The sequence below is a fragment of the Nicotiana tabacum genome, chromosome 7 (genome assembly GCF_000715075.1).
Source record: "Nicotiana tabacum cultivar K326 chromosome 7, ASM71507v2, whole genome shotgun sequence".
Taxonomy (NCBI): Eukaryota; Viridiplantae; Streptophyta; class Magnoliopsida; order Solanales; family Solanaceae; genus Nicotiana; species Nicotiana tabacum.
Window position 1 is genome coordinate 41034596 of NC_134086.1, and position 72089 is coordinate 41106684.

The 72089-nt window shown below is 38.5% G+C and overlaps 1 long non-coding RNA gene across 1 annotated transcript; it reads right to left on the minus strand.

Annotated features, from left to right (window-relative positions):
• Nucleotides 1-34632: 34632 nt before the first annotated feature.
• LOC142182532 (uncharacterized) lies at nt 34633-36031 on the minus strand. The gene is made up of 3 exons (XR_012711337.1): nt 35592-36031; nt 35201-35484; nt 34633-35111 (listed from the first exon to the last, which is right to left on the minus strand). It is a non-coding gene; the product is annotated as an uncharacterized LOC142182532 (long non-coding RNA).
• Between the last annotated feature and the right edge of the window lie 36058 nt (nt 36032-72089).

Genomic DNA, 72089 nt, shown 5'->3' on the forward strand with positions numbered 1-72089 from the left:
ATGCTAAATCTTGTTATCCAAGCAAGTTTTAAAACTACATCTCATTATCCAAGAGGGCCCTGAAAATCAAAAGTCAAGTTTTATTTTAAGAGTGACTATTTTACGGCTAAATTATATTACCCTACACCAGAACTTACGCTAACTTTTGTTATCCAATGGAAATTTTAAAGCTAGGTCCCATTATTCAGGAGGGTCCTGATAACTCCTATTTAAATGACAATTTTAAAGCTAAATTATGTCTTCTGAAGGTATATCTTTATGCTAGATTATGCTACTCACAATTGTTTTGAATTTTAAACTAGGCCCTATTTTCCAGGAGGGTCCTGAGAATTAAAAGTCAAGCCTGTCTGGTGCTTGCTTTTACCCTATGGAGGGTTTCTCTGAAATAATCGAAACTTTCTTCCCCTGTTTCAATCAAAGAAAAATCTTGTCAGTTTAAAAATGTGGCGGTTAGTTTGTGGCATTCTTGCTGACAGTGGCCTCCCAGCTGTCATGCTTTGTTTTGACTGACTTCCCATGAACTGCCAAGAACCGCTTGACTTCCCGACTAACTTTTAAACCCCCCATGACTTTGGATGACCCGAGTGTTCTATACCCAAACCGTTGTGTTACATCTCTGCCCCATCTGTTTGAACCTCTGCATTTCCCACGAAATTACCAAACCGTTTCACCGATGGAACTTCCTCTGACCTTTTATACCCCATTTCACATCATACTATCTCTAGCAATGCCTTGGCCGCCCTATGCCTTGTGCAACTTTGGAAGTTGGGAGTAAGCTTTGAAATTCCTTCTTATTTTGCTTGACCAAGACTGACATTGAAACATCTTAGAGAAATGAGACCCAAAAGAAATGAAATGCAATGACCTTGAGAGTTAAGGATAAAGAAAATCCAAAATTGGATGACTTGCTAAAAAAGAAAAAGGAAAGAGACTTATCTGAGTGGAACAGCTGGTACAAATGATCATGACATGCATTTTGGATTAATAGGCCCAATTTGTCCAACCAATCAACTGTCAGTTGCCATACTTTGTTGCCCCGGAGTTTCCATAACCTGACTTCTTCGCTAAAACCTTGACCTTGCTTGGCCTGCGGTGCCCTGAAGGGTTTTCACCAACAAGCCTCTCTCATTTGTTCATCTCTCAACTCACTTTCTCCTTACGGTGCCCCTGAGGGTTTTTACCAATAAGACTCTCATTTTTTATTTCTCTCAGCTCCCGTCGCCTTATGGTGCCCGTGAGGGTTTTCACCAATAAGACTCTCTCATTTTGATTATTTTTCCTGTTTGGACCAGAGTGTTGCCCCTAATATGAATTACCTCTCCTTGCTTGACTTGGCATTTCTCGAAGATTGATCAGAAGGTCTTTCTTTGGACCATAATGTGGGCTTTTGGATAGGTTTAGACAAAAAAAGGGTATCAAGGCTCAAAACAATTCAAATGGGTTCAAAATTACAACTTTCGGAATCAAATTACTTACAACAGCCACAACTTTTGCCTCAGTTTCTTTGCTTGGGGACTTTTGAATTTTTATTTTGATGGGACCGAACCGTGAGGCTGCCTATGTATCCTTAAAAGGAATCAGGTCGAACGTAGTTTATGTCACAAAAACTGCTTTGCTGTTGTGATTTTCTCTTTCTTTTCTTTCTCTTTTTTACTTTCTTTTTATCTTCTTTGTTGTTTTATTATCTTCTTTTCTTCTTGTTTTTATCTCTTTTTTTTTCTCTTTTTTCTTTTTCTTTCTCTTTTCATTCTTTTCCTTTCTCTCTTTTCCTTTATTTGTCTTTCATGCTTGCGTTTCTGATCTTTGCTATGGATTCCAAAAGAGGGGTATGAAAAGAAATAAACAAGGATCAAAGGGGGAACAAAGGATAAAGTGTTTAGATAGCGGAACAAAACGCCTTCGTCATTCCAATCTTCAAAATATGCCAAGTACAAACAAATACAATTTAAACAAAGAAATCATACATAATATCTCTTGACCGCATCGGAATTGATGGCCATTTCTACACACTTGCCTTCTATATCTGTTAAATACAAAGCACCATTGGACAACACTCTAACTATGGTGAACGGCCACTGTCAAATTGGGGCAAACTTGCCTTTTGCTTCAACCTGATAAGGAAGGATACGTTTCAATACTAACTGACCCACTTCAAGCTTCCGTGGACGCACCTTCTTGTTATATGCTCTTGCTATTCTCTATTGATACAACTGACCATGACAAACTGCTGTCAATCTCCTCTCATCAATTAAACTCAACTGTTCCAAGCGAGTTTTGACCCACTCATCGTCATCAATTTCGGCCTCAGCGACAATCCGAAGGGACGGGATTTCTACTTCTGCAGGTATCACCGCCTCAGTGCCATATACCAACAAATAAGGAGTTGCCCCTACTGAAGTACGAACAATAGTGCGATAACCCAGCAATGCAAAAGGTAGCTTTTCATGCCACTGTCTAGAACCCTCCACCATTTTCCGAAGTATCTTCTTTATATTCTTGTTGGTCGCCTCGACTGCTTCATTCGCCTTGGGGCGATATGGGGTGGAATTGCGATGCGTGATCTTAAACTGTTGACATACCTCTTTCATCAAATGGCTGTTGAGATTAGCACCATTATCTGTGATAATTACCTTCGGGATCCCGAACCGGCAAATGATATTTGAGTGTACAAAATCGACCACTGCTTTCTTGGTCACGGACTTGAAAGTTTTAGCCTCCACCCACTTGGTGAAATAGTCGATGGCCACTAGAATGAACCTATGCCCATTTGATGTTGTCGGCTCAATTGGCCCAATGACATCCATGCCCCACGCGACAAAAGGCCACGGTGCAGACATTGTGTGCAATTTTGATGGTGGAGAATAGATCAAATCTCCATGCACTTGGCACTGATGACATTTGTGCACGAAACTAATACAATCTTGCTCCACAGTGAGCCAATAATAACTTGCTCGGAGAATCTTCTTTGCCAGCACGTACCCACTTATGTGTGGTCCACAGACTCCAGAATGTACTTCGGTCATGATAGCTGTGGCCTGTCTCGCATCTACGCATCTCAACAATCCAAGATCCGGAGTCCTTTTGTACAAAACCCCTCCGCTCAAGAAAAATTCGCTCGCCAACTGCCGAATTGTTCTCTTTTGATCACTTGTGTCTTGTACCGGATACACCCCCATCCTGATATATTCCTTGATATCATGAAACCAAGGCTCACTATCAAGTTCTTCTTCTACCACATTACAGTAAGCATGCTGATCATGGACCTGAATATGCAACGAGTCAACATAAGCCTTATTCGGATGATGTAACATTGACGCCAAGGTAGCCAAAGCATCAGCAACTTCGTTATGTATCCTTGGAATATGCTTGAACTTTACTGATCAAAACCGTTGACAAAGATCATGCAAACATTGCCGGTACGGTATGAGTTTTAAATCTCGTGTTTCCCATTCCCCTTGAATCTGGTGCACCAGAAGGTCCGAGTCCCCCAAGACCAAAACTTCCTGGACACCCATGTCTGCAGCTAACCTCAAGTCTAAAATGCATGCCTCGTATTCATCTATATTTTTAGTACAGTAGAAGCGAAGTTGAGTCGTAACAGGGTAGTGATGTCCTGTTTCAGAAATCAATACAGCTCCTATCCTAACGCCTTTCATATTAGCAGCTCCATCAAAGAAAAGTTTCCAACCTGGCTCTCCAACTTGTTCCAACTCATCAAGGTGCATTACTTCTTCATCAAGGAAGTAAGTCTTCAAAGGCTCATATTCCTCATCCACTGGGTTCTTAGCCAAATGGTCAGCCAATGCCTGGGCTTTCATCGTAGTCCGGGTCATATAGACGATTTCAAATTATGTGAGCAAAATCTGCCACTTTGCGAGCCTCCCTGTGGGCATAGGCTTCTAAAAAATATACTTTAATGGATCCAAATGAGAGATGAGATAAGTATTGTAAGATGACAAATAGTGCTTTAACTTCTGTACTACCCAAGTTAGGGCGCAACATGTCCTCTCAAGGTGAGTGTACTTAACCTCATAAGATGTGAACTTCTTGCTGAGATAATAAATGGCCTGCTCCTTCCTGCCGGTGATGTCATGCTGACCCAACACACAACCAAATGAATTGTCTAGGACCGTCAAATACAGAATCAAAGGTCTTCCTGGTTCTGGCGGCACCAACACAGGTGGGTTTGACAAGTACCCCTTTATCTTATCAAATGCTTCTTGACACTCATCTGTCCACTTGACCGCAACATCTTTCTTCAACAGTTTGAAGATATGCTCACAAGTTGTCGTAAGCTGAGCAATAAACCTACTGATGTAATTCAACCTCCCTAATAGACTCATCACTTCAGTCTTATTCCTTGGAGGTGGCAATTCTTGGATAGCTTTAATCTTTGACGGGTCCAATTCAATACCTCGGTGGCTGACTATGAATCCCAACAATTTTCCAGATGACACATCGAATGCGCATTTTGCAGGATTGAGCTTAAGATTGTACCTGCGAAGCCTTTGGAAGAACTTTCTCAAATCCTTGACATGGTCAGACTTCTTTCTAGACTTTATGATCACATCATCCACATAAACCTCGATCTCCTTGTGTATCATGTCGTGGAATATGGTTGTCATTGCCCTCATGTAAGTTGCCCCAGCATTTTTCAAACCGAAAGGCATGACCCTGTAGCAATATGTTCCCTATGGTGTGATGAATGTTGTCTTATTTGCATCTTCCTCATCCATTAGGATCTGATTATAGCCCGCATAGCAATCCACAAAGGACCCAATCTCATGTTTGGCGCAATTATCAATCAGAATATGGATATTTGACAGTGGAAAGTTGTCCTTGGGGCTCGCCTTGTTGAGATCACAGTAATCAACACAAATCCCTAGTCTTGCCATCCTTCTTTGGAACAGGTACTACATTGGCTAACCAAGTGGGATACCGAGTGACCCAAATGACTTTTGCATCGAACTGCTTGGTGACCTCTTCTTTGATCTTCACACTCATATCAGTTTTAAATTTCCTCAGCTTTTGCTTGACAGGAGGGAATGCCAGGTCAGTGGGCAAGTTGTGAACCACCAAGTCAGTGCTTAAACCCGACATGTCGTCATATGACCATGCAAAGACGTCTTTGTACCCAAGTAACGCTTTTATTATCTCCTCCCTGAGTTGAGGTTCAAGATGGACACTTATCTTAGTTTCTCTGATATTATCTGGGTCCCCTAAATTGATTGCTTCTGTATCACTCAGGTTAGGCTTGGGTTTTTATTCAAAATGACTTAGTTCTTTACTAATCTCTTCAAAGGCCTCATCATCGTCATATTCCGATTCATCATCACACTCTATTTCTTGAATTACCATTTCAGAATTAGATTGGCTTTTAAGACTGGGCCGAAGATTCTGCATGCATGTCATGTTATTGAAACTAGCATAAAAAGAACTGTACAAGGAAGAAAAGAAAACAAAAATAAAACTGTTAGGAATGAGGAAAAGGGAAATTGCATTTCATTTAAATTGAAAGATAACACGGTTTATACATCCAAATGGACAGAACATAGAATCTGAATTACAACCCTGGAATAATCTAGATAAACTGAAAGAAAATCAAAGCAAACTACCAAAACTCCTTCCTGGTGGGGAGAGGAGTAGCTTCCTAATTGTTAAACTTTGCACTGGGCCCAACAAATTGCACATTCGCCTTGCTAGAACCCTCTCCAGCTTCCACCATGTTCACCTCGTCGAATAATTTCTCAAACCTTTCAAGCAACTCCTTATCAGGACCAACCACAGAACTGGGAACTGTTGTTGCTGGGCGTTTCTTGGTGTCGGGCCTGACAAATGATCTGGAGAGACGTGGGATGGGCTTTGAGAGGACCCATGCCTTCTTTTTCAACTTTCTGGCTCTTTTTATGTCTGCAACTGTGGGCTTGAACCCCAATCCAAATGTATCCATGTTTTTAGGGAGGGACACCGGCTGTACAATACCTTGTAGAGATGCACTCAAACCTTTGCCCGGTACAAAACCATTTTTCAACATTTCAACGGCTACCATGACTGATGCAGCAACTACTCTCAGAGTTGGAACGCACTTCCCTTCTGGAATTTTCTCTACCGATACCGTGTCAAAAACCTGATAAACCCATGGCCCCTTGTCGTCTTCAAACTCTATGAACGGAACAATGGCATCAGTGAGAACACCCAAATTGTCTTCGCCGTGCACAACAATTTCCTGTCTATCCCATTCAAATTTGACCATTTGATGCAGAGTAGACGGGACCGCTTTGGCAGCATGAATCCAGGGTCGACCTAATAGCAGATTATAAGAAACAGCCACATCGAGCACCTGGAACTCCATAGTAAATTCAACTGGCCCTATTGTAAGCTCAAGCACTATGTCCCCGACTAAATCTTTCCCTCCACCGTCGAATCCCCAAACGCAGATACTGTTTTTGTGAATTCTTTCATCATCCACCTTTAACTTGTTCAGAGTGGAGAGAGGGCAAATATTCGCACTAGAACCATTGTCAACCAGTACCCGAGTAACCACGGAATCTTCGCATTTCACCATAAGGTAGAGAGCTCTATCGTGCTCAGTACCCTCCACGGGCAACTCATCATCAGAAAAAGTGACTCTGTTTACCTCAAATATCTTGTTAGCTATCTTTTCCAAGTGGTTTACTGATATTTTGTCAGGAACATGGGCCTCATTTAGGATCTTCATCAAATCCCACCGGTGCTCGTCCGAATAGATCAATAATGACAATAGTGAAATCTGAGTCAGTATCTTCCTCAACTGCTCCGCAATGGAATATTCCTGCACTTCCATTTTTCTCAAGAATTCCTCCGCTTCTTCCTCGGTCACAGCTTTCTTCACTAGCACCGGGTTGTCTTTGGAAATCTTAGCTTTTCTCAACTCTTCGGGGGAAAAGCATCTCCTCGATCGAGTCAAACCATGGGTCTCACAAACTTCTTCTTTAACCACTTTCCCCTTGTAAGTCACTATCACTCGTTCATAATTCCACGGGACCACCTTGCTGTTGACTATCAGTAATTGAGTTACCGGATTGATAATGACAGGGTGTGTGCGGGCACCCTCCACAATTACAACAGGCTTGTTCGCCACTCCTGGCACAACCACTTTGGCTCTTTCTTGTTTGATTGCCACATCACTTGGGGTCCCCTTCTTGGCTACTGCAGATGGTTCACTGTTTGCCCCGCTCAACTGGATCACTAATTTCTCACTTGTTGGCTTTTCAACCGGCCCGACTTCACTGGACTGAATCATCATGACGGTCTATGAAGGCTTCTTGGGCTCCCCTCCCCTATGCACTATCTCGATCATATTTGTCTCAGGATGGGCCGGCAATGGATTTTGGTTGATATTGGGTGCCTCCGGAGCTTGGACCTCAATCCAATTAATATCAATGAGCTCTTGAATAGCTGTTTTCAATTGCCAGCACTTCTCTGTGTCGTGCCCCGGAGCACCAGAAGAACAATCGCAACTCACAGAGTGATCAAGGTTCTTCGGGGGAGGATTTGGTAGTTTTGGCTCGATCGTACTCAGCATACCCAATTGTTGCAACCTGTGGAACAAACTGGTATAGGATTCTCCCAATGGAGTAAAGGTTTTCTTCTTTTTCAACCTCTCGTTCTTAAATGCTTGGTTGGGCCAGAAACCTGATCTAGGAGGGTTTCGGTAGGCTCTTGGGGTGGATAGGCATTTTGTGGAACTAGGTACGCATTTTGTGGGACTGGTGCACGCCATTGTGCATGGGCCGGAGGTTGGCTATATGTTTGGGCATGGTGGACAGAAAAATGGGGGTCTGATGATGGGTAGTAGTGTTGTTGTGGGCTATATGGGGTATGAGGGTAGGTTTGGTGGTGGGGTCGAGGCTGGTTATAGTAATGTGATGGGCCCCTGGGTCCAAACCAAGCTCCTGAATCGATCGTTGCTACATCATCTTTCTTCTTCTTTCCAATTACTCCCCTAGTTCCACTTTGAATGGCCTAGGTGGTTGTCTTAATAGCTGAATAACTCATGCTTTTGTTTGTCTTGATACCTTCTTCTACCATACCGCCCATCTTTACCACTTCATTGAAGGACTTACCTATAGCTGATACCAGATGACCGTAATACGTAGGTTCTAAAGCCTGTAGAAAATAATCCACCATTTCACTTTCTTTCATTGGAGGGTCAACCCTTGCTGCCTGTTCTCTCCACCTAAAATCATACTCCCTGAAACTCTCATTGTGCTTTTTCTCAAGTTTCTTCAAAGACAGACGATCCGGAATAATCTCGAGATTGTACTGGAAGTGGCAAGCAAATTCCTGGGCTAGATCATCCCATGTGTACCATCTTTCGTGATCCTGCCGAGTGTACCACTCCAGCGCCGAACCACTCAGACTTTGACTGAAATATGCCATTAGCAACTCATCTTTCCCGCCAGCTCCCCTCATTTTGCTACAGAAACCTCTCAAATGCGCCACTAGATCACCGTGCCCATCATACAAATCAAACTTGGACATTTTAAACCCTGTCGGCAATTGCACATCTGGAAATAGACATAGATCTTTGTAAGTCACACTTACTTGACCTCCCAACCCTTGCATGTCTCTGAATGACTGTTCCAGGCTTTTAACTTTCCTGAACATCTTCTCCTGTACGGGATTTTTAGATGGTTTTTCGATTTTCGCATGAAGGTCAAAATGAGGAGTGTAGGAATAGGGTTCGGGAACTTTGAAAGTGGGCTCTGGGGGATAATATTGGTTGTCGTGAGTCTGGAACAGAGGCTCACTCGAGGATCGGTGTAATACAGCAGGTGGGGGTGCCACAAAAATAGGAGTGACTGGTGGAGAAGGGTACGAGACTTGTTTGGGTGGTGGAGCTTGTGATGTATGGGAAGTGGTGTCATAGCATTGTTGGTAGAGGGGAAAGGCCGGGGATGAGTTCACAGTGAGAGGTTCCTGGGTCTGAGCCAATGGCATGATAAAAGAAGGGTTGGCGGGGTAAACTGGCGGTGGGTGCCTTTTTGCCTATGCTTGGTACATTTCAGCCACCTGCTACTTCAGCTTATACAACTCATCTTTCAGATTAACCTCCGATTCTTCCACCTCTTTTGACGGATCGACAATACTTGCATCAAGTTCCTGGTTGGCCATGTTCAGCTTGTTTTTGGACCGGGTGTTGTAGGAGTGAGTTGCTAGAATGCCAATCAAACTAACCACCTGCCTGAACTGAATTTCATCAATAACAAACTTGTTAGCGATTAGGTATTTAACAGATAAGCAACGCACATTTGAGGAGTGAATGCACCTAACAGACTCAAAAAGACACTAACAGACTTTGATGAAAAGATGAAGATACAGACTCAAACAGAAAAATGAAAATACAGACTTGAAAACAGACTAACAGACTTCAGTGAAAATCACGAATACTCAACGCCTCAACTGCTCCTGGGGCCCGCGGGACATCATTCGGTTTCGCCATAGGCCTACGCGCTAAATCCCCTTAGAGGTGGCAGAGATCTTCCATTATCTGACGAACAAAGGTCATCGCGGTGGCAAAGAACATGGATCTAGTCATATCCTCACAACCGCTACACTTCATCGCGATGTAGTCAGCGATCCTTCTGACTCTCTCTCTTATGACACCCTTTTCTTGCAACAAACGCCCAATCTGCTGGGCCCTGGCTTCCAAAGTTTGTTCGGCTACATGATTCTGTTCTTGAAGTTGTTGCAAATCTCTTTCTAACTGTGCCATTGCTGCATAACAATGTTCTCTTTCTGCCTTGAAGTCTTGTGCCTGCTTGATCATTTTGTTCTCACAGATGGTGACCCTTTTCTTCAATCCCCACAATCTCATTGTCATATTTCTCTTTTAACTGTTTAAACAAGCGCGCTCGTTCTTCCGCATTCTTAGCCAATTTTGTTCGAGCCCTGGCTAGTTCACCCTCTGCTTTGTTCAAATCAAAACCATACTCATCCACCTTCTGCCTAAGGTTCTTTATAAGTTTTTCATCCTTTGCACTTCTGGCAGGATTTTCAGCTGTTGTTTTCATTTCTCGAAGCTGGGCTCGAAGGGCCTCATTTTCTTTGGCTAGCTTTTTTTTTCACCTTCATCTGCCGCGGCTTGCAAACCATTCTCAAATTGGAGATCCCTGACTTGCTTTTCCTGTTTTCCTATTGTGGCCACGTACTCATTCTCCTTGGCCAACCAAGCCCACTGTTCTTGTGACGCCTCAACGAATTCCTGAATGTGAGGCTTTTTGGCTGGTCTTTCAGGTTCAGCCCTTGTGGCATTCTTCTTTCTATACCAGGCAAGATAGGCGGGTGAACCTCGCCTCTAGATAGGTCACGCACTCGAGTGTTCGCTGTCAAATACTGGCACTCGTTCCAAAGAGAACGAACTGTTTCTTAATGAAATTGGCCGTCGGAGCTAACCTCAACCGCAAGATCTTCATCTAGGTGCATCACCTGACACCTTCCCAACTGTTTCATCACCTGATATGGAGCATAAGGTTGAATGCCTCGAAGACCCATTAGAAGGAAGTAAGGATCCTGAAATCCTTGTGTCGAACTCTTCAATGCAACTTTTCTCTGCGGACCCATAACTCATATATTGGGGGCGGTGACACAGGTGTTCGATCATCCACATCTGTAATAGCAAATTGTATCCCTCGAAGAAATCTGCCCCGGCTTTACAAGCTGTGAGAGCTCGATATATCTCAGATACTATCATAGGGGCAAGGGTGCTCTTGGCATTGGTAATCAAGACTTTGACGACTCTAGCCACCCGCAGATCGATATTCCCATCTTTCCGGGGAAACACCATGAAGCCTAAAATGTTACCATGAAAGCGAAACGCCTATGCTCATCCCATTTTGCTCGGTTCCCTTTGCTACAAACCCCTCTTTCCGGGTTGTTGAATCCTCCCATATGCTCGTACCTCTAGTATATAAAACGTAGAGTGGAAAAACCGTCCTCCAACTTGGAGTACGAGACTCCTTTGTTTATTTTTAGCAAATCCATGAATTTATGAGAGTTAATGGCTCTTGGAGAGATCAGATACTTATGCCTCAGACCTTCAGTACTTCCTATATAACCTGCTATCTCTTCTAAGGTGGGTGTGAGTTCAAAATTCGAGAACTGCAAGACATTGTGAGATGGGTTCCAAAACGTAACCACGCCCTTATGATGTCTCCTCTAGGCCTGATCTTCAACAACCCGATGAGGCCTCCCAGATGTAGATTGACATTATCTTGCTCTGATTTACCCAGATCCTCCCACCACATATGCAACTCCAAAGGGATCTTGTACATGACTATTATTGGCATACTTTGACTCGTGCTCATTCTGCACATTTATTAGGGTGATTTTCATTAAAAGAAAATTTTGACTCAAGAAAAATGACCATTTTTTCAATATTTTCACAAAAATATCCGGCTTTACCAATACGGACTTTCAGCACTTCGAAAATGAAGATTTTAAGGCTGTGTCGGCTAACCAGCCAAAACCTTTAAAAGTGACTAAAGGTGGCTGTTCTTGCAAAAAAAGCCCTCCGGCACCTTTTTGAGGGACATTCAGCTATTTTTGATAAGAATGACATCACCTTACTTATTTGTAATAGACATAATTTTTTTTGTTCTTTTTGGGCTATTTTTGCAAAAAAGGAAGTTGGACCCGATGGGGGTTGTCTACGTATCTCACATCCGGTGAGAATCAAGCTGGTTTAGTTCGGGCAATTTAAAACAAAAATCAACCTTTTTCTTTTCTTTTTTTCTCAAAATAAAACAAAAGTTTTTTTTTTCAAAATTTCGACAGAGTTTCAGTATATTTTGGGACATCGGTTTTTTAAAAACAAGCAATTATCTCTCTTAGCCCTCACATTGACTTTCCTTCTCTCAACCTTTTCCCTATAAGCCGGTCAACATGCAAATCCGAAGCAAATGAATGCACAAGTAGCAAGTAGGATGTATGAGGATGGTCTTTTTATTTCGGGTACACCTGTCCTAGACAGACCCAACCCCTGTGTTGAGTCTCCAAAGTCAAATGCACATGATGCAGATAAGCGTTCCTACTAGGGATCTGGCATGAGGCTGAGTTATTCTAGGTTTAAAACCTGGGTGTATTGTTCTAGACCTGGCTTACCCGAGCGGACAACTTGAGCCGAAGGGGGGCTGTGTACCGGTAACCAAAAGATCATCCGGTTTTGCAACTTGTCCGAACCTCGTTCTATTTGGGACATGACACTAACATAAAGAAGTCATGACCAGCGTGCACTCCTCGGGAGAGAGAAGAGAGGGTTTCGTAGCAGTTTATATATACAGTTCAGATAATATCAAAGCGGTAAAAAGCAACATTTAGCACATTAGGCCCAAACATGTAATAAAATCAGATAATAAATAAAGCCAAATATAACAATTCATCTAAGCTCGAATTCTGAACCCTGAACCAGAGATTCTAGGTTTGATCCCCAGCAAAGTCGCCAGAGCTTTCACACCTCCTTTTTCACTACACCCCGAGAAGGGTATAAGGGAGTTTTTTCCAACTTAAAGTGACAATCAAAACGAGATTATTTTATTTAAAGATTCAGAGTCGCCACTTGGGATAATTCTATGGTGTCCCAAGTCACCGGTTCAAATCCCGAATCGAGGAAAAGTTTTACTCTGTTTTACAATCTGCGAACACAGATATCCGGGTAAGGAATTTTGTTAACCCGAGAGAAGGTGTTAGGCATTCCCGAGTTCCGTGGTTCTAGCACGGTCGCTCGACTGTGACAATTGGCTTATTATCTGATTTTAGTACACCCTTAAACCTATGTGCAATTTTAACTTTTGAAAACCGCTTTTAATTTAATTATTTTTAAGGAAAATTGCAACGTCATTTAAAATATGTCTTGAACCACGTCACGTAAATACACCTGCGACTCTCGACATATTTTATCTAACATTGTTGAGATTTGGATTTGGGTCACATAAATGCGCACCCGAATTTAAGAAAGTAAATTATTAAAATAGTGCGCCTAACGCAACTACACGTTTGCAACTTTGCGAGGGCCATGAAAAATTCGCTAAATGGTGCGCCTCGATTTCTAAGGATTAAAATATTAAGTAGATGAGGGCCATGCAATTTTGAGATTTTATTTGGCACGGCACACCTCTATTTCTAATTTTAAAGGGAAATCAAACAAAACTTTTGGAGGGCCATAAGCTATTTGTGTTATCTAATATGGCTCACCTCCACTAATTAACGAGCCTAATTAATTGAACGCTAAATGCAATTAAGAGTTTCGCTCAAACTAACTAAAAAGCTTACATAAAGAAAATAAATTATTTAAAAATATGGCTTGGGCCAACGCAATAAATAACGGAAAAATGGGTCGATGAAGATGAAACAAGTCCAAATCTTCACTGTGAACACCCTCAAACTTGGGCCCAAAATGAGCCCAAGTATAACACAAGAGAGGACACCCAAAGGCATAGTGTCACTCTCTCAAACCATGTATTAAGTTCTCACTATCTGGGCCAAGCACTATGGTCCAACTTTCCAAACCAACGATTGCCCCAACTCACATAAGTGCCTATCAGTGATACCACATGAGACATGAGAATAAGCCTAACATGTTTTCTTTCGAGTTTTCAACTATTCTGGCATAAAACGAATAGACTAGCATTCTGAATTTAAAGCTTCTCAAATCAAAGAAGTACTTTGGTAATCATGATTCACATTCCAAGTCTACTTAAACCTATGCCCAATACAATAGATATGACTCCAAACCTAACTTCAAAAAAACTAGACATGCTAACAAGGCACGACTTGGATAAATCAACACAAACGACAAACCAATACTTGACATCTAACAAATTCATATGGAAATCAAAGCTGAAGCAACACTAATCTTTAGTAATAATTAAGCAAAAATTTAGAGTCCAGAAGCAACCAAATTAAATCTTTGTTGCGACAGTCTTAACAGTCCCATGATAATATACAGTGATAAGAACTAAACTTACTAAAACACAACATCAAGAAGAGGTATAGCTAAAACACAAATAAATTAACACTATGCTTTAAGCCTTCTGCTTTTAATTTCACTCTTCAAATCCAACTTCACAATCAATAGAGCTTAAAAGTGTGTACCTAGATACAACCAAAAATAGCTAAAGAATTTCAGCAGAAGAAGGTGAGATCAACAGTAGTTTAGCAGCAATAATTAACAGCAGAACAGCAATTTCAGTCCATATTTGAAATCCAAAACCAACAAAATATTAGACCCTTTTCAATTCCCAGAAAATCAATCATAGCTTCTAATTCAAACCATTTTCAAACCCCAAATGGACCATAAATTACTTCAGAAATTGAAAACCTCGAGAATTATAGAAGAAATTCAATGGAACAGTGGTCTTATGAAATTTTCAGCCGTTTTTGATTTTTTCTAAATTTTGATCTCTTCCAATATGACTTGAATGTCAAGTTATGATGCCTTTATAGGCAAGATTCTAGGGTAGCCCTAAGTAGTCAATTTTTTCCCCTCAGTCCTTTTTAATTTTTGTTTTAGCTCAAATACCTTTAATTTCAAAGCAGAATTTTAGAATAATCCCCCTCCCCAGCTTCTTGGAAGCTTCCTAGTCTGTTACTGGGATTTGCTTACCCCTAGAATTCTCGAATTGCCCCTTAAGCCCCTGTTATTACCCCTGAAACCCAATGGGTATGGGTCAAAGCTGACCCAAGGTTCAAACCAGCCGTGGGCTCAAAGGAAAAACCATTCGAATCACTTCCCATTTGGACTTTCTGATTTCAAAACTCAAATTCAACCTTGGTCAAATGGCCATATTTTAATAAACTGACCAACATTTCCCAAAAGACCAAAAAACTGTTTAAAATGAAACTCAAACAAAGGAAAAAAATAATCGGACTAATTAACTAAACACATGAACTAAATTGTCACTAACTAATCAAACAAACAAAAAAAATGAAATAACAGTGAACACGTAATGAAGAAATGAAGGGAGGAGACAGAACAAAACATGCAATTGAGCTACGTCAAAGAAAAAGAAGAAAAATGCAATAAAAGAAAAACTTCGACGGAATCTTCGATTTCTAACCGGAGTAGACCCTAATCGTGTGTTCTCATATGAAAACACCCAAATAAAGTCTATTTCAATTCTAAATCTCCAAACAGGCCCGCCAATTTGGTTATTTAGGATTTAGGGTTCATCATTTGATCTAATATTCGAGGAGTTCGGGCAAGATTCGAGGCAAACGGAGTGGGGATTTGGAATGAGGGGGTCTTCGGGGTTACGAGGTGTTATTTTGGGGGTGATTGGAGGAGGCTCCACCGGTGGAGATGGTAGGGGATTTAGGGCGGCAGCTTAGGGTTCTTTGTCTCTGAGAGGTGAGGTTCGAGAGAGACGAGTGAGCTAGGGGGAAGGTTTTCCGACACTTAAATACCAAAATCGAGTCAGTTTTGGACCGTCTGATCAACTGAGATCAACGGTCCAGATCAAAATAATTAAAACGATGTCGTTTGGACTGTTGGGGGGAGGACTGGGTTTGGGGTACTTTGGGCCGGTTTTGAAGCCCAGATGTTTGACAATATGTCATACGGATGTTGTTGTTCCAAGGTGTTTTCTACTGAGGGATCAGATATTGAAGTCCTTACCAATATAACGGAATCTGGTTTTAACAATGCAAATCAAAAGAGGTCCAGGTGTTTGATGAAGGCTCTCAGGAAAATGGCAACATGCACCAGTCTCATTCTGAGACCTTGCAAATCGAGGTTACTACTTAGGTTCTAGTTAATCATATCGGTATTTCTTTAAACTATATTCCCATTACTTCTTTAGTGTTTTAACCAGTTATAATTGTAATATGACTAAACTACTGGAACCTAAAAATAAAGAGGAGGAAAACACAAGTGACAATGCAGTTCAGGTATTTGAAATTTCTCCTCTAAGGGATGAATCTGGTTGACAGATTCCTTTTATTAGCCAAAGATCTATCATATCAAATATTATTGGGAGATTTGCTGGGAATAGAATCTCCAGTTACTGGTGCTACTCAAAATATATTGGTACACAATTTGGAAGAAACAAGACTAGAACAGCTTTCCTCAGAATAGGTTTGCAGCCTTTGACGTTAATCATTTCAAGTAGCGTCATTTTATTGCACGCCTATGCACGATGTTTTTGTGAATGCAAAACAATATAAGAGTCCAGTTTTTGCATTAGTTGTGCATAAGAATGATTTTTTTTCTTGTTGGTGGAAGAATTCAAAAGAGGGTGGTGCGATGTTGGCATTCTCAACAATCAGTTACCTTGCAACAAGCTTTTGACTGAGGTAGAGTTCACCAAGAAAAAAAACTTTATCTCTTTCAGGACACAGGAGATCATAACCTTGCATAGCTACAGTATAAAAGAAGGTACCATGCCCAACAAACTCTTCTATCAAAATATTTGGTTGAAGATCGAGAGTCCATATGGCAATGTGATAAGTTACTAATTGTGCTGAATAATGGTCATGGCTGCACATCTGATTCTTTTACGCCGCTCTTTCAATCCAAATTATTAAGCGCTTATGCTGTGGTTATTATTGAGGCCTTTGAAAATGCTTGGTATCGGCTTATTTTTACCTTAAAAAAGGTATGTGCGCAACTATGTTCGCTTGGCAGTTATTAGTGAGGGTTGGCCCTATGCTAGATATTTTATAGTTGGTTCCTTGGTCATGCTTACTGGATTTTCCAAAAGACTAGGTAGTGGTATCATCTTCTTGGTTCCAGAATGAAGTTTAAGGAATTCGCTACTGTATTTTTGTTTACATGTTGCTCCTGATGTTTGGCTCTATGTTCGTGTATCATGTGCTAATTTTTTTGGTTTTTCAACCAATGTTTCTGATGTTGGCCTTGCAATTGAGGATGCACATATTGCTTTTGCCATAGAATTTGCTTCTGATGCGAGAGAGTATATTCTATTTTCTAATGAATAGTTTCCCATAAAGAAAGAGATAGTCCGGGATATTACAATGCATTATCTTGACGCTGCAAGTGATCTACCACAATAAGAACAAGATATATTGCCTCTTATGGGCCAGCTGATAGCACCTAGGAAAATTAAGTTTGATCATTTTGTCCCTAGTATCAAAAGATAACAAGATGTATTTTCCATGGCTATACACCCAGTTAGGAAGCTAAAATTTCTTGAAAGGTTGTTTAATCTAGGGATTAGGAAAAGAGTTGTTCACATTGAGATTAGTCCAATTTATTTAGCCATTTCCTATGCACCTATTCGCACTGATGCAGAAGTAATGAGCCACTACAATTTCTGTGCATCCATTTGCATTGATGCAACAGTAAAGAGCCACTACTTTGAGCTTGTAGATGATGCTCTACCTTGCTTGCTCGTTGTTGACAATGTCAAGCGGATGTTGCTACAACTTGTGCTCTACTCGAACCTTTAGGGCAAGGTTCGTTTTGAGGCGGGAGTTATTGTTGTGAACTCAGCGAGTCACTTGGTGGAAGATATATTTTGGAATTTGAAAAATTATGTGTGGAACCCATTTTGAACTTAGGCAAGCACTGAGTGCGTGAAGGTGCAGCGTGGAGAAACTAGTTATAAATATAGTAGATGACGTAGTGCATTTTTATGTTGAAGTTGTCAAGTATTAGCTCTGTGTCTCATCTCATCCCCAATTCTCTATCAGTCTATTCCTCATCTCCATTCTTCTTAGATTTCTATTGCATTGTCCTTATTATCATTAGCAATTGCTTTGTAATTCCCATTAGTGTTGAGTTAACATAATTAGTTGGTTTAGTATATTATCTGGGTTGTTTCAATTACTTAGTTAAATTAATAATTTAAAAAATAAGATATGAGATAATCCTTTATAACATGTTAAATATTTTTATATTATCAATGAATACAAGTTAAACTATATTAACATATACGTCAACATATACGTCATAATCAATGAATTCTTGCCAACTATATAGTCATAGTTTCCTTAAGGTTCCAAGAACTTATGCAATACGAAGATATAAGAGTTCAACCTTATGAAAGTTGAACAATGTTTGGTAAATACTTGAAAACAACAATTACTTGGCTTCCTTTTTTACCAATTTTTGTCTTGTGGTGGTAGGTTCAGGTATTCTGCAACAACTAATTAACATAATTATGTTGTTATGTGATCACGCCCAACTATGTCTTATAAAAGGGCAAGCGGTCGTTGTAAATATAATCCGGGTATTTAGCCTAGAGTCAAATCCCACAGGGAATTAACCTACCAACTACTGTTGTTAGACTCACTGAATTCTTTGTAATCAACTTCCCAGATATTTTGAATAACAATTGTTGATATTTCTACTACTATAACTGAATAAAATTAAGTAAACTAAGAGCTAACTATGAATGAGTTGTAAACAAATAAGAGAAGGATCTAAAGTTGTGATTTTCCCTATTGATGGAATCCCTTCCTGTTATGTTTCGCATAGATCTGCCTAATCGTCTCTATCAATCATGAGCACTCTTACTACCGTAAATCTCTCCCGAGTAATTACGACAATTTACTAGACGCACTCTCCCAAGTTACGCTAGCTGGCTTTTCTTATAGCTCACTTAGATCGCACTCAAGGTTTCGTTATCCCTAATCCCACCTTTATACCCTCGGTTATTGATTTCTCATATACTTTGGGAGTGGTGTTGTTAAACAACTACCTAAATATGCACTCTCTCATGAGTAATACATATTAAATAGGCACAACTAATTGAGGATCCTATCAATTAAATATAATAAGAACGTAGTTGAACAAATAGAGATTAAACTGAGCAAACTATATTAACACAACAAGAAGTTCATCCCTTAACAGGTTCCATCAAAACCCTAGACTAAATAATTAGCTACTCATAGCAAAGAAGGATAAAAACATATAATTATTCATAATTCGCAAATAATGATAACAAGAAGAAGATTGAAAAACTCTAATGGTGTCTTGATCTTCTCACACTTGTTCTTGCCTCCAATTTAGTCTAAAAACAAGCTTAACTTCTGCTTGAGCGAGTTTGTTGAGTTTATATAGGGTTAGGATAAGTTTCCACTATTTACACTTAAGTCCCTAAATTTCTGGGCAATTCCAAAGTCGATCGCGGCTGCGGCAGAATGCGGCGCGACCACGATGAAATGCATCAGTTCTGCCTCACTCGTTTGGCCTACCGCGTTCCAGCCGTGGTCGACAGCAGTCGCAATAGCCTCTTGTCCAGCCATCCTTTGCCTTTTTCTTGCTTATTTTTATTTGGGTTCTTCTTGATTGGACTTATATCCACATTATTGACTCCAAAACACTCTATAGTCTCTTTCTAACTTGGATTAGTTCCTGCAAAGAAAAGGAACACTAATTAGAGTATTTGGTTATCATTTTGCATTTAAAACAACAATAAAGTATGGTTCATTTAGAGTGTAAAAAGCATCTATATAGCCTACTATCAACACCCCACACTTAGACCGTTGCTAGTCCTCTAGCAACAAACCACACTCTATAGGCCTAATCATCACAGGATATCTCCCCTACTCTTTATACCAAGAATACTTCACATGGGTAGACTACTTCTACGTGACCTACTCGCCTCAAGAGTGCACTCCTTTCTAGCCACGCAATACCCCTAAACAACTCTCCTACTCTCAGATAGAGATCCAGACTTACCTTCCATTCATGAATCATGTGCCCACTCACTACAAAAGAGACTTATATCATTTACAAACTACATACTGAGGAACTAGAATACAACATTTCACTCACCCTCAGAAACAAATTCTCATGCCACAAACAACACACTATAGGCTTGCCCGTAGTGTAATACTCGACTAATCGAGCTCATTCGGTCTAGAATCAAATAGGATTTTATTTGGTTGTAGTATTGGTTGCGAGACGGGTAGGATACATATGGGTATAATCACTACACCTCCCTAAGCACTCCACTACATTGTGTACTTTTAAGCTCTTAACTTTGTCACACCTTCATTCTACCATTACATTATTGTGTTAACCCCTTTTTTGTAAGCACATTTTTTCTTTTAATAGCTACCACAAATTTGAGACTTCTCTTCTTCTTCTTTTTTTCTTTTTCTGGTGGCCTCTAATATTATTTATCCACCAGTGCACTTTTTTTCATGTCCCTATAATTCCACTTAACAGCCCAACCAACCACCTCACACTTATATTTTTTTCATATCTATTATACTTTGAGTGTTTCTAAGAGGTGATAGGGTTCAACAAGATAGGCTATTTAAACTTGGATTAGGCTTGTAATGTGGTTGCCAAGGAAAATAGGCTTACATGCTCAACGTGGTTGACTAATATACAATTAGGTGGGAGCAAGCGTACATAGAAGGGTTAAGCAAAGAAGCGCCTATATCACTTTCCAGACCGAACGAGACTACTATTTCGCTTTGTGCACACATAGGGAAAGTTCTAGGCATTGAATGTTAACACAGAATACACAAAGCCTCACTCATACATGGCACATGACTCAATTCAGTTAGGATCATCAGACACTCTGCTCTAAGTACTTGAACCATTCAGGAACACACAATTTAAGGCCTTATTTGAGTCAACTAAAGAGCCTAAGTGTCACACTAAAGCAGTCTTTATTCAAGGTACCATAGAGTTAAGGGTCCCTATTTCCATTTTTGTTTCTCGCGCAAGACTTCCTAAACTAAAAAGAAAAAAACTAACTACACACTGTTCAAATGAAAACTCTTGGAAAAGAACCGTGGTTTAAAGAAAAACCAAGGGGGAGTTGATACACTACCTGACAAATGAAAATCTTTTGTTTTTGTTTTTGTTTTTATTTTTATTTTTATTTTTATTTTTTGTTCGACTTAAGTCCCTCAAGAGACCCGTCGAGAGGTGTCCGTCTTCGGGCCAAGTCGCATTTAATTAACATCAACCAAAAATACCCAACACAAAAACACCAAACAAATTTATACAATTATACAACAACAACCATCCCCCACCCCACACTTAAAGAATTGCCATGTACCCATGTCAAAGAATTTAAAGTAGAGTAAGGTAAGGGGACTTCCCTGGTGCTTAGTACTGATCACAGACGATGATAGGATCGAGGTAACACGCTCTTCCTAGTGCCCAGAACCAGCCCATGATCTTTTTCTCTGAACTAGCATGTTGAGTAGTCAAATTATCAACTCTAGTACCCAGGTTAGTGACCGAAGTGTGTAGGCCAGCCATTTCTTGCTCTAGAGCTGTCATGCGGGTACTTCGGCGAGCCTGTGATGGGCCTGCCTCAGCAGCACTCGGTTGTGGTGGGGCGGCAACATCCTTAGCATCCTCATCAACATCATTATCATCATCAACCACCACTACCGTCTCTCTCCCAACTGTGATTTTACTAGCCTTAAACGGGGCTTTCAATTGCAACTTCCCATCTACTATAGGACTTTCAGGAACTCGTGCAGCACGGCACGGCTTGGTGACCAGAGAGGGGAAGTAAAACCTTTTGAGTACTTCCGGGGAGCAAATGAACATTTCATCATGAAGGAGCTTGGCCACATCAAAATCATGGTGGGTCATAAAACAGTAAATAGTCGCTGCTCTTGGCCTAGTTACATATGTAGTGTTACTGGAGAGCAGCAAATGACTATTGATGATTGTGAGCCAACACTTAGCTTCCCAAGTGAGAGATTGGGAGTTTACTATAATTCTGTGCTTTATCCATATTGGCTCCCGGTCAGCCACACATATTGCTTCAAGAATTGATGCCCACCAGATATTTGGGAGGTGATAAGCATGGTAATAATCCATTCCCCCAGTGAATACCGGTAGCCTGTACACTCGACGGATGGCCTCAAGAGACGCATTCACCCGTGTATTTCGTACTGTGACCACCCTATCAACATGCTCCGGGCAGTTTGCGTAAAACTCCCTTACCATCAGTACATCTGCCTCTTCTGGTTCATCAAAGAAGATGTTCAGCTGACACCTCCTCAACTCTTCAAAGATACTTGGGCATTCCGCTTGCAAGGCATGCCTGTCAATGTGTACTTCAGGTAACAACTTCTTGGATGCCTTGGCGTTAAACCTATCCTGAGCTGCTTTGGAAACAAACCTAGTGCGGTCAAACTATTCCGCACTAGCCTGACCCCGAGCGCTAGATGACCCTCCAGGTCCAATAGCGGATGACCCTATGGTATATCTCTTCCTGGACTAATGCATTGTACCTGACAAAACAGAGGCTCCTATTAGTGAGGGTTTGAGTTGTGTGAACCCTGGGTGGTTACTCAGACTACACCACCACCATGGTCACATTAGCCATTACAACTCCATTGGGGCAATTTCACAAACACCTTGTGAGCATGGTCTCTAATCTAACACACCTAGCCCTATGGAAGCATAAACTCTCCCTCCAAATCAACCATTCTCACTTCACAAATTCACCCCACCACAATTAACTTTACACCATAATACCAAGCTCTTCTCTACAACTTTTTACACATTACCCACTAGAAAGAAGAAAATAAAAACCAAAAAAATCTAATTATAAATGCTACAACAATGCAAACATGAAAATTGCAAAATAGAGAATTAAAAGAAGAGAGATGGAAAGATTGACATACCTGGGTCTTGTAGAAGTTAAGAGTAATGGAAGATAGGGAGGAGGGAGTGTGTGTGGGGGAGAAAGAAGTGGGTTGGGGATAGAAGGAGAGAAGAAGAAGAAGAAAGAGAGAGAGATGTTGGGTTAAGGTTTGTAGAGTGAGAGAAGAATAGGGAAAGTGATTGTTGGGCGGGTGTTTTTTTAATTTTATTAGGGGGGTAGAAGAGAAGAGAAAAGAAAAGAAAATAAGGAATTTAAAAAAAAATTAAGTACAACTTACCTGGGCGATAGACCGGTCGCTTTTCACCGCGGCCGCGGTGAATGAGAGGGCGGGAGGGGGCGAAATAGAATGTTCGTGTTTCACCGCGGTCGTGGTGGATCGAGCAATCCAAAGTAGAATACTCTTCATTTACCACAGTCCCACTGCGGTCGCGGACAAGCCTTTTTTTTCTTTATAAGAATGTTAGTTTCCTACACATCTGGTACAACATCAAACAAAAGAAAAAGAAATAAAATAAATCATGGGTTGCCTCCCACTCAGCGCCTGATTTAACATTGCGGCACGGCTCAGATGAGCTCATTTAAGGCTTGCTCGACCTCTGAGGTTCAATCAGATGGATCACTAACACTTCCTTGGGTTCATCCATGCCCACATATGGTTTCAATATTTGCTCATTGACTCTAACTGTGTGGGAATCCTTTTCTGAGGCAATCTCTATGGCAACTGAAGGGAACACTTCAACCACCCGAAATGGTCCAGACTATCGTGACTTGAGTTTACTCGGAAATAGCCTTAATCTTGAGTTATAAAGCAACACCATGTCTTCGGGATTGAAATTTCGCTCAACAATATTCTTGTCGTGCAACCTTTTCATTCTCTCCTTGTATAACCTTGTGTTCTCGAAAGCAAGAAATAGAAACTCGTCTAGCTCATGCAATTCTGTGACTCTATTATTTCCTGCAGCCTCAATGTCCAGATTTAACTGTTTCATTACCCACCAAGCTCTATGTTCTAGTTCCACTGGCAAGTGATAGACCTTCCCAAACACCAACTTGTATGGTGACATATCGATTGGTGTTTTGGAAGCGGTTCTATAGGCCCAGAGTGCATTATCTAGCTTTTTTGCCCAATCAGTTTCACCGTCTTGGTCAGCACACTCTTTGTTTCTCTATTCGACACTTCGACCTGTCCATTGGTCTGAGGATAATATGGGATTGTGATAACAACAAGATAGGGGATTCAAGAATTACAAAAGAAAAAACAAGAAAATCATGAAACGCGAGGAAGCTAAAAGAAAATAAAGAAACAAAAAAGGACGGAAAATTAAAGATAGATTGAATTCAAGAAAGATTTTCTTGAATTCAAAAAGTCTATTCTTGAAGTTGAATCCTAACAACAACAATTAGCTAACGAAAAACTAATCGCCTTTGGTAGAGACTTAAAAACAAGAGATAGATTGTGAAACCTGACCCTTTAGAATAACAAGAACAACAATAAGCCTAAACTTATCACCTTTCTTGAATACCTAGAAGTGATCTAAGATTTCGAAAAGGATTTAATCTTATCACCTTAAATTGAGTCTTGAAGATTGAAGAATAAATCCAAGAGTAGCCACACATAAGAGTGCAAGAAAAATCTCACAATTTTTATTGATAATGATTTGAATAATCTATCTAAAACAAAGAAGACAGCCCTTATATAGGTAGGAGGGGGTCACGAAATTAAGGCTAAAAAACAAAAAAAATAAAGTCCTAAACTACTTTGGATAACAAGTCCAACTACCTTAGGAAAAGGAAAACACTAGGAAGCAAAAACCAAATCATTCTTGGAAAGTAATTCCAAAAATCTTAGTAAAAGGAAAACATAACCTTAACTAACTAGGAAAGCAATAAATATAGTTCCATAAAATAATTATAACACCTAGATAACTCATATCCTTTATCTTTAGCTTTTCCTCCCAACTAACAACTTCTTTGATTGTTTCTGAAGTCCAATGACCTTATTTTGCAACTTTTTAGCTTGATATCTTGTTAAAGGCCCTCTTTGAAATTCCAAAGCTTCATACTTTTCCTTGAATAGATTTTAGCTTCCTAGGATGCTATCAGTCCCCTCTTCTTGAATAAAATTCGTCCTCGAATTTCGGCCTTGCAAGAAAACGAAGACATGCACTAAAAAATAACATTCACTAATCTAAAAAAAATGGTAAGAACAAAACAAGATAGTGACCATGTATCCACCTAACCCAATTAAGCCTGATAGGTGTAAATACTCCTTTATAAAGCATATGGACATCATCATCCCAATAAAATTTATACCTACTTAGATTTGTCCCACAAAAACCTCTCTTAAGGTAGTCAAAAGATGTGCATGACAATAAAATTATAAAATATTAATCACGCATCCATTTAAAACAAGTATTTCTACCACATTTATCAAATAAGACACTTTTATGATATAGCCAAGTATCAATTATAAATCTCATGGATTCTTCTATATGAAAGTTATTCAAAGAAGCACATAAATTCACAAGAAGGTTAGAAGAACTCATAATTCCCAAAACAAAATTTTCAATACATTCAAACTCATGATTATAACTTTCCCAAATAATATTCTCAACATCAAAGGATTCTAAACAATTGCTCAAAGTGTCACAGAAAGACTCATAGATAAGCTCATGAAAGAGTATTTGATCACTAACGTCACAATAACCATGTGTAGCCTCTTTACTAGTATCAAATACTTTTACACGCTCAGAATCAACATGACTAGAAGAATGACTTCCTATCACACAACAAAACTCATATTCTAGCAATTTATCACATGAAAACTCATTTCCAAGTCTCTTCTCATAAATTTCATGCCTCTTTCTACCAAGTTCGAATATATAATCATCTATGTCATACTCAATTTCAAAATGAAGTAAATTACTCTTGCACTTGAACTTAGGTATTACAATTAATGACTTGGTGTGCATCAAAATATCATCATCCACAAAAATTATAAAGTCACCAACATAAGAATTAAGAGTATAGTTCATTACCTCCAAAAATACCTTAGGTGTTCTAGAAAAGCCAAGAATTCGAATAAACCAATTATACATATCATACTTGCACTTATTTACCAATGGAACATCTTCACCTTGTATTCTTTTATGCAATGGCTCCAACTTAGCAATGTATTTAGGCAACTCCATGTCATAAACCTGTAAATAAGGATCAAAATAGTCAAAAGGTTCAACAACAAATAAATTAATCGAGCTTTTATCTTCCACCATCCAACAAGAATTGATTTCTCCTAATTTATGTTGGAATCCAATAGGATCCTTTACCACTATCTCTTGCACCTCACCTATCCTTTTAGAAGGTCTTTCAACATGTGATTGTACAAAAATACAAGAACTAAAACAAGAAAGAGTTAATGGGTTAGGAAGTAAAGCACATGTTTTCTTACTTACACTCTCTTTGGCTTTTATCTCAAGACTAACTTTTTCCTCACCCTTAGCCTCTTTTCTCTCACTAAAGTTTTCTTCTTTTTCTTCACTCAAACCCTCATATTTTTCTCTCTCTACCTCACATACTTTTGTTATCTCATTGCCTTTCCTCTTTTCTTTTCCCTCAAGCTCGCTCTTTTTCTCACTTGACATCCCATTCTCTTCACTCAATACAACATCTCATTTTTCCTCTCTTGGGATGTCGACATGCACTCCCTTACTCCTCTCATTCTTTTATCTCTCATATTTTTCCATATTCTCTTTAACGGACTTTTCATCTTCACAAATTTGTGAGGGAGTCAAAAGTCCAAGAATGAGTTTCTTCCTGTTAATCTCAAAAGAGTATTTATTTTTTTCCATGTTATATGAAGCTCTTCTATAAACATACCATGGCTTTTCCAACAAGATATGATAATTATTCATGGGAATCATGTCACACGAGATTGCATCATCATACCTTCCAATAGAGAATGGTAATAATAATCTTATATCTACCTTTACTCCTCCAAACATGTAGGGTTCAATATGCTCAACATAAGGCAAGTTCAATTTCTCAACCATATAAGTGCTAATTGAGTTATAGCCAAACTCTTAGTCAATTCTAAGGGCACAAATCGCATCACTTTAGCTCTTGTTTGAAAAATAACTTTACCATTGTCCTTCTTCCCTTCAGCATGTTGTAAGTTTGACTTTTCAAATTGTTGAGTCATAGCTCGCCTCCTTTCTTCATAACTACCTGTTTGAAACATCTTGAACAAAGATTAGAAGAATTATGTCTCTCTTAAATTTGGCTTTTTCCTTCTAATATTCTCACCTCTCTTGCCTTTTTTCACTCAATGCAACTCTTGGTCGTTAATCTTAGATTTATTAATAAACCTTACTAGTCACAATCCTTAGTGATAAGAATATGGATTAAGAAAAAGAAAGAAAAGTGAATGACCAAACCTAGGAAGAATAGGAATTGGTTAGTAGAAAAAAAAGGAAAGAATTTTTTAGGAAACCCAAAACCTACAAGAGTAAGGAAAGAAGTTTCCCTAATCGTCAAGAACAAGGATCCGCTCTTCTTATTTTCTTGATTGACTTGGAAACCAAATAACACTTGAATATGGATATAATAATGAGCAATAACACTTTTCTTTTTGGGCTGATTTTTTTTTTGTTTTTTTTTTTGCTCAAGAACCTCCCAAGATTATCAAGATTGAAACCTTGATTAGCCTATGCTCTGATACCACTTGATAACAACACGATAGGGGATTCAAGAATTACTAAAGAAAAAATAAGAAAATCAAGAAACGTGCGGAAGCTAAAAGAAAATAAAGAAACAAAAAAGGACGGAAAATTAAGATAGATTGAATTCAAGAAAGAGTTTCTTGAATTCAAAAAGTCTATTCTTGAAGTTGAATCCTAACAACAACAATTAGCTAACGAATAACTAATCGCCTTTGGTAGAGACTTAAAAACAAGAGATAAATTGTGAAACCCGACCCTTTAGAATAACAATAACAACAATAAGCCTAAACTTATCACCTTTCTTGAATACCTAGAAGTGATCTAAGATTTCGAAAAGGGTTTAATTTTACCACCTTTAGTTGTGTCTTGAAGATTGAAGAATAAATCCAAGAGTAGTCACACATAAGAGTGCAAGAAAAATCTCACAATTTTTGTTGATAATAATTTGAATAATCTATCTAAAAACAAAGAAGACACCCCTTATATAGGTAGGAGGGGGTCACGAAATTAAGGCTAAAAAAAGAAAATAAAGTCCTAAACTTCTTTGGACAACAAGTCCAACTACCTTAGGAAAAGGAAAACACTAGGAAGCAAAAATCAAGTCATTCTTGGAAAGTAATTCCAAAAATCTTAGTAAAAGGAAAACATAACCTTAAATAACTAGGAAAGCAATAAATATAGTCCCATAAAATAATTATAACACCTAGATAACTCATATCCTTTATCCTTAAGCTCTTCCTCCCAACTAATAACTTCTTCGATTGTTCCTAAAGTCCAATGACCTTGTTTTGCAACTTTTTAGCTTGAGATCTTGTTAAAGGCCCTCTTTGAGATTCCAAAGCTTCATCCTTGTCCTTGAATAGATTTGAGCTTCTTATGATGCTATCAGGTTGCCACCTTGTGGTGCACATCATACTTTGCTAGCAATTTCTCGAAGGCTCGATTGCAGAAGTGAGTGCCTCCATCACTAATAATAGCTCTTGGGGTCTCGAAACGGGTGAATATATTTTTCTTCAAAAACGCCATCACCACTCTTGCATCATTGGTGGAGAGTGTTGCAGCTTCCACCCATTTGGGCACGTAATCTGCCGCAACAAGTATGTAATTATTATCAAAGGAGCTGACAAAGGGGCCCATGAAGTATATCCCCCATACATCGAACACTTCACCCTCTTGAATTGGGTTCATGGGCATCTCATGGCGACGGGAAATGTTCCCGGTTAGCTGACATTCATCCAGCCATTCACCCATTGATGTGCATCCTTAAACACTGTTGGCCAGTAGAACCCGGCTTCTAGAACTTTTGTTGCCGTCCTGACTCCTCCAAAATGTTCTCCATATGTCGATACATGACATGCCTGCAAAACAGAAGATTGTTCTATCTCGGGTACACACCTCCGGACCATATTGTCAACACAAATTCTAAACAGATAAGGTTCATCCCAGTAATACATGCGGCAACCGCGGTAAAACTTTTTATTTTGCACAAAGGAAAGGTCATAGGGAATTATACCGCTTGCCAGGTAATTTGCAAAGTCTACATAACATGGCACTTTCTCAAGGCTTGTGGCGAGTAGCTACTCGTTTAGAAAAATTTTCAGAATATCCTTTGCCTCAATTGAGTTTTCAGCTCCCTCAAGTCGTGATAGATAATCAGCGACCTAGTTTTCCGTGCCATTACGGTCACGAATCTCCAGTTCAAACTCTTTGTGTAATAGCACCCAACGAATCAGGCATGGTTTGGACTCCTTCTTTTCAATCAAGTACCTGAGAGCAGCATGATCAGTATATACAATTACCTTAGACCCAATCAGGTGTGATATGAACTTATCGAATGTGAAAACCACAGTCAGCATCTCCTTTTCAGTCACACTGTAGTTCAGTTGGGCTCCACTCAACGTCCTACTGCGTAGTAAATTGGGTGTATTATTTTTTCTTTCCATTGTCTTAGCACTGCCCCCACTGCATAGTCACTAGAGTCACACATAATTTCGAATGGTTGCTCTTAGTCGGTGGCAACAATGATGGGTGTTGTGACTAGCTTTTTTTTCAACTCCTCGAATGCTATCCTGCAATCATCAGAAAACATGAAAGTGTGATCTTTTTCTAACAACTTACAGAGCGGGTTGGCAAATTTTGAGAAGTCTTTGATGAATCTCCTGTAGAAACCGGCATGCCCGAGGAAGCTCTTGATTTCCTTTACTGATGTAGGGGTGGAAGCTTTGCTATCACATCAACTTTAGCACGATCCACCTCGATTCCCTTGCTTGATACTCGGTGTCCCAAGACTATACCCTCTTGTACCATGAAATGGAACTTTTCCCAGTTAAGTACAAGGTTAGTCTCGATACATCTTTTCAACACTCGGGTCAGGTTTGTAAGACACTCATCGAATGAGTTTCCTACCACTGAGAAATCGTCAATGAACACCTCCATTATGTCTTCAACCATATCGGTGAATATGGCCATCATGCATCTTTGGAATGTGGCGGGTGCATGCATAGACCAAAAGGCATTCTCCGGAAGGCATAAATACCATATGGACATGTGAATGAGGTCTTCTCTCTATCCTCTGGTGCAATGGAGATTTGGTTGTACCCTGAGTACCTATCCAGAAAACAGAAGTGGGACCTCCCTGCCAGTCTGTCAAGCATCTGATCAATGAAGGGAAGTGGGAAGACTCACTGCCATCAGCTATAGTGAATAGACTCACTGCCATCAGCTGCTTCGGGCCTTGATCTTTTGGATTTACCTGAGTGTCTGCAGGCAATGTGCGAGACATCGAGATCTGACCTATTTGAACTTCAATATTCTTTATGGCTGACTCATGTACATCTACTCGTTCACTCATTTTCGCATTTGACCCAATAACTTGCTGCATCATTGCCTCGAGTCTAGCAAACCCATCTTCCTGTCTCCCACCATGTTGTTGCTGAGGAGGATGATAACCCTGCTGCTAATTTTGGTTGTTGTAACACTGTGGCCTTTGGTAGGGTGACACATTATTGGTAGGTCGCATAGCTCCCATATTTCCATTGTTGTATTGTGGCTGGACTGGTATGTATGGTTGATTCTGACCACCCTGTCTCTGGCCCCCATAATTAGACACATAATTCATGTCCTCAGGGTAATGATAATGATCACTTTCCGCATTCCACTAGCTACCAATTGGCTGACTAATGAAAGATGTGCATAAGCCCCAATTGGTTGTATCTACAATGTGCACCTGCTGCTTCTACCCTGACTCTTCCTCCTTTTTGGTGAGTATGCTCATTTGTGTCATTTAGGTGGCCATATTTTTAGCAAGAGTATTGACTGGATCTAAGGGCACTAAGTGAACTACTAGAGTGATCGGTGCATTCCTAGTTGTCCACCTCGAATTCTGTGCCATCTTGTCAAGCAGTATTTGGCTTTCTCTCCATGATTTGCTCAAGAATGCTCCACCAGCTGAAGCATCACCATTAGCCTTCACGCTATCTGTTAGACCCATGTAAAACCATTGCCCTAACATCTGGTCTGGAATATTGTGGTGTGAACATATAACCAACATCCCTTTGAATGGTCCCCATGTTTCTTGCAATATTTCCACTGGTTTTTGTCTGAAGCTCAAAATTTCATCAATTTGATGGTCAGTCTTGTTAGGTAGATGAAACTTATTCACAAATTGCTTGAATAATTCTTCCCAAGTCGTGATGGAATTAATGGGGAGTGAATTTAGCCAAGTCTGGGCAGCTCTTGTCATAGAAAATGGAAACAACAACGGCTTTATTTCTTCCTGAGTTACGTTGGTTGCCTTTGAGTTTTGTAGATTGACAGGAAATTCTTCAAATGTTGTTGAGGATATTCAATGTATGACCCCGAAAATAGTCCCTTGTTTTGCAACAAGTGCAACATGTTGTTTGTGATTTGAAAAGATTCAGCCTGTATCTGCAGGACTAATATCGATGTGGCCAAATTCTCTGTTGTGGGTTGCGCCCAGTCAGAGAGAGGAGCCTCTAGCACAAGAGGCTCTACTACCTGCGCAGCCGGGTCTACCACGTTATCCCCCATGTCTGGTTCAGGTTGTTCAGTTGATTGTTGTTGGTTTGTTTTTCTGGCTAGCCCGATTCAAGGCCTTGAAAACTTTTTCGGGATCTGATAATGCTTCAAACACTTCACCAGTTCTCGATGAGTTTCTAGGCATGCACCTGTACAACCAAGTTAACAAACGTTAAAATTTTAATGTATGGATTGAAAAAAAGAAAACCGACTACACTAAGAATTTTTGTATTTCTTTCAACTGTAATTGATAACACCGTTCATTCCCCGGTAACTGCACCAAAATTAGATCACGCCCAACTATACCTTATAAAAGGGCAAGCGGTCGTTGCAAATATAATTCGGGTATTTAGCCCAGAGTCGAATCTCATAGGGAATTAACATACCAACTACTGTTGTTAGACTCACTGAATTCTCTGTAATCAAATTTCTAGATATTTTGAATAACAATTGGTGATATTTCTACTACTATAATGGAATAAAATTAAGTAAACTAAGAGCTAACTATGACTGAGTTGTAAACAAATAAGAGAAGGATCTAAGGTTGTGATTTTCCCTATTGATGGAATCCCTTCCTGTTATGTTTTGCATAGATCTGCCTAATCGTCTCTATCAATCATGAGCACTCTTACTACCGTAAATCTCTCCCTAGTAATTACGACAATTTACTAGACGCACTCTCCCGAGTTACGCTAGATGGCTTTTCTTACAACTCACTTAGATCGCACCCAAGGTTTCGTTATCCCTAATCCCACCTTTAAACCCTCGGTTATTGATTCCTCATATACTTTGGGAGTGGTGTTGTTCAACAACTACCTAAATATGCATCTCTCACGAGTAATACATATTAAATAGGCATAGCTAATTGAGGATCCTATCAATTAACTACAACAAGAATGTAGTTGAACAAATAGAGATTAAATTTGGAAAACAATATTAACATAACAAGAAGTTCATCCCTCAACAGGTTCCATCAAAACCCTAGAATAAATAATTAGCTACTCATAGCAAAGCAAGATAAAAATATAGAATTATTCATAATTTGCAAATAATGATAACAAAAAGAAGATTGAAAAACTTTAATGGTGTCTTGATCTTCTCACTCTTGTTCTTGCCTCCAATTCAGTCTAAAAACAAGCTTAACTTCTGCTTGGGCGAGTTTGTTGAGTTTATACAGGGTTAGGATAGGTTTCCCACGATTTACACTTAAGTCCCTAAATTTCTGGGCAATTCCAAAGTCGACCGCGGCCGCGGTAGAACGCGGCGCGACCGCGGTGAAATACATCAGTTCTACCTCACTCGTTTGGCCTATCGCATTCCAGCCGCGGTCGACCGTGGTCGCAGTAGCCTCTTGTCCGGCGATCCTTTGCCTTTTTCTTGCTTATTTTCATTTGGGTTCTTCTTGATTGGCCTTATATCCATATTATTGACTCTAAAATACTCCATAGTCTCTTCCTAACTTGGATTAGTTCCTGCAAAGCAAAAGAACACTAATTAGAGTATTTTATTATCATTTTGCATTTAAAACAACAGTAAAATATGGTTCATTTAGAATGTAAATAGCGTCTATATAGCCTACTATCATTATGCTTCCATTTGTCATGCACGTATTAACGTAATGAAGTGTATTTTATTTGTTCGGTGCTTTTGGAATGTAGCTTCAAGGGTGGCTCAACGGATTTTGTGGCCTAGCCAAAACATATTAAAAGGTCCTTAATTTTTTTTTTGTTGTAAAATCCATATGATAATGAGATACAAAGCAAACTCCTGCGATTTTGGCCTAGTGCAATTAAGTGTACAATACGCGATGTGTGAATTAGGTGCACGTCACATGTTGGAACTGTAACGATCCGACCAGTCGTTTTGAGCTTTTGCACTTCGCTCGTCAATTCTCGAGCATGACTAGCCCTGTGTGATGTATTACGACTTATGTAAATCGTCGATTTTGGTTTTCAGGGTAATCAGAATGGATTTGGAAGACCAGTTCTCAGCTTGAAGCTTAAAAATTTGAAAGGTTTGACCAAGATTTGACTTTTAAGTATTCAATCTCGGATTCAGATTTTTATGATTTGGTTAGCTCTGTTAGGTGATTTTGGACTTAGGAGCGTGATCAGAATGTATTTTGGAGGTCCGTGGTAGATTTAGGCTTGAATTAGCGAAATTGGAAATTTGGCATTTTTCGATCGGCAATGGAAATTTTTATATCGGGTCGGAATGGAATTCCGGAAGTTGGAGTAGGTCCGTTGTATCATTTGTAATGTGTGTGCAAAATTTTAGATCATTCGGACGAGGTTTAATAGACTTTTTGATCGAATTCGGAATTCAAAAATTTTTGAAATTTTTAGGCTTGAATTCAATCAACAAAGATATAAAAAAAGATATAAAATTCATTCGAGACACGAACACCTTGTCTTAATGCTAAGCAGTACTATTTTATTGTAGAAAATAATAATTCAAGTACAATTAACACAATATTTAATCATATATAACCGTACAAGTTTAAATGTATCTATCAATCTATACTCTATATTATATTAGAAAAATGAATGTCCTTAGCGAAATATCGTTTGCCTTTTTATCCTTTTACTAATAAACTTTACACTAGATAAAATAGTCATTTTATTATTTTTCTACTATTTAGGAATAGTCATTTAATTAAGTCTCTAATATTTAAGAACAATCATTTATTATATTTAGAAATAATCATTTAAGTAGAACTTTGTAATCAACTAAATTTTAGTTATTAGATCTTTCCTTATTTGAAATATTTAGGAATTGTCGATTAAAATTTTTACCTTATTAAAAAAAAAAAAGAGAGAGATAAAGAAACTATAGCTCTAGAAAAACGTTATACTTGGAAGACAGTATAAAAATATAATAACCCTCAGAAACTAAATAAAGAAAACCAAGTTATGGATGAACTAATTACTCTGGAGCTTTTAATGATTTAATAGAAGGAAAAAAATTCATTCTTGAAATCATGAATCCTACAAAGACTTTGACAAAAAATAATTCATATTTATATATTACTTCAGTGACTTTATCTTAATTAATAAAGTATAATCTTATTACTATGAATTCTAATTCTTCTTCTTTCAATTAGAGTAAAATCCAGTTTACCCCCTTAACCTTTAAGGCTTGGGAAACTATACCCCTTTTACATTTTGAATAAGAACGGCAACCCCCTTATAATCAAAAATCAGTTGAAAAAGAAAAACTATTATCACTAAAAATAAAAATTCAGAATAAACCCTCTTTTTGGAGGGAATAGTTTTGGCGCTAGTACATTCCCAGTAACTTAAAAAAATGAACATATTGGAATATTTTTCATTCCCTACCATTAAATAAATAAAAGTACCAAAGAAATGCAATTGTTAAAGGACAACAATGAACATGTTGGAATAAACTCAATCACTCATTGAATATGTTAAAAAATATCATGACCATGCAAATTCAATTGTTCCAACGCATATATGCCTTGATTGGGTGATCCAAAGAACTTCAATTGTAATCGAAATTGAGAAAATTAGATGATCCATCACAATTTGGACTATTAATCAACGAACATCCTTGATGCAAAGTCAAGGAGGCTATCCCACTCACTAGATGGGTTTCCTACACTATTTTGGACAACTCGTCCAGTTGCTGACGCTTGAGTTGAGAAAATAGCATCTCCAAAAGGTGTTGGTTGCCTGTGCAATTGAGATGTTCCAAGTTGTGTAGCTGAAGAAGCAATTTGACTTGGTCTAGGTGGTTGAACCTTAAAAACCAAAAGTTACAATTAGGGTAGAAAATTATTGATAAAACATCTATTATTAACATATGGTATGAAAAATACCCTATTATTACCTGTGAGGCCAGTACAAATTGGTTCATGTTTGACATTCCAATACCATTCCAGCCCCTATTCCACAATATGGACCATGTCTATTTTGCTTTCCCATTCCTCTCGCTCTTCCTCTGCCCCTGCCTCTACCATTCATGGACTGCAAATTAGTTGCTCCCCTGCCTCTAGTTGTTGCTCTACCATAGCTATTATTATTTATCTCTATTTCTATTCCTCTTTCCCAACCTCTAGAATTAGTGGGCAACTTATTAAGCTCACTCACACCATTAGCACCTCTTCCATTGTTCTATTGAACACACACACACAAAAAAAAAAAAAAAAAAAAAAAGCCAAATCAAGTATAAAAAGAAAAAAGAGGAAAAATAAAAAGCTTAAGCTAATCAAGAAAAATACCTGAACAATTCTTTTTTGCCTTGGCTTGCTGGGATTTTTGCATGTCTTTTTATTGTGCCCGATCTCATGACAGTTGTTGCATTCATGAGGATAGTCAAACTTCCTCACCTTGTTGGGATTTATTGGTTCATCTATACCTTTTTTCCTGCTCTTTCTTGGTCTTCCGGATTTATTATATGAAGCTTCAGGTGATAGTGTTGTGATTCTCGGATCAATATGAAGATTATTTGGGAGGAAAAACAACTCTATTTCACAAGAATATACACCAAGAATTTCTCTCTACAAAAAAACCTCACCAAATTCTCTTTTTGTTCTCACAATCTCTTCCTCGATTGTATTTCAATCTCTCTGGATTGATCTTTCTGTGTAAAACATAAGGCTCTATTTATAGCCTTAAAGAAGGTGGTTGGTGGTTGAATTCTTCATTCAACAATGGAGGCTTCAACAATTGTGGCTTCTAGAATGGGTTGGTGGCTTCAACAATGGTGGGCTTCTAGAATTGGTAGTTGGCAGCAGCTGAACTTATCAATTCTCCCCCTTCAGCTGCATTCCAACACAGCTACTATTTGAAAGTTATTCCAACTATGTCTCTGCACATCTCTAACTTTTCTTGAGTGACCACCTTTGTTAACATGTCTGCTGGATTCTCCTTCGTATGGATCTTCACTAATTTCAACAGTTGTTGATCCATCACCTCGCATATCCAGTGATAGCGAATGTCGATGTGCTTTGTCCGAGAATGATACATTGAGTTTTTGCTTAAATCAATTGCACTTTGACTATCACAATGTATCTTATACTCTGTTTGATTTATCCCTAGTTCTTGGAGAAACCGCTTTAGCCACAACATTTCTTTTCCAGCTTCCGCTACAGCAATATATTCTGCTTTAGTTGTGGATAGTGCAACACACTTCTGCAATCTTGACTGCCATGACACAACTCCCCCTGCAAAAGTATAAACATATCCTGAGGTTGATTTTCCTCCATCAGGATCTCCGGCCATATATGAATCTGTATAGCCTTCCAAGACTGGATCAACTCCTGCAAAGCACAGACTTGATTTTGAAGTACCTTTAAGATACCTGAGAATCCACTTAACTGTCTCTCAATGTTTCTTTCCAGTGTTAGAAAGAAAACGATTTACCACACCTACCGCATGTGCGATATCTGGCCTCGTGCAAACCATGGCATACATCAGACTTCCAACTGTTGAAGAATATGGAATTGTAGACATCTCCTCAATCTCTTTCTTGGATGAGGGGCACAAACTCTTGCTCAACTTGAAGTGATTTGTCAAAGGGGCACCTACCGGTTTGGCATTACTCATATTGAACCGTTTGATCACCCGTTCAATATAATTTTCTTGAGATAGCCATAACTTTTTGTTTCTCCTATCTCGAGTTATCTGCAATCCCAAAATATGCTGAGCTGGACCTAAGTCTTTCATTTCAAAGGACTTAGAGAGTTCTTTCTTCAACTGTCTAATTTTTGTTGCATCTTGTCCGACGATCAACATGTTGTCTACATAAAGTAGAAGTACAACAAAATTGTCATCCGAAAATCTCTGAATGTAAACGCACTGATCTGCAACAGTCCTTTTATATCCTTGACTTACCATAAATGAGTCAAACTTTTTGTACCACTGCCTCGGTGCTTGCTTTAGGCCATATAAACTTTTCGTAAGCTTATAGACGAGGTTTTCTTTTCCTGAAACCTCAAAACCTTCCGGCTTCTCCATATATATTTCTTCATTTAGATCACCACGAAGAAATGATGTCTTGACATCCATTTGTTCAAGCTCCAAATTCAAACTGGCTACCAATCCAAGGAAGATGTGGATTGAAGTCAATTTTACGACTTGTGAAAATATTTCATCAAAGTCAATTCCCTTTTTCTGTAGGAATCCTTTGACTACTAACCGGGCTTTGTGCTTCACCACCTTTCCTCTGCTATCTTTCTTGAGCTTGAATACCCATTTACTCTTCAGTACCTTCTTTCCTTGTGGAAGCTTCACAATCTCATAAGTTTTGTTTTTCTGTAAAGAGTTCATCTCTTCGGTCATTGCTTGCAGCCATTTTTATTTATCCTTATGAGATATAGCTTCATGGAAACTCTCTGGTTCTCCATCTTCAGAAAGTAGAATATACTCGGTTTCTGGGTATCATGGAATTTGACCTCGTTCAGATCGACGAGGTTGTTGATTATTAGCTTCAGGAGGTGTACCGTCATCGTTCCCCTGTGATGGTTCTGTAGTTTCTTGAGGGGTTTGTGCCTCCCCCTGCCAAACATCCTCATGTTCTACTTCTGGTACTACTTCATGCTCCCCCATGCTATTTGTGTCAAATTGCAATGGTAGTGGATCTGGACCAACTATTTGGGCACTAGAACCTCTTTCATAAGACATTGTGGGCTTTTCAATATCTTCAATTGTCTGGTTTTCGTAGAATACAACATCCCCACTTCTGATCACCGTCTTCTGTATTGGATCCCATAATATATACCCAAATTCTTCATCTCCATAGCCTATGAAGATACATGGTATAGTTCTACCATCAAGCTTCTTCCTGAGCTCCTTGGATACATGTGCATGTGCTAAACAACCGAATACCCTTAAGTGAGAATATGAGGTATTCTTACGAGACCATATTTTCTCTGGAACCTCAAAATTCAACGGGGCTGATGGTGACCGGTTGATTAGGTAGCAGGCGGCACGAACAGCTTCTCCCCAGAATGGCTTAGACAGTTTTGCCATACTGATCATACTTCTGACTCTTTCCATAATTATCCGGTTCATTCTCTCGGCTACTCCATTGTGTTGTGGGGTGCGTGGGACCGTCTTTTCATGTCGAATACCTTGTCTCTTGCAATAGGAATCAAACTCCTTGGAAGTATACTCGCCTCCATTATCTAAGCGAAGGCATTTTAATTTCTTTCCCGTTTCACGCTCTACCATGGCATGAAATATCTTAAAAAATTCAAAAGCCTGGTCCTTTGTCTTTAAGAAGTACACCCACACCTTTCGAGAAGCATCATCAATGAAAGTCAGAAAATACCTATTGCCGCCAAGTGATTTCTCCTCCATGGGACCACAAATATCAGAGTGTACCAGACTGAGTAACTCTGATTTTCTGGTTGAAGAAAATGTAAAAGAGACTCTATGTTGCTTTCCGAATAAGCAATGATTACAAGGGTCTAAAGCAGCATTCTTGTCCATTCTGATAAGCTGCTTTTTCGTTAGAATTGATATCCCCTTTTCACTCATGTGACCGAGTCTCTGGTACCACAGGTTTTGAGACACCTCTTTTTCCATAACATTGAGGCTGTCTGAACATACCTTCACATGAGTTTTATATAAGTTGCCACAAATATGTCCTCGAGCGAGAATCATAACCCCTTTCAGCAATTTCCATGTGCCTTTTCCGAAATAACTTTCATAGCCCTGTTTGTCAAGAGCTATACCTGATATTAGGTTTAGACGAAGATCTGACACATGACGGACATCCTTCAATATCATTGTACTCCCGATATTTGTTTGTATTTTGATATCACCAATTCCAACTATCTCACAGGAAGAAGTGTTCCCCATCTTCACTACTCCAAAGTCTCCTGCTTTGTATGTTGTGAAGAAATCTTTTCGGGATGTGGCGTGGTATGATGCTGCAGTATCTACCACCCATTCGTTTTCTTCTTGACTTGAGACGTGAAGGCATGTCTCTTCTTGGATGGAACAAATGGCTACCTCTCCGTGGGTAGTGACTAATGCATTTCCATCCTTCTGCTTCAACTGCTCCTTCTCCTTATGCAATTTTCTGCAGTTCTTCTTTAAATGGCCCTTTATTCCACAGTGGTAGCACGCATAAGATGACTTCCTACCATTTGTGGATTTTCCCCTACTCTTGCTTCTCCCTCTCCTCTTATGTTGACTTCTTTCGTGTTGTCTCCCTTTTTTTGTAATAAGGGCATGCGACTCACCATGATCAATGTCCTTTCTTTTGGCTTCTTCATTAAATAAGGCATCTTTAACCATAGACATGGTCAGATTTCCACTAGGAGCTGAGTTACTGAGAGAGACTACCAGCGTCTCCCAGCTATCAGGAAGAGAACTAAGAAGTAGTAGGGCTTGCATCTCATCCCCGAGCGGCATGTCAACAGACGATAATTGATTTATCAAGCTCTGAAACTCACTGGTATGCCCGGCAACTGAAGTTTCGTGCTTTAACTTCAAATTTACCAAACGCCTCATCAACAAGGCTTTGTTCCTAGCGGTCTTGGCTTGATACATCCCTTCTAACTTCACCCAGAGGGCATACGCGTCTGTCTCTTGTGAAACATGATGAAAAACGCTATCGTCAATCCATTGTCGAATTTGCCCGATAGTTTTTTTGTTTAATTTCTTCCACTCTACTTCTTTGGTGGAATCGGGGTTCTTACCCTTTGCTTCTATGGGATCAAACAAATCTTTACAACTGAGGAGATCTTCCATCTGAGGTCTCCACAATGTGTAATTTGTGGCAGTAAGCTTATCATAGCTCCAGATGATGATGACTCTTCCATTATATCTTTAAAATGGCTTGGTCAAAATTTTTGGAGTAGAATCTCACCAAACGGATCTCACCAACGTGTCCGTAATGGTGAAAATTGGTAGGATTGACTCTTCTTGGGTCAAAATAGGGCCTCCAGAAAATTTTCAAAATTTACACCAAACTTTTGGGGGTTAAATCGAAAATATACTGAACTTGTAGGGCAGATTTATAATTTCAGTAACTTCAAGGGTTATTTCATAAATTTTCAGAAATTTATGATGACTGGGCGCTGACTAGATGCTGATTGGACGATGACGTGGCGCTGACTGGGCAATTATTATTCATCATCTTCTTCATTGGACAGAAGAAAAAAAATAGTAAAATTTAAATTGCCATAACTTCTTCGTTTTAGTTTTGTTTTGCCTCCGGAAAATTGCGTTGAATTCGTATCGACGCAAGGAATCTAATGAAATGATCAAAACACACCGAAGATCATGTTTTCGAAAAACGTAAATCCGGGTTGAAATTTTCAGTGTTCCGATATTTCTCGATGAACACAGAATCGAAGGCTCTGATACCACTTGTTGTGATTCTTGGATCAATATAAAGATTATTTGGGAGGAAAAACAACTCTATTTCACAAGAATAGAATTACAGAGAATTTACACCAAGAATTTCTCTCTACAAAAAAACCTCACCAAACTCTCTTTTTGTTCTCACAATCTCTTCCTGGATTGTATTTCAATCTCTCTGGATTGATCTTTCTGTGTAAAACATAAGGCTCTATTTATAGCCTTAAAGAAGGTGGTTGGTGGTTGAATTCTTCATTCAACAATGGTTGCTTGTAGAATGGGTTGGTGGCTTCAACAATGGTGGGCTTCTAGAATTGGTAGTTGACAGCAGCTGAACTTATCAGATAGAATAGGATCACCCGCTGCAATGTCCCATTGTGATTGATCTGGTATTGGAATAATTGTCCCAGAATAAGCTTTTTTGAATGTCGAAACATGGTAAAATGGATGTACAAAGTCTTCTGGTTCACGAAGAGCAGTCATTATGGCGCTAACTCCGTGTCTACATGATATACCTGTTACATCCCATTCTCTACAAGTACATACCTTTTCCTTGAGTTTTGTCACGTATATTTCCAACCCTTCATGAACCTCCCAAATTCCATTTCCAGCTTCTATTGGTTCACAATCTAAAGTTTGTTCTTTGGTCTCTTCAATCTTGTCCATGATCCTTGGACAAACTAGTCCATCGTAATCTTTAATCCATTCACATCTTTCTTGCAACCTACACATCATCTTTCTTCGAATGATCTCCAACATGGTTAGTATTGGTTGGTCTCTAGCTTCTTGAATCCAGTGGTTAAAGATTTCACAGATATTATTGCTCAACATACCACATTTTGGCAATGTTGAAAAAGCTGACTTACTCCACTGGTTGGCTCCAATTTTTGATAACCATCGATGAGCTTCTGTATTTTCTTTCTTGATCAATTCCATATACTTTTCAAAATCTACAATAGTATATGATCTAGCTGCTGCCCACATCAAGTCTTTCAGTTTTTTATCTTTGAACCTAAGTTTGAAATTGGCATACAGATGCCTAACACAGAACCTGTGATGAACATTTGGCATAACTTTCTTAAAGGATTCAAGGAGACCCTACAAAGTAAATTATGCAATATTAGCTATGGAAAAAAGGAAGAAAAAAAGAAGATAAGTTTATGTATAAAACGATAGATGCGTACCTTTTGTCTGTCAGACATAAAAGTCCTACATAATGAATTTCCAATGTTACCTTGTCCACCATGATTTCTGTAGGATAAGTAAAGTTTGAATAATTGAACTCTCGTAATAATTTTAATATACAAAGAATGCACATAAATAAAATAAAATTTTACATAACAACAGTTTTTTCATCTAATAGTCAGAAGAATCTCAATTTTTTTATTTATTTAAGGTGACTATCTTTTCTTGAACTTTGATATATGATTTTCCCTATTACATGAATTTTAGGAATGACCTCAAAATAAAAATAAAAATTCAAGCAAGGAAACTCAAGTATTATTTTGGATGAACATATTACACTTCACCTTATAGTAAAATGCCATGTTAGGCTAGCAAGACACTGGAAATCTTCAAATGAAAGTGAAAGTGTTTGAATAAATTTGCATCGATTTGGTGCAAATGACGAGGACCCCAAGAATCCCAATTGAGAAGATATAGACAAAAAAACCTAGAAGTGAAGCTCTCGGGTGGAATTCCTTGCTGTTGGATCGAATAAATATGGATTCGTCGATGAAAATTGACAAAGAGACAGATACTGGATTGGATAGATAAAACTTTACCCACTTGTAAATCAATATATATAATGAAAACATTCTTAAGTGAAAATAAAAAAGTGAAACAGATGTGTAGTATCCGCTCACAAGATATTGAGCAAGAAGTTGATTTTGAGAAAGAATAGAATACCCCCACTGTTGCTGAGCAGTACCCATGGTTTCTCAACTGATAAGGCCGACGGACTCCATTCATACTGTAGTATTTTAATATTTGTATTTTGTCTTTTGAAACATAGAATGTGGCAAATAATATTATAGTAAGAATATACTATTATAAAAATATATACTGACTTTCGAACTTGTGCACAAGCACAAAACCTCAGATATGGCATTATATTGTAACAATGAAAACGGTTACTCACCTTGAAAAGTTCGACTGGTTTCCAGTTGACTCTAGGTTTTTCCCAAAGTTTTATGCCAAGCTTTTGCTTAAAAGTTAAAAGTAAACACGGTAATTTCTGCTAATTTCCATAATATAGTGCCAAACATATTCTGGCGCCAAAACTATTCCCTCCAAAAAGATGGTTTATTCTGATTTTTTATTTTTAGTGATAATAGTTTTTCTTTTCCAACTGATTTTTTATTACAAAAGGGTTGCTGTTCCCATTCAAAATGTGAAGGGGGTATAGTTTGCCCTAAAGGTTAAGGGGGTAAACTGGATTTTACTCTTTCAATTATCTAACAACAAGTTCATGTTTTCATAAAAGGAATAAAAGAAAGAATAATACTAAGAGGAAAAACAAAGAGACACCAATATGCGTAATACTCATTTTTTATAAAAAGTAAAAAAAAAAATCTATATAAAGCTATTAAAAAAAAAGGTGTTCTCGACGGAATTAAGAGGTATTAATGTGCATTTTAAAATGTAACGAGAATTATAATTTTTAATGATTTCAAAATTATAGTATTTTTAATTAATCCTACCTAATATTTAGAAGTTTGAAATCAACTTATCTTTTACCTCTATAATTTCAAGATGTATAATTTTATGCCTGAAGGAATAGAAATGAGACAGAAGATAGAATGTATTCTAAGTAAGTTGTAATTAATTATTATGCTTTCATTTCATCTTCTATTATTATTTAATTAATTTTAAGATTTTCTCTAATTTTTTAATGATTTTGAAAATTTCTTTGTTTCCTCAAGATAAGTGATTCAACCATTAACATTACTATTTCTTCCATTTAATATTTATAATTGTTCATTATTGCTAAGTTCTCTTGGTTTCTTAGGAATTTTTTTCTTCAAATTACCCAATTTCGATCATTCGACTGGGTAAGACTAAGAAAATAAAAATAGTAGTATTTGCTAGGAAGAAGAAATTTTATTTTAGAATTTAAATATCGTGGATACTTATGTTGAACTTATTTGCCACGACAAAAACTTAACGATGAAAGAATATAGCTGAAAAAATATACGGTAGGAATTTATTTGATAAAATTGACTAAAATGGAACCAAAATTAGGAACTTTATTTTTTCAATTTCTTTACTCAATTACAAATTCTAAATATTATTTAAATTATTTTAAAAAATTTATTTTCATTAACATGGGTACACGCACAATGCGCGTACCCTAAGATTAGTTTTATGGTACGCGTGTTGCGCGTGTACACTATCTCAATGGGTAAGTCTTTTAAAAAATTGTATTAATATAGACAAAAAGATGATTGGTAGCTAACTCCAATGCTTAGATTATTAACCTTTATATATTATACAAGAGAGTATTTATTACTTTTTCCATCCCAATTTAGTTGTTCAATTTTAATTTTTTCGGTTATTATGAAAAAATAAAAGAATACAAATTATTTATATTTTTCTTTTAACTAATACTTTTTTATGAGAATAAGGACTTCTAAAAAAAGTCAAGTGCGCCCAATTGCAATTTCTTCATTTACCGTATGTTAAGAATATTACAGTTATGGAAAAATTTAAATTCCTAAATATTAGTAGTTCTTACATAATTCAAATAAGAAAAGATTTAACAGCCAAAATCTTAGTTAAATTTAACCTAAATATTAGGAAAATAATAAGATAATAATGACTATTTTTTCACTGGGAACTCTATTTTAAAAGAGTAAAAAAGATAAAAAAATATTTCACTAAAGAGCTCCGTACGCGCGTTGCGCGTATGTCCCATATCATGAGTAAAACCTTTTTAAATTCACATTAATATCATTACAAAAATATCTTGAATTATAAGATATAAAGATAAAGAAAATAGTGTAAGTTCCTTAAACAAAAAAATATTGATTGTATTTAACTTGTTTTAACATTGCTCACAATGATATTTCAGTCTGTCTATAACCTTTAAACTTTTTTTAGGAAACAAATTAAAAAGGTAAATGTGACTTTCAAATACCTTTGTTTAACTCAAATTCAAATACTACTTTTTTCAATTTTCAAATATCACAAATTCATGTCCAACTTCAATTTTCATACAAAGAATATGCTTTAGTTTGACCGATTATTCATTATAGAATAGTTTATTAATTTTAGATTCATATTGTTTTGAAGAAATAGTATGTAATTGAAGGGTAAGAGGAAATATCAATGTTATAAAAATATGTTCGTCCATAAATAATTATTTTAGTTATAATATTCTTTGTTTTGAAAAAACATTCGCATTAAAACTAATTTTATTGAGATCTAAGGATAGTTCTTTTCTTATTTGAAATTATACATACCTGCTACGTTTGAAGAAATTAAATTGTTTAAAGTAGAAACATAGATTTCTACAGTTTGAGATGTAAATAAAAAGAGGTAAAAGAAAAGATCCTAATTTATTTATTTTTGATAACTAGAAAATTTGCCGAAAAGTTTCTACAATTCAAAATGTAAAGAAAAGGGGGTAAAAGAAAAATTCCTAATTTTTTGTTTGAACAGCAAAAATTGCCGAAAAGTTTTTCCATAACAAAAGTTAGAATTTCCTTTTTAATAAAGTATAATATGAAAGTATTTGATTTCTTCTTGAAAAGATATTTTTCTTTATTTAACTTAAACTTTAGATAATTAAATGATCATTCCTAAATAGTATGAAATTAATTAATGATTATTCCTAAATAGTAGTAAATTAGTGAAATGACTATTTCTAAATATCAGGATAATAATCAAATGACTATTTTATCAAGCGTGAATTCTATTTTAAAAGGGTAAAAAAGGCAGTAGGTGAGCGTTTAGTGCATGAGCACCAAGAGAAAAAAGAATTTAATTTTGGTTCGAATCGAGCAAATAAATACTGACTTCGCTTAAGAGAAAAAAAAATATACTCCCATGTTACACAATCAATATAGTACACCTTATCTTAGTTTATATTTAATCTTATTTTAATAAATTTAATATAATTTAGCGTAAACACTAATTCTGAGTAAATCTAATTAGCATCTTATTTGTTTGGTATCTTTCAATCATCTGAGTTTGAATTTTATCAATTTGTTAAAATGAAATCGGATGCTGAGTTAATCATATCAATATAACGCAAAGTACGTTATAATCATAAGTCACTATTTATTTAGTCTGAAATTTGGAAGGTAAAAAAGTGTCAAATATTCTGAATATATAAAAATAATGTCTTTTAATAAAATATTTTGGGTATATAAAAAGTTATGTCTTTTAATAAAATGTTGACATAAAATTAAAAACGTGTCTGTAATTGACGTTCGTTTAGAAATTAAATTAAAATATTTAGTGGGTGTTGAAAGCTTCGTGTGCATCTATTAATAAACTAAATTTATGCATTTTTTAAAATAGTTTTGTTGAGGAACCATCAGAGAAAGAAAATTATAGGATTGACCTCATATACACAACTTGTGTAGTTAAGCAAGTTTTAATATCAAAACAGATTCTGTTAGTTCAAAAAATTAAATCTCCACCCGCGCTCCGCCCCGCTCCGCAACTGCACCGCCCCAGTGCATGTGGCTCCGCCACTGGATCTTACAAATAAAACTCCTAAAAGAAGAGGCATGCATGCTAACATAGTTGAAGTACTTATTCATCATATATCAAGAGTTAAATATAACCTAAAAAATAATTATCATGATTAGAAAGCCAAAAATTCAAGCACGAATAAATATAAAATATGTGTTCTAAAGAAAAAAACTGAAAACTCACAAAGCGAGAGATCCAATAACGAAAGCTAACCTATGATGATGAGGAATACAAACTTTTTTTCATTTATAGTAGTATTTGCCTATGTAATTTAAAAAGAAAAGGGTCTATGTTAGGTAAAATTTGGTATAGTTCCAATAAACAAAGAAAAGGAATTCTAAAAAGAAAAGGAAAATAAGGACTATTAAACGTAAAATTTTATAACCAAAAAAGTACCCATAACCTAGAAAAAGGAACTAAAGAAAACAAAAATAGGAAACCGTAAAGCAAAAAATTTATAACAAAAAATAATATCCGTAGTCCTAAAATACAAATACTCCTATAAATGGAGTTTATAGTAAAGTACTCTTGAAAGGGAGTTGAAAGAAATAATATGATTTTTCAAATCAAAGTCCTAAATATTAGATAAATAATTAAATGATTATTATAATTTTCAAATTAAAGTCCTAAATATTAGGCAAATAATTAAAATAGCTACTTCTAATATTAAAAAATAATTAATGTCTATTCCTACATATTAGTAAAATAAATTAAATTACTATTTTGTTTAATATAAAATATAGTTTGAAGGGGTATAAAAGGCGAACGATATTTCGTTAAGGGCACATGCGTTGCACGTGTAAAAAAGTCGGCCAACATTTTGCGTTAAAATTTTGTGCTTTTATAATAGTATAAATTAATAAAAAGTATTTGTAGTGCCAAATTTCACTTCAAATATGTTTCGGATAAGATTTATCATGAATGGTCGAGTTGGGCCTAATTCCTATATATGCAAACTGCACCCTTATCATACACACGTCCTACCTATGTGTAAGGCAAGTAATAAGATTTTGTTTAGTAGAAGTAATTATAGATGCATATCGAGTATATATCTTGAAATATTTATTTTTGATAAATCTTATGATTACACTGTCAAATTTGTAATGTTTCCAGATTTTCTATGAAAATGTTGCCATATGTAGTATCTCGCAGTAACAATGAATATTAATTAGGCTAAGCTAATTTATATTAACAGAAAATTACGAACTTACAGACAATAATTATCCACAAAGAACGTTCTGATTTTCTTCTGAAATTGTTCTTGAATACATGCATTTTAGTTTTTAAACTCAACATAATATAAATTATTGTTCTTTTCATTCCCCAATTGGCTGGCTTGGTCAACCAAGGTGGATCCCCAACATGTATTATCTGAAGTATTTGGTTTCTCTAGTTATGAAAAAATTAACCTTTTCAAAAGAACATTACATGATTCACCAAACGTAATATGAGCAACATCGGTATAAACTAAAAAAAAGCTTATATAATCTTAAATTATATCAAAATATGAGTAGGAAAAAAAAAAACATTACTGCTATTGACTAATTTATATTTCAAAAGTTCTTCCTAAATTTGAATTTCCATGTGTATTGTGTTAACTAAATATGGAAACATCAGTGATTCAGTCCCTGAAATCAAATTTTCTACCAAATAAAATTATACATATATTAAAGAATCGAATCATCACAGATTCACAGCTACTTACTTGTTTCACTTTTAAGCAAATTACTATTCTATTAAGATATGCTAAAACAAATTATAAATACATTAATTCAATGTCGAAAGCCTTTCTACCACTTGTTACTGAACAAATTAAAGTATCACAGCTTCTTGGATGTCCCGTATATACATAGTAGAGAAGTTCTAGAGCAGACCTTTCTACAAGATGCCGACTTTGATGTTTCTAAACGTGCATCCAATATACAAGGATGAGATATATTTTTTCTTTGTAAAGTCTCCAATATATTTTTTCATTCGTTAAGAAGTATATTATCCAAAAGAATGAACAATTATAAAATTGCCAAAATGCTTTCATTGATAACACCAAGATGGCGTCAATTGTAAGCTATACAGGTGATAATCTAACGATCCGACCGGTCGTTTTGAGCTCTAACGCGTCGTTCGTCAGTTTGAGGTCATGAGTAGCTTCACCTCAGGCTTTATGACTTGCACGCATGGTCAGAATTGAATTTCGGGATGTTCGGAGTTGATTTGGAAAGAAAATTCTCATTTCGAAAGCTTTAAGTTGAAAGAATTGACTAAGGTTTGATTTTTGAGTAAACGACCTCGGAATCGAGATTTGAAGGTTCCAACAAATTCGTATGATGATTTTGGACTTGGGCATATATCCGGATCGAGTTTTGGATGATTCTGAAGCGTTTCAGCACCTATTGTGGAAGTTAGCATTTTTGGAAGAATTTCATAAATTTGGGTTGAAGTGCATTTCAGTGTTATTGATGTCCGCTTGGGATTTCGAGTCTGGGAATAGCTTCGTATGGTGATTCTATTATTGGGAGCGCGATCGGAAGTGGATTTGGAGGTCCGTAGGTCATTTTGGAGTCATTTGGCGACAGTTAAAAAATTTGAAGGTTTTTGAAAAGTTTGACCGGAAGTGAACTTTCTAATATCATGGTCGGATTCCAATTTCGAAAGTTGGAGTAGGTCCGTAATGTCGAATGTGACTTGTGTGCAAAATTTGAGGTCAATCGGACGTGATTTGGTAGGTTTCAGCATGGAATATAGAAGTTTGAAATTCTAAAGTTCATTAAGCTTGAATTGGAGTGTGATTCATGGTTTTAGCGTTGTTTGATGTGATTTGAGGCCTCGAGCAGGTCTGTGTTATGTTATGGGACTTGTTGGTATGTTTGGATGGGGCGCCGGGGGCCTCGGTGTGCTTCGGGGTGGTTTCGGATCGTTTCGGACTGTTTTGTAATAGCTGGTGCTGGTATCTGGTGTTGTTCTTTACGTTCGCGAGGATCCTCTCTCGTTCGCGAAGAAGGATTTGGCATCAGGGACTTTTCTTCGCATTCGCGAAGAAGGAAATCTCTATTGCACAGGTCTGATTTCGGAGGCTCATATCTCACAATTTATAAGGAATTTGGAGATGATCCAAAAATAAAAGTTGTAGTCCTTTGTGTCTAGGTTTTATAAAAGCAAACCATTTAGCATTTGAATTTGTGTCCCAAAAGTTATGGCTGGTACACTACAGGCTGTCCAAGAAGATGAAGAAGAAATTTGTGTTGCACAGGGCTGACTTTGGAGGCTTATATCTCGAAATTTATAAGGAATCGGGAGATGACCAAAACATGAAAGTTGTAGATCTTGGTCTTTAGTTTTCAAAATGATAAACCATTTATCATTTAGAATTTTGTACAAAAATTTATAACCATTATAGTCTGTCTGAGAAGAATTTGAAAAATAGTTTTTAGGAATTTTCTTCTTCGCGAATGCGATGGGGGTCTCGCGAACGCAAAGAAGAGTTGTCTGGGCCACTTATAAGTGTAAAGAAATGGGTTTGGCTCATTTCATCTCATTTCCTCTATGCCGACCTATGAGCGATTTTGGAGCTCGATTTTCATCATCCATGCCAAGGTAGGTGATTCCCACCTATTGCAAGTTAATTATTTGGATTATATCTAAATTTTAACATGGGAAATTAGTGAAAATTGGGGTTTTGAAGAAAAACCTAGAAATTTGGTATTCTTGGAGTTTGACCACGATTTTGGGCAAGAAATTGGGAGTAAATTATATATTTGAGTTCGTGAGGTTATGGATAAAGATTATCTTCGAAAAATTTTGAAATCCGGGAACGTGGACCCGAGGGCAATTTTGTCAACTTTTCGATCGGGGTTAGAAATTGTTATGACTTGGATTATTATGAGTAATTTAGCATAAATTAATGGGTATGCATGATTATTGGCTAGTTTTGGCGCGTTGTGTATCGGCTTGAGCCTTCGGAAGGGCGTGAAATGCTGGTGATGGAACTTCGGAGCGAGGTAAGTCTCCATTCTAACCTTGTAAGAGGGAATTGTCACCTATAGATGAAATAATTGGTTGTGTGCTTCTATTTGTGGGGTCTACGTACGCATGAAATGACGAGAGTCCGTGCGCAACTACTATTATGTTTAAGTCCGGGCAGTCTAGGACCCAAAAGCATGCTATTCTTGAAATATTTGTAACTTCATTGACAATGTAAATTGCTTGAACCATATCGAATTAGTAAATGAATTTTCTAAAAGGTTTGACCTCATTTTCTTAACTATTAAAAAGAGAAATTTCTATTTCTTTGGAAAATTATTCCCTGATGACTTCTTGATTGACTGTCTGTGTGTGTTTATATTTGGAACGGGCCGATCGCCTTGGAAGATTAAATAGATGCATCTATGGTTCGCGCCATTCGACCCTCTAGCAGTGCACAGTTTAAATATTTGTTAGATCGGGCCATACGACCTCGGCATGATTTGCGCATGCTTGTGATGCTTGCTTGAGATCTACAAAATTGATGTTGGCTCCCTGGTCGGAGATAAATTGATAAACATGATGAAATAAAAATCTTTGGAAATCTATTATTATTAAAAAGGAATTATTTACCTGCTTCAGGAGTTATTAGTTTACAATTGCCCTATAAAATTCATGATTATTCACATTATTAAAATATTATTATTGGATCACTAGTGAGTGTCGAAGTCAACCTCTCGTCACTACTTTTTCGAGGTTAGACGGGATACTTACTGGGTACACGTTGTATTCGTACTCATACTACACTTGCTATGCATTTTTATTGCACATGCACATGTATGTCTAGTGGCCTAGTTGGGCGCAACGGCATGATTGATACGGAGACTTAGGTGAGCTGCACTTCTCGAGACAACCTGCAACCATCAGAGTCTCCTTCAGAGTATTGTACTTTATTTTCTTTTATGTCCAATTTATATTCCGGACAATTGTTGTATTACATTATTTCCTAGAAACTGCTCATGCACTTGTGACACCGGATTCTGGGATGGTTATGGGATTGTTCAATTCTAAATTGTAAACATTTTTAACTATTCTATAAAGATTACCTTTTATTTGTTAAAGTGAAAGAAAATCATAGTTTTTAAAATTATTAAAATGAGAATTTAATTAAGTATTTATGATTGGCTTGTCTGACAGCGGTGTCCGGCGCCATCACGACGATCGTGACAGATAAACTGTTGTGTTCTGCTTTGGCCAAACATACAATAAATGTTTCTTTGTAAATTAATATTGGATAAAAAAAAACATATTTTTCATCATCACAGCTTTAACATATCACACATTTAAAGAATCAAATATAGTACGTATTATTAGTGCAAACTTTATTGAGACTCTTGTTGTAACAATACCAATTTCGTCTATTGATAGTGAATATACATAGTCAAGGTATACATCTTTTGCTGGCAAAGGCTTAACTATATACTCACAAGCACGAAGAAATTAGGAGATATGTCATAACCGTTGGGCTTTATACTTGGAACTGATTTTTGCCTGCACCAACAAGGTAATTACGAAAATTATAATTAGCATCAGGATTAAGGTGACAAGAAAATCAATAGATAAAATAACAACCAGAAATTCTAAGAAATAAGAAAAAGAACATGAGATAAGAGAAATTGAAAGTTTAAACCCTGCTGATCTTGATATTTGTGAAGCAAGTAATTCGTCTTACTTGATTTATGGGCTAAAATCATAAAAGCCATAGGAAGGTGAAAATAAATATTAGAGAAACTTTCAGAAACCAGTATGTTTTAGTGGTTATTAGCTAGTTGTAGCTACTATTTACTATATTACTTCCTATAGCTATGTTTTCAGATTTTTTTAGAGTGTATTCGATGTATTTAATCTACTATATTCATGAATACAGTAGCATTTCTAGGCGTGAAACAAGGGATTACAGCTAGATAGATTTTTGTATTCGAGTATATTCGACTGCATTCATAGCGTGAAACATGGGATTACAACTGGACAGATTATTGTATTCGACTGTATTCACGGCGTGAAACAGCGGATTACACTATTTTTAAACGGGAAGTGAATCAATTAACATAATAGACTCCTAATATAACTCAACAAACTCAATTATAACACACAAATTTTGTATTTCAAGTTATTAAAAAGATTCTCAACCGAAAAACACCCAAAAACATAGCAATTTTCAGAGAAATTATATAATACATCTGAATACATAAATTAGATTAATTAAAAAAAATATGTGAATACATTCATGAAATATAGCGAGACAGTGAATACAATGGAATACAACGAGATACATTGAAATACAATGAAAAAAAGACAATGAATACAATGAAAATAGATAGAACACAACGAGATACATTGAAATACAATAAAAAAAACAATGAATACAATGAAATACAACAAGATATATTGAAATACATCGAAATATATTAACAGAAGTATTTCTTCTGCGAATCTGGTATCCGAAGTATATCGATCAATTGGATCGCGAACCTTCCAGCTACATCAATGAACGCCACGGTGAACCAGTACCCTGGCACTGTGCTAAGTAGTGCAATCAAGGTTTGTGCTCTTGCAATCTTGTAAACTTCTTGAATGACATTCATGGTTTTGGCTGCTGGTATCCATCCAATTGCACTGAACACATCTTTTTGGAATAGATTCTGGCTATAGAAAGCAATGTCCAACAAGAACCATGTGGAAGTTGTGCCGAATAGGTGCAACCCATGGCGACGGACGAATTCCCAAGAAAATAGACCAAATTTATTGGTTTCGTCCCCAGACATTAGTTCGATTTTCGCATCCTCAGGATCACTGTCAACTTGTAGTACCCATGAGATCTGATTTGTTAAAATAAGAGAAAATTTCATGGAGAAAGACTGGAGTTGAGAGAGAGAGGGTGGAGAAAAATCTGAAAGAATGAGAGAGAAAAATAATATAAAGCGTATTTTATGGCTTAAGGGTAGGAGGTGACCATAAATAGATATTTTGCTATAAAAATCAAAAGGTAGCTATGGAATACAGTTTTTTTAAAAGGGTATTTATTTAAAATTAATGAGGTAAAAGTTCCTAAATAGATATTATACTTAGAACAATTAAAAAGAGAAATACCTCTTGATCTTGATATTTGTGAAGCAAGTAGTTCGCATCGCTCGATATTTTCATCAAAGAGACAGGAAAAGTGAAAATAATAATTATACTAAAAACAGTTAAAAAGATAAATTAACAAAATAGTATTCATATGTAAACGAATTTATGTACTTTAGCAGAACTTTACCTTCTCTACCCCTCTTTAGGCTCCTATAGCGTAGACATATTGAGAAAACAACTTGCACCATATATATTATATTTATAGCATAAGCAAGTACTTGGGTCTTGAATCTAGCCATAGACAATAACACAAATATGAACTCGATCTAAAACACAGAAAAGGAAATAGCAATTGAGCTCACCTAAAGGACAAATGAGAAGAATTGTCCTTGAACAGTTTGCTCGATGTAGAACTTCAATGGAGTTATGAGAACAGAGAAGAGATGAGAAAGAAGAAAGAGATTTCTTATTCCAACTTTTTTAGATGCTTACAATTTTAGAAAAACAAAACTATATAGGAAGAAGTGGGGAAGTTAGTTATAACTAACTTTTGGAATCCCATTTTCCAGCAGCTGCTCTGCACGTGCAAGTCACGTGAGTTCTAACTAAAATTCTAGCAAACTAACGACCTAATTACACTAAAATCAACTGAAACTAACAGCTATTACAACTGAGCTCATTAGGATCGTATCAAATTACCCCTCTCTACAGATCATCCTTGTCCTCAAGGATCGAACAAAGGAAATCTCCTTTTAAGGTCATGGTATTCTTCCCATGTACTATCTTCTGGTGCAACATTAAACCATTTGACAGAACTTGAGATATAGCCTTTCCATGCTTCTGAATCATATGCCTATCAAGTATGGCTTTAGGTTCTAGTAGGACATGGCCAGCTTCTGAAAGCACCACGGGTAAAGTGACTGAAGCTGAGTTAGGCCCAATCTTCTTTTTCAGCTGGGAAATGTGGAATGTAGGGTAAATCTTTGTACTAACAGGAAGGTCCAAGGTATATGCTACAGCTCCCACCTTAGCAAGAATCTTGAAGGGGCCAAAGTATTTGGACGAAAATTTCTGAAAACCATGTTGCTTAAGAGAAAGTTGTCTATAGGGCTGTAGCTTGACATATACCCAGTCTCCCACTGCATAGGTTCTGTCAATCCTTCTTTTATTAGCTTGGACCTTCATTCTATTTTGAGCCTTTTTTAATTGGAACTTCAGTAGTCTGAGAGTGGCTTCTCGAGCTTGAAGGCTTCTATCAACCATATCCAGTTGAGAATCAAAGCTCATGTAAGGAAGTAAGGGGTGGTTTCTGACCATAAACTGCCTCATAAGGTGCCATACTAGTGCTGGAATGGTAAGTGGTGTTGTATCACCACTCTGCCAAAGGTAACCATTATGGCCATGCTTTTGGTTTCTCAAATTCCATGCATCGAAGGTAACATTCCATACATCTATTGACGACCTCTGTTTGGCCATCTGTTTGAGGGTGGTAAGCTATTAAAGTCAATAGTGAAACCTTCTGTAATCTGAACAACTCCTTCCAGAATTTGCTTGTGAAGACAACATCTCTATCTGATACTATAGATTTGGGCATTCCATGAAGTCTAAACACTTGATCCATGAACATTTGAGCTACATCCAAGGTAGTGTAGGGGTGTTTGAGAGCTATGAAATGGGCATCCTTGCTCAATCGATCCACTATTTCAAAAATCACCTCCTTCCCAACAGCCTTAGGAAGGCCCTCAATAAAATCCATTGAAATATCCTGCCACACCTTATCCGGAATAGGTAGAGGTTGAAGTAGCCCAGGATAAGTCACAGTTTCATTCTTGCATTTCTGGCAAACATCACAGCTCCTTACATGAGTATAAACATCTTGCTTCATCTTCTTCCAATAGAAATCCTGCTTGATCCTATTCAAAGTGGTTGTAATGCCAGAATGGTCACCTATAGGATAGCATGGTAAAATGATAGAAGCTTAGTTCTGATTGCATTATCAGCACCAACCATCAGTTTTTTCTTTCTGCTCAGGATCCCATTCTGGAATCTGTAATAAGGTTTGGTGGTCTGCCCATTCTGTATATACTTTATAAGTTGTTGGAGTGCAGGATCTTTGCTCCATGAGGCTTTAACTGAATCCAAAATGTCTGAATTGACACTAGAGATGTTGTAGAGTTGGATAGCTTTTTCCTTCCTAGACATCAGCCACAATGTTCTCCTTCCCCTTTTTGTAAGCCATAATCATAACCAAGTAACTTGACTAGCCATTTTTGTTGATCGGTGGTAGTAATCCTCTACTCCAACAAGTATTTAAGGCTATGGTGATCAGTCTTGAGGATGAATGGTCTTCCCAGCAAGTAGGGCCTCCACTTTTGTACAACAGAAACCAATGTCAACAACCCCCTTTCATATACTAGCAAAGCCTTATTCTTGTCTGATAAACCTTTGATAGCATCAAGGACAATGATAGAGTTTTGGAAGCTCCAAGAAAACCATTTACAAGATCTCAAGCTAAAGAATTGCAGACTATGGTTGCTGGACTTCAATAGCAAATAAAGAAGCTTTTAATTGTAGAGGAAGAGCTCAAGCCAAAAGAAGATGAATTATCCAAGTTTTATAATTATTTGGTGGCCCAAATTGAAGTCTAAAAGGAGGAAGATTGGGTCCCAATATTAGCCCTTGAAGTCCACCAAAAGGCACCTAGAAGGGCTTAAAATGAGCTTAAAAGAGGTCCAAAAGGGAGTATTTCAAAAGGAGCCCAATTGAAGTCCAAACTAATGGCCCAAACTAGTAGTTTTAAGACCCAAATCTGCCCCTAAGGGTTTTGGCCGCCCACCCTCTTATTTTTATTAGCTTTTATTCGGTTTTCTAGTATTTATCATAGCCTCCAAGTTAGGGTTTGCCTTGGAAACCACCCTACCTAGTTTTAAGGATTTTTACCTCCTATAAATAGGAGTTCTTTTCATTCATTGTGGTACTTTATTATTATAATATTATACTTTGAGAGTTCTTTTGAACCTTTGTTACTTATGCTTTGAGATTTATCTTTCAACCTTTACTAGTCATAGTTCAAGATAGTAAGATAACTTCTTTATTGTGATATCACTGATTCCTTTGTGGTATTCTTAAAGCGATTAATAATAGTTATTAATCGTTGTCTCAAGTTACACGTAAAGCGTCCAAGATCCGAATCTATTATTTTTTATTTGTTCTTAATTAAAGGCATTTGATTTCTTCAATAAATTAAAACGTTGTTGCTTGGATCTTGTCAAGGCTATAGAACTTGCGTTCTTGGAAGTTCTTGGAATTCTTTTCTTGAATTTTCCCATATCCTTTATTTTCTGCACTTTAATTCTAGTCGTTCAATTTCTTATTGTTATTGCTTCCGCATTTACTTCTTAACTTCTTACTCTAGTTTGGATTCTCGACATTGTTGTTATCATCCGGATGCACGCCTAAGTCCAAAATTACCATACAAAGCTGTTGACATCATCCAAAACTCATTCCAGAGCTATTTACACAAAAGTCATATTCCAGCCAAATTCTCACCGCTTAAGCTTCCAAAACTAGATTCCTTCTCCCAAATTCAACTCTGAATCATCTGGTAACTGAATTCAACCATGCACACAAGTCGATAAACATAATATGAAGCTTCTCAAGACCTTATGCCGTTGTACGAAACTTTAATTCTCAAAACGACCGGGTCATTACATTTTCCTAAATAAGAGTTTCCCATAAAGAAAGAGATAGTCCAGGATATTACAATGCATTATCTTGATGCTGCAAGTGATCTGCCACAAGGAGAACAAGATAAATTGCCTCTTATGTGCCAGATGATGGTACCTAGGAAAATTAAGTATGATCTTTTTGTCTCTAGTATCAAAAGATGGCGAGATGTATTTTCCATGGCTATACTCCCAGTTAGGAAGCTAAAATTCCTTGAAAGGTTGTTAAATCGAAGGGTTAGGAAACAGTTGTTCACATTGAGATTAGACCAATTTATTTAGCCATTTCATGTGCACCTATTTGCACTTATGCAAAAGTAATGAGCCACTACAATTCCGGTGCATCTATTTGCACTGATACAGTAGTAAAGAGCCAGTACTTTAAGCTTGTAGATATTGCTCTCCTTGCTTGCTCGCTGTTGACAATGTCAAGCGGATGTTGCTACAACTTGTGCTCCACTCGAACCTTCAGGGAAAGGTTCTTTTTGAGGCGGGAGGTATTGTTGTAAACTCAGTGATTCACTCGGTGGAGGATATATTTTGGAATCTGGAAAATTAAGTGTGGGACCCATTTTGAGCTTAGGCAGGTGCTCAGTGCATGAAGGTGCATCGTGGTGAAATTAGTTATAAATATAGTAGATGACGTAGTGCATTTTTATGCTAAAGTTGTCAAGTGTTAGCTCTGTGTCTCTTCTCATCCCCAATTCTGTATCAGTCTATTCCTCATCTCCATTCTTCTTAGATTTCTGTTGCATTGTCCTTTTTATCATTAGCAATTGCTTTGTAATTCCCACTGGTGTTGAGGTAACACAATTAGTTGGTTTGGTATATTATCTAGGTTGTTTCATTAGTGCTTTCATCTAGAGGTCTTCAATGGAGGACTAAATATTTTAAACTATCGATTATTCAATTAAGGCCGTGAAGGATTCATGACCGAAGGATATTGCCGAAATTCATTCATTGTTGCATGAGTTGGTTGAAAACCTTGCAATGAGTAAGCCTATTCTGGTGGAATTTTAACGATTTAGTGGCAAGGATCTAGAGTTATGGATTTCTCAAGCTGAACTCTACTTTGAATTCTACGGCATATCATAAAATAACAAATTATTACGCGCGTCTATTACCTAGAAGGTGAGGAGTTGGAGTGGTTCCGATGGCTTCTCCGGAACCAGCATTTAATGGATTGGGAACACTTTGTTGCAAAGGTGCGAATTGTTTTTCGTAAAAAGTATCTCGAATCACCGAAAAGTCACATGGCTACAATAAAGGATTATTTTACTAAAATTTAAGCCCATATGTTCGGCAATATATCACATGGATGCTGTTGTTCCAAGGTGTTTTCTACAAAGCGATCAGATGTTGAAGTCCTTACCGATACAACAGAATCTGGTTTAAACAATGCAAAATCAAAAGAGGTCCAGGTGTTTGATGAAGGTTCTCATGAAAATGGTAACACTCCCCGGTCTCATTCTGAGACCTTGCAAACCGAGGTTACTACTAAGGTTCTAGTTAATCATATCGGTATTTATTCAAACTCTATTCCCATTACTTCTTTAGTGGTTTTAACCGGTTACAACTATAATGTGATTAAACTACTGGAAAGAGGAGGAAAACACAAGTGACAATGCACCTCAGGTGTTTGAAATTTCTCCTCTAAGGGATGAATTTGGTTGTCAGATTCCTTTTATTAGCCAAATATCTATCATATAAAATACTATTAGGAGGTTTACTGGAATAGAATTTCCAGTTGCTGGTATATTGGGGCACCACCATGATTCAGACTTACACATATGCAATTGAATTGATACTGGAAAGGCAAAAAATTTTACTGGTTTGTTGATATGTTTATCGAGAGAGACTGCTAGGAAGCAGAAAGTACGGGGGGGGGGGGGGGGTGCTCGAGGTTTTTGTTGATGGATATTCCAAGCAGTTGAAATTTCGAGTCATTACTCACTGTTACAATGCCTGCAAAAAGCTCGGAACAATGCCATAGTTAATTCAAAATCGTGAGAAGCATGAAATCTTCACAGTGCGAACTAATCTCACATTGCATGCACATGCTCAACACCCTAGTGAACCATACATGTTTCATGGCACAGTTTATTTTGATTACATGGGCGACGACTACAAGCCTCAATTTCAATTGGTGCACAATTTCGAAGAAAAAAGACTAGAACAACTTTCCTCACAATAGGTTTGCAGCCCTTGACGTTAATCATTTCAAGTAGCAGCATTTTATTCCACGCCCAGATGCATGATGTTTTTTTGAATGTAAAACAATATAAGAGGCTAGTTTGTGCATTAGTCGTGCATAAGAATGAATTCTTTCTTGTTGGTGGAAGAATTCAGAAGAGGGTGGTGCGATGTTGACATTCTCAGCAATTAGTTACCTTGCAGCAAGCTTTTGACCAAGGTAGAGTTCACCAAAAAACAAAACTTTATCTCTTTCATGGCAGAGAAGATCATAACCCTGCGCAGCTGCAAATTAAAGGAAGTTACCATGCCCAACAAACTCTTCCATCAAGATATTTGGCTGAAGATCGAGAGTCCATATGGCATTGTGATAAGTTACTCATTGTGCTGAGTAATGGTCGTGGCAACATATTTGATTCTGTTACACCGCTATCTCGATCCAAATTATTTAGTGCTCCTGCTGTGGTTATTATTGAGACCTCGGAAAATGCTTGGTTGACATTAGCTTATCTTTACCTAAAAAAAGGGATGTGTGCAACTATGTTCGCTTGGCAGTTATTGTTGAGGGTCGACCCTATGCTAGATATTTTATAGTTGGTTCCTTGGACATGCTTACTAGATTTGCCGAAAGACTAGGTAGTGATATCATCTTCTTGGTTCCAGAACGAAGTTTAAGGAATTCGCTACTGTACTTTTGTTTACATGTTGCTCCTGATGTTTGGCTCTTTGTTCGTGTATCATGTGCCAATTCTTTTGGTTTTTCAACCAATGTTTCTGATGTTGGCCTTGCAATTGAGGATGTATAGCTTTTGCCACAGAACTTGCTTTTGATGCGAGAGAGTATGTTCCATTTCCTAAAGAAGAGTTTCCCATAAAGAAAGAGATAGCCCAGGATATTACAATGCGTTATCTTGATGCTGCAAGTGATCTGCCACAAGGAGAACAAGATATATTGCCTCTTATGTGCCAGTTGATGGCAACTAGGAAAATTAATTTTGATCATTTTGTCCCTAGTATCAAAAGATGGCGAGATGTATTTTCCATGGCTATACTCCTAGTTAGGAAGCTGAAATTCCTTGAAAGGCTGTTAAATCTATGGATTAGGAAAGGAGCTCTTCACATTGAGATTAGACCAATTTATTTAGCCATTTCCTATGCACCCAAGCGGTAGTTAGGCCATGATGTATGGGGCTAAGTGTTGGCCTGTTAAGAACTCACATATCCAAAAGATGAAAGTAGCAGAAATGAGGATGTTGAGGTGGATGTGTGAGCACACTAGGATGGACAAGATTATAAATGATGATATTCGGGAGAAGGTGAACGTGGCTCCCATTGATGACAAGATGTGGGAAGCGAGACTCAGATGGTTCGGACATGTACAGAGAAGAAGCCTAGATGCTCCAGTAAGGAGGTGTGAGCGACTGATTGTGGAGGGTATGAGAAGAGGTAGAGGGCGACCTAAGAAGTATTGGGGAGAAGGGATCAGGCAGGATATGGCGAGGCTTCAGATTTCTAAGGACATGACGCTTGATAGGAAGTTATGGAGGTCGAGTATTACGGTTGTAGGCTAGGAGGTAGTTGAGTCTTGCGTTACCTTGTACGATTGTTTTGCATTTTTCCTTCTGTATTTTATGTTCCTATTTTTCCTATAATCTCTCTGGTAAAACTAAAATTCTCTTCTTTTTGTTTTTCTAATTATCTTGAGCCAACTGTCTTCCAGAAACAACCCCTCTACTCTTTCGGGGTAGGGGTAAGGTCTGCGTACATACTACCCTCCCCAGACCCCACTTGTGGGATTTTATTGGGTTGTTGTTGTTGTTGTTGTTGTTGTTGTTCCTGAGGACCCATTTGCACTAATGCAGAAGTAATGAACCACTACAATTCCTGTGCATCTATTTGCACTGATGCAACGGTAAAGAGCCAGTACTTTAAGCTTGTAGATGTTGCTCAACCTATTGCTCTGCCTTGCTTGCTCGCTATTAACAATATCAAACGGATGTTGCTACAACTTGTGCTCTACTCAAACCTTGAGGACAAGGTTCTTTTTGAGGAGGGAGGTATTGTTATGGACTTAGCGAGTTGCTCGGTGGAAAATATATTTTGGAATTTGGAAAATTATGTATGGGACCTATTTTGAGCTTAAGGAGGCACTCAGTGCGTGAAGGTGCAGCATGGAGAAACTAGTTATAAATATAGTAGATGGTATAGTGAATTTTATGCTGAAGTTGTCAAGTGTTAGCTCTATGTCTCATCTCATCCCCAATTTTGTATCAGGCTATTCCTCATCTCTGTTCTTCTTAGATTTCCGTTGCATTGTCCATACTATCATTAGACATTGCTTTGTAATTCCCATTATTGTTGATTTAATACAATTAGTTGGTTTGGTATATTATCTGGGTTGTTTCATTGGTGCTTTCATCCAGAGGTCTTCAATGGAGGACCAAATATTTTGAACTATCGATTATTTAGTTAAGGTCGTGAAGGATTTGTAGTCGAAGGATATTTCCGAAATTCATTCATTGTTATATGAATTGGTTGAAAACCTTGAAACGAGTAAGTCTATTCCAGTGGAATTCTGACGATTTAGTGGCGAGGATCCAGAGTTACGGATTTCTCAAGGTGAACGCTACTTTGAATTCTGCGGCACATCAGAAAACAACAAATTATTACGCGCGTCTATTTACCTAGAAGGTGAGGTGTTGGAGTGGTTCTGATGGCTTCTCCGGAACAAGCAATTGACTAATTGGGAACACTTTGTTGCAAAGGTACGAATTCATTTTCGTAAACAACATCTCGAATGGACGGAAAGTCACATGGCTACAATCAAGGACTATTCTACTGAATTTGAAGCCCGGATGTTCGACAATATGTCACATGGATGTTGTTGTTCCAAGTGTTTGCTACTAAGTGATCAGATGTTGAAGTACTTACTGATACACCAGAATTTGGTTTAAACAGTGCAAAATCAAAAGAGGTCCAGGTGTTTGATGAAGGCTCTCAAGAAAATGGCAACACGCACCAGACTCATTGTAAGACCTTGCAAACCGAGGTTACTACTAAGGTTCTAGTTAATCATATCGATATTTCTTCAAACTATGTTCTCATTATTTCTTTAGTGGTTTTAACCGGTTACAATTGTAATGTAACTAAACTATTGGAACCTAAAAATAAAGACGAGGAAAACGCAAGTGACAATGTAGCTTAGATGTTTGAAATTTCTCCTCTAAGGGCTGAATCTGGTTATCAGATTCCTTTTACTAGCCAAGGATATATCATATCAAATACTATTAGAAGGTTTACTGGAATAGAATTTCCAGTTGCTAGTGCTACTCAAAATATATTGGGGCACCACCATGATTCAAACTTACAAATACGCAATTGGGTTGATACTGGACATGAGCAAATTTTTACTGGTTTGTTGATGTCTTTATCGAGAGAGACTGCTAGGGAGCAGAAAGTACATGGGGTGCTTGAGGATTTTGGTGATGGATATTCCAAGCAATTGAAATTTCGAGTCATTACTCACTGTTACAATGCCTGCAAAAAGCTCGGTACAATGCCACAGTTAATTCAAATCGTGAGAAGCATGAAATATTCACAGTGCGAACTGATCTCACATTGCATGCACATGCTCAACACCCTGGTGAACCATACCTATTTCATGGCACAGTTTATTTTGATTACATGGGCGGCGACTACAAGCCTCAATTTCAACTTGGTGCACAATTTGGAAGAAAAGAGACTAGAACAGCTTTCCTCAGAATAGGTTTGCAGCCCTTGACGTTAATCATTTTAAGTAGCGTCATTTTATTCCACGCCTAGACGCACGATGTTTTTGTGAATGCAAAACAATATAAGAGTCTAGTTTTTGCATTAGTTGTGCATAAGAATGATTTCTTTCTTGTTGGTGGAAGAATTCAAAAGAGGGTGGTGCGATGTTGGCATTCTCAGCAATCAGTTACCTTGCAACAAGCTTTTGACTGAGGTAGAGTTCACCAAGAAACAAATCTTTATCTCTTTCAGGGCATAGAACATCATAAACCTACGCAGCTGTAATTTAAAGGGAGGTACCATGCCCAACAAACTCTTCCATTAAGATATTTGGCTGAAGATTGAGAGTCCATGTTGCATTTTGATAAGTTACTCATTGTGCTGAGTAATGGTCGTGGTTGCACATATGATTCCGTTATGCCGCTACCTCGATCCAAATTATTAAGTGCTCCTTCTGTGGTTATTATTGAGACCCCTTAAAATTCTTGGTTAACATCAGCTTATCTTTACCTACAAAAAAAGGGATGTGCGCAACAATGTTCGTTTGGCAGTTATTATTGAGGGTCGGCCTATGCTAGATATTTCACAGTTGGTTTCTTGGACATGCTTACTGGATTTGTTGAAAGACTAGGTAGTGATATCATCTTCTTGGTTCCAGAAGGAAGTTTAAGAAATTCACTACTGTATTTCTGTTTATATGTTGCTCCTGATGTTTGGTTCCAGAAGGAAGTTTAAGGAATTCACCACCATGATGCTCAACTCAAAATATCATTTAAGATGTCAAAATAGAGTAAATATGGTTGAGTTATGAAAACAGTAAAATATGGCATGACTGAGTATAAGTATAACGTCAAAACAGTGAGGAATAGTAGTAAAAATCCCCTAAGATCCAAAACAGTTGGCACGAAGCCCAAATATGGCATTCAGCCCAAAACATGATGATAGCAAGAAGTTTTCAATCAAATACGTAGCTAAACAGTCATACGAGACGGACTAAGTCACGATCCCCAATGGTGCACGTACCCACGCGCGTCATATAGCATGTGAGTCACCTCAAAATAATACAACGATGTGAAATCCGGGGTTTCATGCCCTTAGGACAACATTTACAATTATTACTCACCTCTATCCGGTCCAAACTCTATCCCGTGATGCCTTTGCCTCTCAAATCGGCCTCTAGATGCTCCAAATCTAACCAAAATCAGTACATAACTATCAAAATATGCTAAGGGAACAAAGCCCACTCGTAAGTAATCAAATTACAACATAATCCTGAAATTAACCAAACCCGACCCCCAGGCCCACGTCTCGAAATTTGATAAAAATTACATCAATAGACTCCTTGTCTTCCCACGAGTTCATACATATCAAATACATCAAAATCTAACCAGAAATGACCCCTCAAACCCCCAGATTTAGGTCTCTAATTTCCAAGCCTTTCTTCCAATTTTTAGGCTTATATTCCACAAATTCCATGATTAATTAGGTAGAAATCACATTAGGATCAAGTATTAAATCCATAAATTTTACCTCCAAGTGTTTCCCCTTGATTCCCTCTTCAATCTTCCTCAAAAAGCTCTAAAATCGCCCAACAATGGTGAAACTTAGGCTAAAAATCGCGGAATTGGTCTTTTAAAATCTGCCCAGCACTTAAAACCTCTTCTCGCGAACGCAGTCAACGCCTCGCGTTCGCGAAGCAAAACTTTGCATTGGCCACTTTTTCCTTCATCGCGAACGCGATTCCCCACCCGCGAACGCGAAGAACAAACCCTCCAAGACACCATCTGCTCACTTCCTCTATGCAAACGCGGCAAGAACCTTGCGAACCTGATGACCACGAGCCTCAACCCTTCGCGAATGCGGGACCACCTTCACGAACGCGAAGGCCAACTTCCCAGCCTCACAACCCTTCGCGAACGCGGGACATACATTGCGAACTCGAAGGTCAAAAACCTGCAACACCAACATCAGTTTTTCTGCAATTTCCTCTAAGGTGAAATGGTCCGTTTAACCACCCGAAACTCACCCGAGGCCCTCGGGACCTCAACCAAACATGCAAACATAACCCATAACATCATTTAAACTTGTTCCAACCTTTGGAACGCTAAAAAAACATCAAAACACCAAAGTTGCATCAAATTCAGGCCTAAGAATTCCAAAAACTTCCGAATTCTGCTTTCGATCAAAAAGTCTATCAAACCTCATCTGAATGACCTGAAATTTTGCACACACATCAAAAATAACACAACGGACCTATTCTAACTTCCGGATTTCCATTTCAACCCCAATATCAAAATCTCACCTATCAACCGAAAAATGCCAAAATTCCAATTTCGCCAATTCAGGCCTAAATCTACTCCGATCCTCCAAAACACATTCCGATCACGCTCCTAAGTCCCAAATCACCTCCCGAAGCTATTCGAACCATCAAAACTCACATACGATCCCTTTATCACATAAGTCAACTTCCGGTTGACTTTTTCAACTTAAGCTCACTCAAAAGAGACTAAGTGTCTCAAACCTTACCAAAACCTCACCGAACCCGAGCCAACCAACCCGATAACACATAATATAGCTGAACATGGCAATAAGAAGAAGAAATGGGGGAAACGAAGCGGTAACTCATGAAACGACCGGCCGGGTCGTTACATCCTCCCCCTCTTAAACAAACGTTCGTCCTCAAACAAGTCAAAAAACATACCTGAAGCCTCAAATAGGTGAGGATATCTGCTCTGCATCTCCTGCTCGGTCTCCTAGGTAGCCTCCTCCAAGAGCTGACCTCTCCACTGCACTTTTACTGAAGCTATATCCTTAGACCTCAACTTCCGAACCTAACGCTCCAAAATAGCTAATGGCTCCACATTATAAGTCAAATCATCATCTAACTGAACTGTGTTGAAGTCCAAAACATGAGACGGATCGCCAATATACTTTCGGAGCGTAGAAACATGAAACACCAGATGCACGCTCAACAAGCTATGTGGCAAAGCAAGCTCATAGGCCATCTCCCCAATCCTCCGAAGCACCTCAAAAAGCCCAATGAACTGAGGACTCAATTTACCCTTCTTCCCAAATCTCATAACACCCTTCATGGGTGAAACCTTCAACAGAACCTTCTCACCAACCATGTAGGATGCATCCCGAACCTTCCTGTCGGCATAACTCTTTTGTCTCGACTGCACCGTATGAAGTCTCTCCTGAATCTCTTTCACCTTGTCTAAAGCATCCTGCACCAAATCTGTACCCAATAGCCTAGCCTCACCCAGCTCAAACCAACCAACTAGAGACTATACCACCTCTCATACAAAGCCTCATATGGAGCCATCTGAATACTCGACTGGTAACTGTTATTATAAGCAAACTCTGCAAGAGGTAGAAACTGATCCCATGACCCTCCAAAATCAATGACACAAGCGCGCAACATGTCCTCCAATATCTGAGTAGTGCGTCGGACTGCCCGTCCGTCTGAGGGTGAAAAGTTATGCTCAACTCAACCTGAGTACCCAACCCTCGCTGTGCAGACCTCCAAAACTGTGAAGTAAAGTGAGTGCCCCTATCTGAAATGATGGAAACTAGGACACCATGCAAACGAACAACCTCCCGGATATAGATCTTTGCCAACCGCTCTGAAGAATAGGTAGCACCCACAAGAATGAAGTGTGTGGACTTGGTCAGCGGATCCACAATCACCCAAATGGCATCTAACTTCTTCAAAGTCCGTGGGAGCCCAACTACAAAGTCCATGGTGATCCGCTCCCACTTCCACTCTGGAATATCCATCTGCTGAAGCAAGTCACCCGGTCTCTGATGCTCATATTTCACATGTTGTCAATTGAGACACCGAGCTACAAATCCCAAAATGTCCTTCTTCATTATCCCCCACCAATAATGTTGTCTCAGATCCTGATACATCTTCGCGGCATCCGAATGAATGGAATACTGCAAGCTATGGGCCTCCTCCAGAATCAACTCCCAAAGCCTATCTACATTGGGCACACATATTCGGCCCTACATCCTCAACATCCCATCATCACCAATAGTCACATCTCTAGCATCATCGTGCCGAACTCTGTCCTTAAGGACAAGCAAATGAGAATCATCATACTGGCACTCTCTAATGCGATCAAATAAGGAAGATCGAGAAATCACACAACCCAATATTCGACTGGGCTTCGAAATATCAAACCTCACGAACCGATTGGCCAAGTCCTGAACGTCAACTGTAAGATGTCTCTCCCCAACAGGAATATATGCCAAACTCTCCATACTCACTGCCTTCCGGCTCAAAGCATCAGCCACCATATTGGGCTTCCCCGGATGGTACAAGATATTAATATCATAATCCTTTAGCAACTCCAACCATCTCCAATGCCTCAAATTGAGATCCTTCTGCTTGAACAAGTGCTGGAGGCTACGATAATTAGTAAACACCTCACAAGACAAACCATACAAATAATGCCTCCAAAACTTCAACGCGTGAACAATGGCAGCCAACTCTAAATCATGAACAATGTAGTTCTTCTCATGGGGTTTCAACTGACGAGAATCATAAACAATAACTCTACCCTCCTGCATCAATACACACTCAATACCAACTCTCAAAGCATCACAATACATGGTATATGAACCTAAAGCTGATGGCAAAACTAATACTGGAGCTGTGATCAAGGCGGTCTTGAGCTTTTGAAAGCTCCCCTCACACTCATCCGACCACCTGAATGGAGCACCCTTTTGTGTCAACTTGGTCAAGGCCGATGCGATAGATGAAAATCCCTGAACAAACTGGCGGTAATAACCCGCCAAACCAAGAAAGCTGCGGATCTTTGTGGCTGAGGACGGTCTAGGACAACTCTGAACCGCCTCTATCTTCTTTGGATGAACCTGAATACCCTCACTGGACACCACTTGCCCCAAGAAATCCACTGAACTGAGCCAAAACTCACACTTGGAGAACTTTGCATAAAGCTTCTCCTCCCTCAATCTTTGCAACTCAACTCTCAAATACTCCGCGTGCTCCACCTGACTATGCGAGTATACCAGAATATCATCAATGAAAACTATGACAAACGAGTCGAGATAAGGCTGAAACACATTGTTCATCAAATGCATGAATGTTGTTGGGGCATTGGTCAGCCCAAAAGACATCACCAAGAACTCATAATGACCATATCGGGTCCTGAAAGCTGTCTTAAGAATATCCGAGTCCCTGATCTTCAAACGGTGATAACCTGAACGGAGATCAATCTTGGAGAACACTCTCGCTCCTTGAAGCTGGTTAAACAAATCATCGATACGAGCCAAAGGATACTTGTTCTTGATTGTTACTTTGTTCAACTACCTGTAATCAATGCACATTCTCATCGTGCCATCCTTCTTCTTCCCAAATAGAACAGGAGCACCCCAAAGTGACATACTAGGCCGAATAAACCCCTTATCAAGGAGTTCCTGAAGCTACTCCTTCAACTCCGCTGGTTCCACACGATACGGTGGAATAGATATGGGCTGAGTGCCCGACACCAAATCAATACCAAAATCAATGTCCCTATCCGGTGGCATGCCCAGGTCTGCAGGAAACACATGGGGAAAATCCCTCACAACAGGAATATAATCAATACTAGGAGTCTCTGCACCGACATCCTTCACAAAGGATAAATATGACAACCCTTCCCAACCATATGTTGGGCCTTCAAGAATGAAATTACCCTACTAGGAACATAATCAGTTGAACCTCGCCACTCAATCCGTGGCACACCCGGCATAGCCAATGTCACTATCTTCGCATGACAGTCCAAAATAGCGCGACACGGAGATAGCCAATCTATGCCCAATATCACATCAAAGTCCACTATATATAACAACAATAGGTCCACTCGGGTCTCCAAACCCCTAATAATCACCATATACGACTGGTACACATTGTCCACAACAATAGTATCGCCCACCGTAGTAGATACATGAACAGATAAAACAAGAGACTCACGGGGCATATCCAAATAATGAGCAAACTATGATGACACATAAGAATAGTGGAACCAGGATCAAATAATACAGAGGCATCTTTGCGATAGACTGAGACAATACATGTGATCACAGCATCTAAAGCAATAGCATTGGGTCTAGCTGGGAGTGTATAGAAACGGTCCTGACCGCATCCTGATCGACCTCCCCCTCTAGGGCGACCCCTAGCTGACTGGCCTCCACCCTTAACTAGGTGGGTGGGTGGTGGTGAAGTAACTGGCACTGAAGGCGATGGCTGACTCCTCTACTGAGATGAACCCTTAAGACGATGAGGACACTGCCTCCGCATATGACCCAACTCTCCACACTCATAGCAACTCTTGGGTGCTGAAGAGGGGACTGAAGGAAACCTCTAGCACCAGAATGACTAGTAGATGCACCTGGCATAGAAGAGCCCTGAACTGATAGAGCACGGGACGAACTCTAGGCTGGAAGGGCATTGAGTGATGACTGGCCCTGATGAGAACTGTGAGAACCAGGACCCGATGATGCCCCACGATAACCTAGGCGAGTTGACTGAGCATGCCTGAATGGACAGCCTCTGCCGTGCTGAAACTGACCTCTCGAAGGAGCACCACCATAACTACCAGCTCCCCGAGGCCTCTTGGCCTCCTCTCATCTCACTCTTGGCGATGAACTGACTCAATATCACGAGCAATGTCCACAACCTTATCAAAAGTAGCACCAGACACCCTCTCCCTGGATATGAGAATACGGAGCTGATATGTGAGGCCATCAACGAACCTCCTAATCCTCTCTCTCTCTATAAGAACCAACCAAACAGCATGACGAGTTAACTCCGAGAACCTTATCTCATACTGTATCACAGTCATTTCTCCTTGACGCAACCACTCAAACTACCTGCGCAGCTCCTCTCTGTGAGACTGTGGCACATACTTCTCCAAAAAAAATGGAGAACTGCTGCTAGTTAAAGGGTGCTGCACCAACAAGCCTACGCCTTTCATAAGCCTCCCACCAAGTGAAGGCAGCTCTAGAAAACTGAAAAGTAGTGAAAGCGACCCCGCTGGTCTCCAAAATACCCATTGTACAAAGAATCCTCTAACATTTGTCCAAGAAACCCTGGGCATCCTCACCCTCTGCACCACTGAAAGTCGGAGGCTGAAGTCTACCAAACCTCTCCAACCTGAGCTGCTCATCCTCCCGCATAACAGGAGCTACATAGTCCTAAATAGCTGCAAGCGGCTGGGCTAGAGGTGCCCCCGGTGTCTGCAGTCCCTGCACGACCTGCTCAGGTGTGCGAGCGGTGGGAGTCTGAGTGCCTCCCCCGACCTGAGAAGTAGCTGCGGCTATAGTAACTGAGACCGCCTGAACTAGGCTAGTGCATACTGATAGAATTTGATCCAGGGCCTCCTGAAGACCCGAAATCACAATGGGCACAATGGTGCCTGAGCTGGTACTGCCGGAGCGTCCACAATTGGGACCTGATCCTAAACTGGGGCGGTTGGTGGATCTGCAGGTGTTGCCCTAGCTGCGATGCGGGCTACACCTATGCCCGTACCACGGCCTTGACTGCGTCCTCGGCCTCTAGTGGCCCAACTAGTGGTCATCCGTCCTGACCGGTCGCTCGTGTCCTCGCCATCTATGAGAGAATAGAATAACAGAAGTTTAGTACTCGGATCAATAGATTCGCACGACAAGAATTTCATGAATATGAAGTTTTTCTAAAGGTTCTACAGCCTCCTGAGGATAAATACAGACGTCTCTGTACCGATCCGTGAGACTCTACTAAACCTGCTCATGACTCGTGAGACCTATGTAACCTAAGCTCTGATACCAACTTGTCACGACCCAAAACCCGGACCCGATCGTGATGGCGCCTATCGTGAAACAAGGCTAGCCGACATAAATCCCCAATCCATTTAAACAGTTATAATAATTCAATTTAATTCATTAATAAGTAATAAATCCCAGAATATAGTGAAATAAAACACGTGCGGAAATAAACACAACCCGACATCGGGGTGTCACCAGTTTTGAGAATCTAAACATCCGTCTAAGAGTAGGAAGAGTATACATAATCTACTACAAATCTAGTACAAATGAAAATAAAGATAGGAAGGAGAAACACTGGGCTGCGAACACCAGGCAGCTACCTAGTGAACTCCGAACAAGCTGTTAGAAGCAATATACCCTTGCTAGCAGGACCCGAGGCTCCTGAATCTACACACAGGGTGCAGGGATTAATGTGAGTATGCTAACTCAGTGAGTAATAAAAGTAAAGATAGTTGAGCGATAAGAAAACACATAAAACACAGCAAAATGCTATAAAGAGGCAGTGTAAAACCAATACAATGCAATAAAACAGTGAACAACTTATAAAAACACCTTAGTTCAGTATAAGCTTCTTTAAAACACCTTTTAACAGTTAAAATAGTGAATGAAAAAATAGTGAGAAATAATAAACACGTAAAACCAGCCCCTTGGACAAAGTACCAACAGAACCAGCCATATGGGCTATCTTACAATCACTCGTATGAGCCCCTCGGACAATAGCATGGAACAACATCAGCCCCTCGGGAAATAGCATGGAACAACATCAGCCCTTTGGGCTATAACACATCTCACACTGGGTACCCGCACTCACTAGGTGTGTATAGACTCTAGGAGGGGCCTGTTACGGCCCAAATACAATAATAAGCCATCTCGTGGCATAATCATACATGCTCTCGACCTCATATCAAGCCACCTTGTGGCATACAACACAGGCCCTCGGCCTCATAATCATGAATCAACACAATATCGCTGCGGCGCGCAGCCCGATCCCATATTATCCTCACAACACAGGCCGTCGGCCCTACTTAGTCAGAAATCTTTAAAAGCCACTCGGGCACAGTAAAATATGATGTTCAGCTCAAAATATCATTTAAGATGTCAAAACAAAGTAAA